This window comes from Equus quagga, chromosome 3 (assembly GCF_021613505.1).
Source record: "Equus quagga isolate Etosha38 chromosome 3, UCLA_HA_Equagga_1.0, whole genome shotgun sequence".
Classification (NCBI taxonomy): Eukaryota; Metazoa; Chordata; class Mammalia; order Perissodactyla; family Equidae; genus Equus; species Equus quagga.
In genome coordinates, this window is record NC_060269.1 from 97,419,031 (window position 1) to 97,491,119 (window position 72,089).

The 72,089-nt window shown below is 38.4% G+C and overlaps 2 protein-coding genes across 2 annotated transcripts; one reads left to right on the plus strand and one right to left on the minus strand.

Annotated features, from left to right (window-relative positions):
- Positions 1–17,303: 17,303 nt before the first annotated feature.
- Positions 17,304–27,447, minus strand: AREG (amphiregulin). Its single transcript, XM_046657595.1, has 6 exons — positions 27,139–27,447; positions 25,547–25,777; positions 22,442–22,643; positions 21,562–21,717; positions 19,436–19,535; positions 17,304–17,576 (listed from the first exon to the last, which is right to left on the minus strand). Exons 1-5 carry the CDS (start codon positions 27,197–27,199, stop codon positions 19,442–19,444), a joined length of 744 nt encoding a protein of 247 aa, XP_046513551.1. The 5' UTR covers positions 27,200–27,447; the 3' UTR covers positions 17,304–17,576; positions 19,436–19,441.
- LOC124236800 (uncharacterized) lies at positions 25,773–31,076 on the plus strand. The gene is made up of 4 exons (XM_046655749.1): positions 25,773–25,811; positions 26,829–26,952; positions 27,056–27,537; positions 28,871–31,076. Exons 1-4 carry the CDS (start codon positions 25,773–25,775, stop codon positions 28,892–28,894), a joined length of 669 nt encoding a protein of 222 aa, XP_046511705.1. The 3' UTR covers positions 28,895–31,076.
- Positions 31,077–72,089: the final 41,013 nt, after the last annotated feature.

A 72,089-nucleotide genomic window follows, 5' to 3' on the forward strand; every position in this document is an offset into this window, starting at 1 on the left:
AAATGGAGACAATTTTCTCTAGTCTTTTGTAGTGTGCAGGGCAAATGACCACACCAGGGACATCTTGCATTGTGCTTCAACCCATAGTTCCACTATGCTTCCAGGGAAGCCAAAAGCCTTGAAGTAAAAGCAAAGAGAAATAGAAGAGCATAGTGTTTCATGTGCTGGTAGAAATGTATAATATTTAGAGCAGAAACTTCTTACTAGCTTTGAGGAGGTCAAACAAATCTTTGAGGTATGTAAATAAAACTCCTTGGAAGAAAGTACCATCCAGAATAGGAGTTTTGGGGAGCCATAGTATTTTTTCAACTAATATTTAAATGATCTGATGTCCATGGTCACACAAACCTGTCCATATGTTGTTGTACCTTACTGTCAGGCACCTGATAATCCAGAAAAATGCTAAAATTATCAAAGGTGTTGTTCATTCAAATGGACTGTTAACTATGACAAGACAACTAAGGAGTTAATTTTAGTTTAATATAAAAGCTTATTCTGAAAGAAAGTTTGATTAAATAAATAATAACCAGAAATTGAGAAAACACAATATTTTTTGTATTTTTTCATTGGAACTTGAGCAAAATAACCCTGTTTTGGATGTCCAGAAAGTTTTTGTTGGATGTTGGTCATTTTGATATTGTTATTCAGTGTCTGGATTTTTGTGGTCTTCCTTTTAAGATTTTTTCTTTTTGGTGTGCAGCTTTGTTACTTCAAATCAGTTTGATGTTTTTGTGACTTGTTCTTAAGCTTCATTCAGGTTTGTTTAGAGTAACCTCTACTCCACTGATAAAACGTGGCTCTACTGAAGCCTCTATTGAATGCCTCGAGTGTTCAGTGAGGTCTGTCCACAATGAGTGGTATGAACTTGAACATCTTCTGGCCCAATTGGAGCTCTGGGAATTGTTCCACTCACAGACATTCATAAGTTGTTCTTTGCCTGGCCTTGTGGAATTTTATCCTAATTGCGCATTAATATTCAATCAAAGTCTTAGGGAGACCCCATGCAGATTTCTGGACCTCTTTCTTTGCATACCTTCCAACTCTATGCTACTCAGACCCATAAACTTCTGCTATCTTAGCCACCCTGCACTCAAATCTCTGTCTCCTCAACTTAGTGAGACCTCCATGCTCTGCTTGGGTTTCTCCTCCCTGTTCTGAGATACAGAAAGCACCTCCAGGCTTTCTGATCCAGAAATCCAGGATGACAGTAAGGTCCAACTCATTTGTTTTCCTTTTCTCAAGGATCATAGTCCTGCACCATCTGTTGTCCATAGTTTGAAAAGAGTTTCATTTTTTTTTTCCTGTTTTCTAGTTGCTAACAGCAGAAGGATAAGTTCAGTACTAGTTACTAAATCATCTCTGGAAGCAAAATTTTGGGAAAAAAATAAGTAAATTCTGCTATGGAAGATTCTGCTATTCCAGAAGACAAAAGTTATTATATCCAGTAACAACATTTTAAGTTTATTTTTCCAAGATCTTATTGCTTATGCAGAATTTATTCAATAAGATCTAATAGTCTCTGTCTTATAAAAAAGAGATTATAAACTATCTGAGAGATCCTGTGAGTTGTGAAAAGACTTAATTACAGCCTATTATATTGGTTTTCCAACTTGTCAATGTTCCTATATCTAGATTTTTTTTTATACCAGTAGCAACAAAAATCACAACATATCGCTCAGCTTGAATGCCCACTATATTCACCAGATTTGCTTTTGATGGTTTGAGTTGCTTTCAAGAATGTAATCCATACAAAAGCACAAAGATTTGCCATCACAGCAGATTTTCAAAGGAATGTGATACCGCGTATAAGGACAATTTCAGTGGGAAGATTGAGTACCACTAGGCTAAGAATAGAGCTTGCCAGCAGGCTGACACAGACTTTAGTGGTTCAGTTCTGATATATTTCCAAGAAAAAATTAGTCTCCAATGTACCTGAGCTGCTATTGTTGTTAGGCTTACATTCTTTTCTTGTGATAGCATAGGGCCATGATCCCTCATCAGAATCCTTTGAAACTTAACATGCTGTGAAATTTGGAACTTTTCTGTTTTAGAAAGGTAATACCTTACATATCCCATACATTTCATATCATCTCCATCTGGGACTGGATGACATGAGAAATCACACTCATTGATATTTCTGCAATGAAATGAGTAAATATTATTACTAATTGGGATAAATAAATAAAAACAAAAAAGTCAATTTTTGGAGATTTTTAGATTTGGCAGTTGCAGATAAGGAATTAAGAATATGTATTTGAAAGGCCCCTAAGAAGCCTCTAGGAAACAAAATACAATCAGATATTGATGTCATCATAACATGCTAATGTACATTATTTATTAGATTAAAATGTCTGTTAGAAAAAGTGACCATTTGTAAGTGTTTAAAAACAATAGATATGGTCCCATTTCTTTGTTTTTTCCTTTGTTTCCCTTGCCCAAGTAGACATGGTATTTGAAAAGATACTGCTAAGACTGATGTCAAAGAATGTACTGCCTATATTTTCTTCTAAGAGTTTTATGGTTTCAGGTCTTATATTCAAGTCTAATTCATTTTGAGTTAATTTTTGTATATGGTGCAAGGTAATGGTCTACTTTCATTCTTTTGCATGTGGCTGTCCAGTTTTCCCAACACTATTTATTGAAGAGACATTCCGTTCTCCATTGTATGTTCTTGGCTACTTTGTCAAAGATTAGTTGTCCATAGATGTGTGGTTTTATTTCTGGGCTCTCAATTCTGTTCATTGATAGGTATTTGTGCCAGTACCATGCTGTTTTGATTACTATTGCTTTGTAGTATATTTTGGATCCAGAGAGTGTGATAATTCCAACTTTGTTCTTTTTTCTGAGGATTATTTTGGCTATTCAAGGTCTTTCGTTGTTTCATATAAATTTCAGGATTCTTTGTTCTATTTCCATGAAGAATGGCATTGGGATTCTGATTGGGATTGCACTGAATCTGTAGATTGCTTTAGGTAATATGGACAATTTAACCATATTTATTCTCCCAATCCATGAGCATGGACTATCGTGTCTTCTTCAATTTCTTTCAATAACATCTTAACATTTTCAGTGTATAGATCTTTCATCTCCTTGGTTGAATTCATTCCTGTGTATTTTATTCTTTTTGTTGTGATTGTAAATGAGATTGTTTTCTTTACTTCTCTTTCTGCTAGTTTGTTATGAACATATAGATCTGCAACTGATTTTGTACATTGATTTTTGTACCCTGCAACTTTACTGTATTTGTTGATTATTTCTAATAGTTTTTTGGTGGATTCTTCAGAGTTTTCTACATATGGGATCATGTCATCGACAAATAGGGACAGTTTTACTTCTTCCTTTCCAATTTGGATGCCTTTTATTTCTTTTTCTTGCCTAATTGCTCTGGCTAAAACTTCCAGTACTATGTTGAATAAGAGTGGTGAGAATGGGCATCCTTGTCTTGTCCCTCCTCTCAGAGGAATAGCTTTCAGTTTTTCACTATTGAATATGATGTCAGCTGTGGGTTTATCATATGGGACTACATCAGACTAAAAAGCTTCTGCACAACAAAGGAAAGCATCAACAAAATGAAAAGACAACCCACCAACTGGGAGAAAATATTTGCAAATCAATATCTGACAAGGGGTTAATTTACAAAATATGTAAAGAACTCATGCAACTCAATAACAAAAACATGAACAACTTGATCAAAAAATGGTCAGAGGATAGGAAGAGACATTTTTCCAAAGAAGATATACAGATGGCCAATAGGCACATGAAAAGATGTTCAACATCACTAATTATCAGGGAAATGCAAATCAAAACTACAGTAAGATATCACCTCAGACCCATCAGAATAGCTGTAATTAACAAGACAAGAAATAACAAGTGTTGGAGAGGATGTGGAGAAAAGGGAATCCTCATACACTGCTGGTGGGAACGCAAACTGGGCAGCTGCTATGGAAGACAGTACAGAGATTTATCAAAAAAATTAAAAACAGAAATACCATATGAGCCAGCTATTCCACTATTGGGTTTTCATCCAAAGAACACAAAGTCAACAATTCAAAAAGATTTATGCACTCCTATGTTTATCACAGCATTATTCACAATAGCCAAGATGTGGAAGCAACTCAAGTGCCCATCAACGGATGAATGGATAAAGAAGCTGTGGTTTATGTAATACAATGGAATACTACTCAGCCATAAAAAAAGACAGAATCGTGCCATTTGTGACAAGATGGATCAACCTTGAGGTATTATGCTAAGCAAAATGTCAGACAGAGAAAGACAAATACTGTATGATTTCACTCATGTGGAAGATAAACAAACACATAGATAAGGAGCACAGATTTGTGGTTACCAGAGAAGGAGTCAGGGGAAGGCAAAAAGGGTAAAGGGGCATATGCGTATGGTGACAGATAAAAACTAGACTATTGGTGGTGAATACCACGCAATCTATGTAGAAACTGAAATATAATAATGTACAACTGAAATTTACACAATGTTAAAAGCCAATATGACCTCAATAAAATAATGAAAAAAATTTTAAATTTAAAACAATTTTAAAAAACAACAAGTAAATTTTTTTCTTAAAATTTTTTTCCTTTTTTTTTCCTTTTTTCTCCCCAAAGCCCCCCGGTACATAGTTGTATATTCTTTGTTGTGGGCCTTCTAGCTGTGGCATGTGGGATGCCACCTCAGCATGGCTCGATGAGCAGTGCCATGTCAGCGCCCAGTATTCGAACCGACGAAACACTGGGCCGCCTGCAGCAGAGCGCACGGACTTAACCACTCAGCCACGGGGCCAGCCCCAACAGGTAAATTTTTGTAGATAACATTTTTTTCTTAATTTATGAGTTAAAATGGCTTACTGATGAAACACTAAATAGATAATATTGAAAGAAATATAAGGGTAAGTAACCCATTACCACAAATAATCATACTGTTAAGGGTATTATGACATCTAGTGCTTTTATAATACTATTGTTTGCAAAGCTTTTTCAGATATTATTTGATTCTTATCAGAATCCTATGGGGCAGATAGGATAGGTATTGGTATTAGTTTCAGCTTGCAAATGAGAAAACTGAGTCTTAGAAAAGCCACACGTGTTGTCAAAGTCCATTCAGACCTCACACCTAGGGCTTCTGATGGCAGATCTTGTGTTCATTTCACTGAATTTCTCTGTCAATCCAACTGCAGCAAACTTTTATTATAACAGATTCTACATTATCAAGTAGTCGTTCATTCCCTCTCCATGGGTTAAGAAGCTCTCACTAATTCATTTACTCATACACTAAAAATAAAATGTATTGGGTGCGTCCCATGAGCTCTAGGCACGCTCCTCAACACTGTAGGGAGGAGTCACAGCACCAGCTCGGCTAAAATAAAGCAACCTAACTTAGGTAGCTTTCGGGAATTGCCTTTTGGAAAAGTGTAGAGGAACTCTGTCCCCAACAAACTGGGAAGACTAGCTACATTATCCAAAATCTTTATCAGGTGGCTCTCTGAGTGGTCATAAGCAAACTTGGCTTGTGCCCGAGTAGCCGCTCAGTATTAGAAAAGAGCTCGTGGTCACCTCTTTTAAGGGCTGCGTTTTCAGATGAGGCCGAGGTTAAGTGTTAAGGGACCTCCCATGGCCCTACAGCTCAAGAGAGGCCAAAGAGCCTGTTCATCAGGCACAAGTCCCTGCTTTGGGGTTCTGTGTGCTTTCCAGCATTTCTTCCTGTGAAATTCACAGTGTTTTAAAGATAGCATTATCTTCTCTCAGTGGAGGGGCCCGAAACTTCATAAACGAGGGAAAACGGCACACAGAAGGGAGAAATATAAAATCACACAGCAAGTCCAGGCCTAATTAGGAACAGACACAAGCTCCTGAAAGCCCCTGCTGGCTACCCTGGCCCTTTCAGTGAGCACACGTGACGGGATAAACAGAGATCCGATAGAACGCCTTAGTGCTCTGCCTGTGGTGGTCCAGCCCAGTCAGCTGCTGGGTCTCTGTGAAGTCCTCTGGGGACTTGAATGACAGCATCAGCTGACTGAGATTGAATTACGTCCTTCATTTTCCTTATCTAGGATTTGGCTATAATCAAATCCTGGCCTATTAAGATTCACCCTTCTCACTTTTAATTGAAGGCTACCGAGTAAGCCACGTCTCCGACCCTTGTCCCCAGCTCTGAGGTTATTGGCTCTAAATGCATCCATGGCATGAGTCATGTGCTTGAAACAATCCCTGGGGGAAACCCAACAGGCAGGCTGCCAAGTCACTCCAGGTGACCTTAAACTAAGAAAAGTACCTGAAAATTAATGTCACTGATTTCAGGCCATACTTAGAATACCAGAATACATTTAATGAATGAATTAATCAATCAATCAACTAATTAATGTTTGATAACCAGACACTGGGGGTATTAAGGGACCTATGTTTTCATAGATGGTGTGGTGGAGTCATTAGGACCCAACAAGTTACCTGGCACATATTCAATAGTACAAGGGACAGCTTCTTCTTCCTACCTCCAGAGTCCAGCACCATTCCCATCCTGCCAATCTTGCTGCATCTATCTCCTCCCACTCTCCATCCCTTTCTTGGTTCTCGAAACTGTTCTGTTTGTTTATTTTCTCCAGTTGTCATCCCTAGTCTTAGAAATTTCCTCCAAACTTCTTCCCATGCATGAAGAAACCTGCTTCTTGTGTGTTCCAGCAAACATTTCTATGCTCTACAGAAGGGTGAGCACTGGGGTTAAAGGAGTTTTTATTTGCTTATAAACCCCTAGAATTGGAGCTGAGTCTTTGAAAATACTAAACAATTTTTGAGTGCATTAGAGTTAAAAAAAAACAAAACCAAAAACAAGGCACACAGGACCTGTGAAGGCAATCTAATCCAGACTTTCTTAATCCTGGCCGACAGACTCTTGGGTGGTTAAAGAATGGACTTCAGGAAGTTTGTGGGCCCCCCGTAACTGGAAACAATGAAAAAGTATAAATGGGTAGGGAAAGCTTTCTTTATTTTCAAACGATTTTGTCATCCCACAGGGTCCCACAGTTAGTCCCCAGTTCAGCAAACTAGAACGCCTGGAAGTTTGGGGATTCAGCCACTCTCTCCTCCTCTATTCAGGCCCTAACTAACCAAGAAGAGACAAATGTAGCCAAACTGGGCCCAACGAATTAATAGCAAAGAGTGGTAAACCTGGATTGAACAATGGTGGTGGCATCTGAGCCTTGAATGGGCATTCTCACTTTGTCCTTTCTGAAGTAAAGAAAGGCAGGACTAAAGATGTGGGCCCGCTTGACCTACCCACCTAGTCACAGGCAGAGAACTGAAGTTCAGCCTGCTTGCTCGCATTCATCCAAGAAGAAGGAGAGTAAAGGCAAGGCAGGTCTGGAGCCTTTGCAAGCCAGTGACCCCACTTTCTGATAACCATGGCCCATTGGATTTTTACCTATTACTAATTCACTGAATAGGTAAGTTATTCATCTTGTTTTAGGGAGAATCAAGTAAGAAGGAAAAAAGAGAAAGCAGAAATAACCCAATACTAAGGGGAGGTCACTTTGCCTCTGTGGAAACATGGTATAGGAGTAAAGGTTCCTGGCTAACAGGAAACGTGATGTACGTCACTCACAATCTACTTTCACTGAGCCTTGCAGAAGTAAATTCACTGCGCTCAGAAATGTAACCTTTGCACTAACCAGAAGTGAAGCCTGCTAATGTTTGTCCTTTAACCCCTTCCAAAAGGGTGCCTAAAATAGCATGGCGTGGTGACGCCTGCATTCCATACCTAGATCATTACTTGTGTGCCCTTGAGAAAGTTACTACAACTCTGTGCCTTAGTATCTTCATGTGTGATACGGGCAGTTAATATTTAACAGGATTGTTGTAAGGAACAAATGAATTGTACGAAGTGCTTAAACCTCGCTTGGTACATGATAAACACTCTAATTGTAACTTGCTAAGGCTTTGTAGTTTGTTCAGTAAGAAAAAAATCTTCCAAACTTCATTCTCCTATCCATACAACTTTATAGCATATGTCATAAATTTCATTTAGCAAGTCTTTCTCATACTGTGTCCCATCATCCCACTTTCAAAATTATCCACAAAATGTCCAAGGATTGGCTAAATGGCAGGATACTCTACAGCATTAAAAGTTATATTATGGAACAATATTTAATGATGGGGAGAGATATTTCTAATATATTCTAAATGAAACAGAATTTTTAAAGCAGTATGAAAAGTAGGATAAAGTTTTTTCTTAGATAACAGATATATGTTGATAAAGTATTTGGAAGAATTTACACCAGAATACTAAAAGTCTTATTTCTGACTGCTGAAACTCTAGGTGATTTTTATTTTCTTCCCTCTTACAATTCAACGATTGTGCACTTCTGTAAAAGCAATTGAAGTTATTTTTAAGAAAATAATTCAAGCTCAGCTCCTTGAAGAAGGTGTCTGAGACCTGATTCCATTCATCCCAAGCACAAGCACTCTACCACGATGACAACGCTTTCCTCATCCAAGGATTTAGCAACACTGAATTTCGCACATTTTAGCTGGTTACATAGATTTCTGCTCTTCTCCTTGAATGAACGCTACTTAACGTTGGAAGAGACCACAGTGGTCATTTACCTCCACCTCTCCATACCACACAGATCTCACTCCTGCTACCTACTCCCTCCCACCACGGGTTCAGACATATTCTTGACTTCAGTGTTTTCATTGCCTGAGAATCCACAAATTAGGGGCAGCAACGTCTATTGTTAGGTACTTCTCAGGTATTTCTTACTTGCATTAAACAAAAGCAACCCTTACAGGATTGGAATTGTAGAAACTTTTTGTTTTCTCTAGAGTAACAGAGTAATTAGATTTTTTAATGGCTAAGGTTTAAACACTTAACAAGAGTTTTATTTCCCCCCAAATTCTCCATCCTCCAGGCTAAGCTTTTCATGTTCTTCCAAGTTTATTTCTCTTCATTGCCAGTGCCATCACCCTAATGAAAGCTACCTTTATCTTCCTCAGCTGACCCACCAAAAGAATCTCCTCACCAATTGATCTCCCGCTTCCTCCCTGTCCTTCTCTAGCCCATTCTCCACCTAGCAACATAATATGTTAGTCAGATCATGAGACTTTCCGATTTTAAGTCAAGCTCCCCATTACACTTACACGAGAATCTCAACTTTAGTGTCCTGTAGAAGATTTGGCCTACTTTCTCCCCTCACTCTGTTCTTGTCACACCTCCTCCAAGGGGCCAAGCACCTTCCTACATCGTCTTACCAGATGCCCCACACTTCTCACACTAGTCCCTTCTCAGCCTTCAAATATCAACTAAAGGACACCTTCTCAGTAAGGCCTTCCACCTGGTCTATATCAGCCCTCCTCCACACTTATAATTTAAGCTTCATGTTTATCGCCTTCATTTACTTGTCATCATTTTATGCATATTTTTTTCTGTTCCTTATTTTTTTTTTTACCTTGGGTTCAGAGTAAACTAAACGTTCTTAGCGGTTAGACCTCTCATTGTTTTATTTAGTTAATTCTCCATTCCTTTCCCACCACCTTCCTGCCCCTATCACCCTTCTCTCACCGTTAGGCAACCATTCTGATGTGTTTTATATGACCTTTTTATGTTTAATCAACATAAGTGTTACTTAATATAAGTAACTTTTGACCTTTATAAAATGTATATTTAATTAATATACAAAAATATGCATTGCTTGGTCTATTTCTTACTTGCTTCGGCACCACCTTTTAAAATTTTAAAAAATCCACCCATGTTACTATGAGTATGCCTCCTTTGTTTCTAATGTCTGCTTAGTATTTCCCAGTGTGCCCTGAATTCTTTTGACTTTTTCATTATCCCGTAGTAGACAACTAGATTGCCTCTAATTCCCCAGCATCATAAACAACACTATAATGAACATCCTCATGCAAGCCCCTGTGTAGACCTACATGTCTCAGGCACATGTTCCCTCTGAGTAATAGGGTTTATTTATTTTTAATTTGATTAAGGACTACCATAATGGCAGTTCCAGCTCATCCAACCAGCATTGTTTAAGAGATATTTCTATGTCCATGAGCTTCTACCAACATTTTCCATCCTTCTATTTTTGCAAATCTGATGGGCATAAAGTGACATCCTACTGTTTTGATCTGTATTTCTGTGATTTTCAATAAGTTTGAGTATCTCTTTATTTGCAGGGCCATGATGTATAGATGTGTGCTGTGTACTTACAAAAGAATGTCTCATCAAGAATATGTGTGGGAGCTGAGACCCAGCCCATGATCTGCATGGGACTATAGCTATCTGAGGAGAGGGCTGACTTTTGCGAATTATCACCAAAGCAACACATGGGCTAGCACTAGCTGAGAACACAGGCTTATCAGTCACTCAGGTTTCAAATTCTGGGAATTCCTTGCTCATATCTTTCCCCCTCTTTAAGTTGGAGATCCTTTATTTTCTTATTGATTTTTAGTCATTCCTTGCATATTATAATCATTTTTCAGTTTTAGACATTGCACATTGCTTCTCCCATTCTGTCCACTGTCTATCAAATTTGTCCATGACATTCTTCTTTTAATAGGACTTCTTAATTTTGACAATCAAAGATAGTGATTTTTTCTCTCCCCTTTTTTTAATTGTGGAGTTTTGTTTAAATCCTTTTCCAACCTTATGTGTAAGTATATTTTCCTGCCTTATTTTGTATTAACTCTGTAGTGTTACATTTCACATTTAGATGTGTAATCCTTGTGGGATTCACCTTTGACCATGAGGTAGTCATCTGATCTTATTTTTCTCCACATTCTAAGACTTTTTCTCTACATTTGCTGAGCAGTCAATTTTTTTCCCATTAATTTATAGTGCTATCTTATCATGTAATAAATTGTCTCTGAGCTCTCTGCGTTGTTCCATTGGTCTATTTGTCCATACTCATGCTAGAGCCACACTGTTTTACTACTTTACTTGGTATATGTCTGTATATATAAGGCTCCTTTTTGCTTTTTTTTTTTAACAAAACGGAAGGTCTTCATGGACTATTATTTTTCCATGCAAACTTTAAAATATGATGGATGAAGTCCCTCAAAATACCCATTACAATTCTGATTAGCAGTTTATTAAATTTAAAGGTTATTCGGGAGAGAATTAACTTCTTTACATCCTAAAGTCTAAAAGAAAGAACTGACTCTCCATGACAGATTTCTTTGTTGTCTTTTAACAGATATCTAAATTTGTCTTAAATGAAACCTAATGTGTTCATTGTTAATGCACGTGTATCTCACGATTTGCTAGCAATTGTGCTTGCTATTTTACTTTTTATTTTAAGATTGAGTTAATTTGTCACTGAAGAAAATACTATTAATTTTGGGATTTTATATTATACCTGGCGATCTCATGAAATTCTTGTATAAAATCTAATAGTAAGCATATTGTTTCCATTGGATATTCTAGGTAGACTGTCATCTTATCTGCAAACAAGAACAGATTTATCTTTTTCCTACAAATTCTTATATCTCCTATATTTGTTTCTTTTCCTACGACTTTGGTCAGAATTTTGGTACTATGCTAAACAGTAGTAGTGATAATGGGCATCCTTGCCTCATTCCTAATCTTAAACGGATAGCATCTATAGATTAAGTATAAATTCTGCTGTACATTCTAGTATATAGCTTTTATTAAGCTCAGAAAGTGTCCTTCTATTCCCAGTTTCAAAATTATTTTAAACTGTAAATAGATTTTGCATTTACATGCTTTTTCTGCCTTTAATAAGATAATATTTTTTAACTCTCTATTACATAACAGAGAAAATTCTATGGTTTTTTACTCTATTTTATATACCAATGATATGCTTTCTGATGTTGAACCGTCCTTGCATTCCCGGCAAAACTCTACTTTCATGATGTAATTTCTTAAATATATTTTTGAATTTTCACATCTATGTATGTAAGTAAAATGTGCCCTTGATATTCTTTCATATATTGCCCTTGTACAGATTGGCACTGGCACCATACTATAAACTGGGCAGATTTCACTCTTTCTTTACATTCTGAACAACTGTAACCACATGGGTTGGGTTTTTTGGGGGGCAGGCAGCATGAACTCTGATCGCATTTTCAATTTTTTATTTCTTATTCATTTAAGCTTTCTATTTTCTCCTATTAAACATTTTGTAAATTCTTTTTTTTTTTCTTTTGTGAGGAAGATCAGCCCTGAGCTAACATCTGTGCCAATCTTTCTCTGTTTCATGTGAGATACTGCCACAGGGTGGCTCGACAAGCAGTGCTAGATCCACGTCCAGGATCCAAACCTGCAAACCCCAGGCCCCTGAAGCAAAGTGGGCAAACTTAACCACTACGCCACTGGGCTGGCCCCTTGTATATTCTTTTGTATTTTTGTAGAAATGTATCCATTACATCTAGAGTTTTTATATATTAGTGCCATCTTGCAACTATGAGGATAGAATATCAGCAAGGAGGAAAGGACCTAGATCTTTGAGATTATTATTGGACCAATGAATTAAACAACCTTAGAGTACCTTCCTTTTATATTTTGTTTATTAAAGATAGTAACTTATCTCTTAAGCCACTAAAATTTATTTATGTATGTGGATCCTGGTACTTTCTCTTTTTTCACTTTTCAAATCTGTTGTTCCTGTAGTTATTTCTCCTTTTTCTTTCTACCTTTCCTTTTTTGTATCTTCTCTTTATTTTGATCAATTTTAACAGAGGCCTATCTTGTTAGTATTTCCAAAGAATAATATTTTGGCTTTTTTTCCAATTATTTTTGTCATCTATTTCTGCCATTTTAAAAATATTTCCTTCTTATCTTTCTTGGGTTTATTCAATTGCTTTTTTCCTAATTTTTGAGTTAAACTCTTAGCTTAAGTTTTTCCTTTTTATGCTTTTATTATTTTCTGATAAATATATTTGAATCTACAAATTGTATACTAAGTACTATTTTAGCTCTGCCTTACAAATTTTGACAAATAAAATATTTCATTCGGGGCCAGCTCCGTGGCAGAGTGGTTAAGTTCACGTGCTCCACTGCGGCGGCCCAGGGTTCAGATCCTGGGCACGGACATGGCAGTGCTCGTCAGGCCACGTTGAGGCGGCATCCTACAGCCCACAACTAGAAGGACCTGCAACTAAGATATACAACTGTGTACGGGCAGGGGTTTGTGGAGATAAAGCAGGAAAAAATAAAATAAAATAAAATAAAATAAAATAAAATATTTCATTCATTTCTAAGTACTTTGTAATTTTCCTTAAGATAACTTTTAACTCAAGAGATTTTATATGGCATTAGGGTCCAGACATATATCAGTTTTTGCTATCCTTTAAAAAATTTGTTTCCTAATTGCATTGCATTATGACTTTATGACCCAACCTGTCAAGCGCCTCACCACCAGCATGCACACACATACACATCCAGAGCAGTTTATGACACACTTGGTCTCTCCAGAGAGACCTGGAAGAAGGTTGGATTGCACTGTCCAAAGCATCACTATGCTTATAGTAAATGCTCAATAAATATTTATTAAATTAATGATTAAATAAACATAGTATATGTATGTAATTTGAGAGATTGGAGGTTAATTTGAATATATTTGCATGAGATATTACAAGTAATTCTGTTGATTTATAAGCCACAGAAGAAAACCAGTATTGGGGCAGGCCCAGTAGCATAGTGGTTAAGTTTGTGTGCTCCATTTCGGTGGCCCAAGGTTTGCCGGTTTGAACCCCAGGCACAGACCTAGACCCACTTGTCAAACCATGCTGTGGGGGCATCCCACATAAAAGAGAGGAAGACTGGAACACAGGTTAGCTCAAGGCCAATCTTCCTCAAGCAAAAAGAGGAAGATTGGCAACAGACGTTAGCTCAGGGCCAATCTTCCTCAGAAAAAAAAGAAAGAAAACCAATATCGTTACTTTAGTCATACCTCATAAAGGTCAGATCCATCTACAAAGTGAATTATTAATTATTGACAGGATGATTATCTAGTCTGACACTAAATTTTTTTCCTCTGCCATTTCCTTTCTGGTATTAACTCTATGGATACTTCTCCTTAGGACTTATGAGACGTTGCTTTTTGGTAACCTATGCTTGCCTGGTGCATAGTTGGAGCTTAATGATTATTTGTAATTATTTATTGAACAAATGAAAAGTAGCCCCAAAGTAAGAGTTGCATTGCTCAGCAGTAAGCCAGCCACTTTAACAGATGTTCATTGCACTCCATCCATATACCCTATGTCATTTCTGTTTGTAAGCATGTTGGCCCTGTCTGTAGCCTGATCTACAGTATCTCATTGCTTGAGGACTTTCTTTGGCCACTGGAGTTCACTTTACCTACACATGAGACATGTCGGAAGTTCCAGGGAACTAATCTCTCCCACCCCAGGAACAGCTCTTAAACAATTATTTGAAAATTTATGGATAAATGTTCCAGCTTTCTTACCCCTTGGGTGGGCTAACTCTGAAGTGTGTATTCTATACAGTGAGGGAGGGTATAGATTGGGAAGTTTTGTGAAGGCAGCACAGGAAGACAAAAAATGTCATCTTATCTAAGTCTTGAAGAAATAAACCAGCTATCTTATGAGTAGCAGTTTTAAACCATGCTAAACTGGTATGTGGATAGCATTCTCCAAACCAAAAACAAACACCTTGACTATAGGAGAAGTAGTAGAGAGAGGAGTTTACGTGGATCAGCTCTGGAACCAGAGAGCCTGACTCTGTCATTTACTAGCTGTGTGACGATGAAGAAGTTACTTAATCTCTCTGAGCCTTACTTTACTTATCTATAAAATATATTTACTTTCTAAGGAAGTTATGACCATTAGATGAATTACTATATGTAAAGCCCTCAGAACAGTCTGTAGGATATCTGACCACTCAATAAGTTTAACATTATTATTGTTATTATAAAGGCAGTATTTTTATTTTCCTTCTACTCCACTCTGTTTAATAAACTTTTATCTTATTTTAAGGGCTAGAAAAGTACATGGGATAGCAGGTAAGTACCTAGAACCTTTGCAGTGGCTAGAGTAGCCTGGGTCCTCCCTCCAAGATTTGTCAATACAAATACATTTTCTTTGGACTCATTATAGCCTCCTTTGGTAATCTTGGGTACTTTTGTGGCTGCAGTTACCATATATGTTTTGACAACTTCCCATCTATAATTCTTCCCCTCACTGAACTTCAGACTTGTATATCTAACTGCTTACTAGACATCTCCTGACATCTCATACTTGACAGATACAAAGCTGAACTCATCATCACACTTGCAGCCCTGGTCTTCGTCCCCTCCTATGCGCAATCTCAGTTGTGAGGTGAAGGCCACGGTTGATTCAGTTGACTAATTGACTGGACTGGTACTTATTTCCTCATAAATCCATAACAAATCAGAAAGGATGACTTTACAAAATAGAGAAAAGCCATTCTTCAGTCAAGGATAAATAAAAAGCCATGCTTCCCATCTAGAATATTCAACAAGGCAGTTTAAGTGATTCCCTACTTAAAATTATGATGTCACCATCCTCCTAGCCACTGAAGCGGGGAAGTTGAGGGTCATCTTAGATTTCTTCTCCTACTCACTCTCTCGTTACCCTCAGCCTTGTTTTTATAACAAATCACCTTGTTTTTGTATTTTTAATGTATAAAAATAGAATCTTTCAATACGTGTTGAGTTTTCTTGCCCTATTTTAACTTCCCGGCTTCAGGCGTTCTTCATTTCTCACTTGGAATATTTCAGCTGCTTCCAAGCCAACCTTCCGACCTTTGGCTTTGGCTTAAGGCCTTCCCTCACATGGTTGCCTGATGACCTCTTGGAATTGCAAATCTGATCAAGTTTCTACCCCTGATCAACTGGCTTAAATGGTTCCTCATGACCCAAATATGAGTTAAAGGTCCTATGTGACCCTGCCCTTACCACTCCATCTTCCTTTACAGCCTCTGTTGACTTCACACGTCCTGTTTCAGTAATATGGAACCATTATATGTATTTTCCCTTTCGGGTCATACTGTTTGATGACTTTGTAATTTTGCTTGTGCCTATAATGATCTTCTCTACATAACTCCTACTCATCCTTCTAGGATAATCTCAGGTAGCATCTCTCCAGGAAGTCCTCCCTGACTCATTAAGTCTGAGCTAGGTGAGCATGCCCTGGGCCCCCATGGATCCCTGGGACACACTTCATCCAGTTATTTACTGTTCTGTATTGACAAGACACACTCTCTCCCACCAACTAGGTAGTAAAGGTCTCAAAGTCAGGGCTTTTCTGTCTTGGACCGCTAGCATTATACTTGAGTCATCCACAATAAATGTTTAACAAATGAGGTTAAGGAAAATGTGTACTGTAGATGTTCAAGCAGAGGTAAATAAGAGGTTCTCAACATGGGCTGTATATAGGAAACGTCTAGGCATCTTTTAAAAGTACAGATGCCAGTGACACATCCCAGTCCATTTAAATCAGGAGCTCTGGGAGAGGGCCTGGGCATTTAGACATTTAAAACTCAAGTGACAATGTGCAGGTGAGACTGGGAACCAATTGGTTAGATGATCACTGGGCAAGGATTTGGTGAATGGTATGCTACAGAAGGATGGAAATGATGCTTCAGGCACCTTTCATTCATGAAATTCTATGAGACACTTGCTGGAATTAGGCTTGTTATTGGTCAATTTTGTCAAGATATTCCCTGCACATTATAAAGGTTGTTTTGTTTTGCATGTAGGTAACATACTTGTCGAGCCAGGAACCAGACTGTGATTCACCCCATTACATTAATGTTCTTCAAAGAGCACCCACCACAAATACACATACATTTATTTAAAATAATGTAAGAAAACAGTAGCAAGGGGAAGAATGAGAGGAATGGATTTTTAGATGCTTTGTACATTCATGTCATGATAATAAGGAACAAAGTCTCAAATCTAAATACTTCCTGGTCCTCTTGCAATGCCACTTTTGTAACATTCAAATCTATTCTTGTCTTCTTGTCTACAGTGATGATGGCACTGGGCATCGGGATTTGCTTTCTTTTATAATATCTGTGTCTACTGTAACAGAGGCAATGCCACGTCTTGATTTTAGAAGCTTTTATAATTAACAGGACATGGTACAAGTTCTACATGGAATAAGAAAGGCTGGTTTGGGATATCAGTATTGTGGGAGGACTAAGTGACTCTAGTTTATAACTTCCCAATTAAACTTGCTTTCAAGAAAAGGAATAGGTTTCGAAAATCAACATAGAAACAGTGAAAAAGAAAAGGAACTCCTTTTTAAATGATCATCTAAGGGTTAGGAGAAAAATACTGTAGAGCTCTGTAGTCTCGAAAGTTATATTCAAACTCTCAATCTTTTTGATTAAAAAATTTTAATGAGCTGTAAAATAAATACACTTCCATTAAATATTAAATAAATTATTTACAACTTGAAAAAATACTTTTTATCTGCATGCCGCTTTATGTACAGAAATAAGACTTAGCATAAAAAGTGACAATTGAAAATTTAAAACCATCAGAACAAAAAGGTTCTGTTTTCTTATGATCCACTGAAAAGAGGCACCAGCTCTTCATGGTTGTCACATGACAGTGACTCCGATCTGCTACCCTGTTAGAAAATACAACAAAGTGTCAGAGAGAAACTCAATTCCAACATCGCTTGAAGAAAATGTCAAAGAATAATCAGGAATCAAACTTTCTGTCAATTTTTTTCTAACATGTCTTATGAAAAATGCTAAGAGCTTTCAGAGACAAACTATCACTTTGACTTGAATCTCTCTTTCCTACTGGCTTTGGTTATATGCCAACTCAGGAGAAGAATGCTGATGCTCCAACCCATTTCATCAAATCTGCTTGATAAAGAAGCAACAACAGTCATGAGAAATAGTTTTCCTAACCAAATCTATGCAATGGACATAATTAAAATAAAGATTAAGTGGCTTGGTGCATTTATGATATATAGTTAATTTAGGGTAGTTAGTACCGAGGGCATAATAATAGTAGCTACTGGTTAATAGGCAGCCACTATGTGCCAGCACAGCATATTCCTTTTCCTAAAATCATCCCAGGACCTACTCTGAAAAATCTCAATTCTACTAAATAATCAAAAATCCACCCTTATTCATGTTGGTGGTCTTAGCTTCAGAACATTAAGTCAATACATGAACAAATTTTGATGCAATAAGTATTGAGCATAGCATTGGCATACATAATTATCATTTCATGAGTTTGGGGCTTACTCTGTCGTAGGCTCAGAACATATGACCTGCACTTAACCAATGCTAAATGTAGTGGTTCTCCAGGCATCTGAAGTGTCAATTTAAAATAGAAATACTGATTTAGTAGAGTTAGAATTTGGCTTAGGAATATGCATATATTTAACAAGCATCTCAAGTAATTCTTGCACCACTGAAGGTAGAAAATCAATGACTTAAGGATGTGACATCTTTCCTGAATGTCCGAGGAAATGGAATTCCTTCTTGTGACCGACTTTGTACGTCCTTGATCTTCCTGCCTTTGGAAGTTTGCTTCCTTAGCTGTTCACTTTAGGTATCAAGGAAACATCACTCTACACACCTTCTTACCTTTTCCTAGAACATGTCAGCTCTCCCTCGTTATAAGATAATTAAAAATAAAAACTACACAATATACTCCATCCAAGCTCTCTCTCAAATTTGTACCCCTTCTCCCTTCCTAGTTCCTTTCTTTAAAAGGATATTCAACCTGCTATCTCCATTTGCTCACATTTGTAGCTCAAGCATCCTGACTCTGGCTCCCCACCACGTGAGCTCAACCTATCATTTCAACCTTATCTCCCCCAACACCCATCTGAACGAGGCCATTTTTCACAAGTTTCTAAAATGATCTAGTCCATCTCACAGTATTAATCTTCCTTTCCCTTCATAATTGCTTGTCTCAATCTCATCAGTCCTTTGAGGCTCACTTCCAATGCCAACCTAGATACACATCCTTTCCTGCTCCCTAAATGCATCCCCAATGGATTCTTTCCATCCTTCTTTGGAAAGAATCTCATATTCCACTGGTTCCTTTTTTTATAACATGTATTTTGCTTCCCCTCATATTCTGGTTCCTTTCACTATTTTCTGTCTACTAAACACTAAGTCCTTTGAGAAGAGAAGCTGTATCTCCTGCCTCCTTATAGCCCTTATAATACTGACCAAGGACACAGTCCTTTCTCAATATTGAACTCCACCTCATGCTCAAAGCATAAGACTTTAGTGGAGCCCATATTCATAGTGTATCCATAATGAAGAACACCGATTTCCTCATTTTTCTTGAGATAACAGATATTATATTTTTCAAAATTATAGGATATGATATAAAGATATCTTTTAAAACTCACATCCCACAACCGGAAGGATGTGCAACTAGGATATACAACTGTGTACAGGGGGGGTTGGGGGAGATAAAGCAGAAAAAAAAAAACCCTCAAACCTGTAATATTACCTTCAGTTATGCTATGGTATGTGCATTTCCATTTTCTTGTCGAAGTTTCTTTCGTTCTTCAGCTTCTCCCTCACAGTGCCTGAAGTATCGTTTTCGAAGCCTTTAGAGAACAAGATATTCCACTGTCATCAAAGTTGTATTCATCCTTATATTGACTGGAGTTTTCACAAGAAAAGGAATTCTTTTCGTGAGTTCTTATAGCCCATTACACACTGTACTCTACGCCAAACCAAAACTTAAACCCAGCCAGAAGATACTACCAATGTTCTTTTGGGGGGATGTTTATAGTGACTTTATATAAACATATCTCCAGAGTTCTGAGTTTTAAATAAATGTGCCTTGAGATGCAAACTTTCAGAAAGCATGGAACACCTCCATACGCATTCTGTTTTGTTTTTCAGAACTTAGCACAGTTGCCATGCACAAGCAGACGAAGAAGTAGATAGTATAGTTTTACCACAGAAGGACTTTATGCTGGTACAAACTAATTTAAAAGATTAGAATTTTTTAAACAGGCTTACAAAACAAGTTGGGTTTTATTCATTTCTAACTATAATAAATACTTCCTTCCAGTTTTATTTATTGCTAATTTTTATTTTAAAAATCTTCAATGGTTTAAAAACGTCTTGGCATTGTAGAAGTCATTTTACTTTTAGCAGCTCTTTCATCCATCTATCAAACTTTAATATTAAAATCAGAAAAACTTTAAGTGTGATGGTTGGGAAAAAAATTCACTTATGAAAAAACAGAAGTTGTGGCTTAGGATAGCGCTTGTGTTTCAAATACAAGGAGAATATGGGAGAAAAGAAGAAAAGTCATTGCTTAGTTTAAAGAGTACCAACATGACAATGTTTTTCCACACTTTCCCAAAGGATTATTAAATATTTCAAGTTGAATAATTACAAGTTTAAATAATTATTTCAAAACAGCTTCCCTAACTGGCAATTTTTTTCTTCTATCCTTCTATGTCAGATAATAATGGTTTGTTTGAGGGTATCGCTCCTGAACACATTTGCATATCTCACTTGAGGTACTAACAGATCAAAACAATTTCTAGGGTGTGCAAAACAAGTTTAAACCACATATCAAACTTTATGTGTATCATAACAGTTTTTTATGTGTCATTTTACCATTATCTGATCTGCATCTAAAATAATAGTAAACAATGGCAGAAGATAACCCCTTGTTTCCTGAATGGCAGGAGCAGTAGATCATGGTCACGGTCCAGTTGTTAAAGTAATTGACCAAGACCTAAAATTAGAATAATGAGTCTCTTGCTTTTCCCAAGCTCTAGTAGCACATGAGTCATTACAGAGCCATTCATGTCCTCCCCCAACTTCCTTAATTCACTGACTTCTGTTTGACAGACAATGCCATTTTGACATACCTACCAGTGCCTACAATCTGGAACAGTCTAGCCCTAACATTCATTGGTCATGAAGTGAAGTATGTGATCTGTTATTGTGAGCTCAGGGAAGATACTGAAGGAGTGAAACAGTAATAGAATTGTCCCTGCTTCCTACGCCATGCCATATGGAGGAAATGGTTTCTTTCTTTATTAATTGGGTTCCCATATTGCATTTGACAGTAACAAAACAGGCATAAGCTCTAAGGAAATTGGTACCAAGCTATGAAATTCCTAACTCAGAACTTTACATTCTAATAGGAACAAAAGACGTCTTTTCTTGGCTCCTGGTTTGAAGCTGTTTGTGATTTTTAGCAGCAAAGCAGTATCTCTGACAACCTACGATGAACCAGGTCTTAATTAGCTTCTGGAAGGCTTGCTTCAGCTGAAGATATTCATAATAGATACCAACAGTCTGAGATTTGGAAGTGCCATGACATGAAATATGACATGAAACAAAACAATCAAGTTTTAAGTTCCAAAAATTTCTAGATTTTTCTATAAAAGGGCTTAAAATATTAAGTTTCAATGGCGGTCAAAGTCATATAAATTTTGACCATATTCTGTGATCTTTGTCAATGAAGGATAAAGATATGACCAAAGATCAGTTACCACCAATAGAATAATTCATCTAAAAGATGATAGCACAATGTGATAGAAATACTGAGAAAAACTGACCTGGTATTATTTTACTAGGAATTTTTAGGTTACGCATACTTACTGGATTGTAATAACAACAGCAACAGCTGTGAAGCTCACGGCAGAGACAAAGGCAGCGATGGCCGCTAAAGCAATTTTTGATAAATTACTGTCAACCATGCTGTGAGTCTTCATGGACTTTTCCCCACACCGCTCACCAAAGTAATCCTGATGACACCTGTAAACGACCCACATTCAAAAATATAATAACTGAAAGCATTCCTTATATTTTAGGTCTACTTTTTAGGTCATAAACAGCCATTCAATTCTAACATCAAAAAAAAGGTCATGCCATCCATATATTTGTATTTCAAAATCATGAGACATGGAATGTATTCGAGCCAAAGATCTGTTAGTATAAGAACAAGTTGAGATTAGTTTGGGCGTGATATTCCAAGAAGACACGCCTTTTCATTCTTTGTGCTCCTATTATGACCAACTGATGAGTCCAGTGACTCGTTAGGCAGCCAACACATTCCACTATCATTTAATGTGCTATCAGCTTTTTTAGGGGAAAGGAGGATGAAACAACATTATGTGAAAAGTATCCTTAAGTCCTTCTTAAAAAAGAGATTTTGTAAAATATATTTTGTACAATGATGGTTTATACCAGGGGTCAGGAAACTATAGCCACACGTCAAATTTGGCCATTTGTCAGGTTTCTTTACCATATGCAAGCCAAGAATGATTTTTACATTTTTACATGGTTACATTTTAATTGGTCTTATAAGTACATAAATAATGTTGACCCAGGAAGCCTAAAATATTTACTATCTGGTCCTTTAAGAAAAAGTTTACAGACCCTTGGTTTATATGTTGGAAAAATAAATGGTTTTCTGCAGCCAGGAGTTTTAGACATGGTGTTAGAAACATAGAATTCTATTTAATTTAGGAAAACTTACTGGCACGTTACTGCTTCCAGGTGCTCTATATATTTGCATTCTCCATGAATGCAGAAATTTTGGAATTCTGCATCACATGGATTTTTCTTCTTTTTGTTTCTTCTATTTTTTCCATTTTTGCCTCCCTTTTTCTTTCTTTTGGGTTTATCTGAAGTCTTTTCACTCTCTGTTTTGTTTTTCTTGGGCTTAACTACCTGTTCAACTAAAAAAAACAAAGAAAAACAAGACTCATTGACAACAGTCTCTCTTCATCTTGAATATCATTTCAGAGACATAAGAGAAAGAAGTCCCAGCAGTGGGAGTTCTTTGGGACAATGGCCATATTTGTCTCATTATTTAACACAATTCATGCACAATAATTGGGCAAACAGAATATCTGTATTGTGTAACACTTTAAAATCTGAACTCCTTTGTTATTTTATTAGCTTAGAAATATATTTTGAATTTACTTGTATCAGTATCCTTATTGATCAAAGGAGTTACCTGCCTAAGAAAATCCACAAAATATTTTAAACATTTCTTGAATTTCTAATACAAACCAAGTTCTTAATAATGAGCCTTAATTTAATTAAACCCAAATCACAGCAGAATGTGTTGTTATTGAGATGATGGTGATGAGGAAACTGAAGCTGAGTGAAGACAAGTAACTTGCCCTAGGACACACAGCTAGAAAGTGGCAGTGCTAGGGGGCACCGTCGCCTCTTATTCCCTCCCTATACTATGTTTTCTCTTGGGAAAGGTCAATGCCATTAAATAAAGTGGGACTTGGGTATTTTTGTTGATTTCATTTACTCATATTGTTTGCGCTGTCTATCATAATTGGGAATTAGCATGTACTACTTGAGGGTGGACAAAACTGAGAATTATACATTAGAGTTGATCAATGTTCTCCAGCTCCCAGATTACAACAGATTATAATTAATCAATACCTTCCAGGGGGCTCGCTTCTGTGGTCAATCTACTTGAAAAAACAGGAGTCCAGAGATATTTGTACTTGATGCTTCAGAGATTCATCTGAACTCTTCAGATCCACAGAAACATTTGTTCAGTGTTACAGTTACAGGGGGTATAGTTTACCCAAATGCTAAATATAGGAAGGAGTTGTTTCCATGTTAGAGCCGCACATTTTTGTTATACTAATCCCCGAAGAGGTTTAACTGAATAAGCATTTAGCAAACAGAGCCCAGTGAAAAGAGGAAAATGCCATAATGTCTTAATACCAGTAGTCATAATGGTACTGCAGCACCCACTAAATCGAAAACATTAGAAACATAGGGAGGGATATCAAAGATAGAACTCTGTGATTAAGGAAATGACAAATAAATATCGGGAATATTTTAGCAGGTTATTAAAATAACATTAATGATAGTCAAAATAGGAACAATGTCTAATAAGTGGTTATGCAACTTTTATATTGAAACTGTCCTCTAATGATAAAAAGGTACCACAAATTAGAGTAAGTCCTCTAACAGAAGCATTGTAAATGACTATTACTGCTCTTGATCAGATATATTACAAACTTTTGACACAGATGAATAGTCACTGTGCTGAAGTGCCACAATAGACATTAACCCCACAGGTTTTACAGCCTCTTAGAGGAATTCAGCCAACCCTATTTCACAAAGCAGTGCAATTTTAAGCACTAGCCATTTTCACCACTAACAATTTATTTGGCCTTTTCAAATGTTAACAACTTGAAACATCTTTAAGAGAAAAGTTTCTAGAATCTTGACAGTCTAATCTTACCCCTCTAAGAATAAGAATTATAAATGGACCCCTTCCCCCACCTTCTTTAAAAGCACAAGCTCTGAAGCAAGGGAGTCAAGTGGAGTAAAGCTATTCCCACCTGCCAGCTAACCCAGTCACTGTCCCTGTGGTACCACCTGCACTCCCTTCACCAGTTCTGGGAGCCAGACAGAGGGAGAGGAGTCAGAGAAATGAAGGTCAGGAGAGAAAGGGCTTTATGGCCTGCCTCCATAGTGGATACTCCTAGACTATTTAGCTCTGATTTACTGATGACCTCATCTGTCCTCAGACTCTAAAGTCATATGAGGGTAATGAACAATACTTACCTCTTACTTTGGTACCTTACTTTTATGCAAATGCTCCTTTTCAAAGATCAGGTAACAGCAAAAGAGAAGAAAAACTATGGGTCACTATTATTCACTGATTTTGTGTGTATGTGAGGAAGACTGGCCCTGAGCCAACATCAGTTGCCAACCTTCCTCTTTTTGCTCAAGGAAGATTATTGCTGAGCTAACATCTGTACCAATGTTCCTCTATTTTATGTGGGACGCCACCACAGCATGGCTTGACGACCAGTGTTGGTCCGCGCCTGGGATCTGAACTGGTGAACCTCAGGCCGCAGAAATGGAGTGTGGGAACTTAACCAGGCTGGCCCCTATGGGTCACTATTATTTAAATGACAAATGGAATTTGAGGTTAAATCATAATTTTTACAACATAAAGTCCACGCATATTTGGCCTTTAATATTCCCAGAAGATTGCATTAGTAGTAGTAGTAGCAGCACCAGTTTCTCAACACCCATTACTTAAGGGCTGAAGTCCAATTGCTCCCTTCCCATTACTTTTGTCTGTTCCCTTATTTGTGTTAAAATGCAAATATTTAGGAAGAATGGTCGTGGGGAGCAGATACAAAAGCTAAGACACAAAGTAGATAGGAAGACTGATGTCTACACCTGTCTTCCATGGGGGTCATGCGGCACAGTGGGAAGAAGCAGAGTATCTGGAATGAAACAGACTGGAGTTCTCATTCTGGCTCAGCTGCTTCCCGGCTGTGGAACTTTGGGCAAAACACTTAACCTTTTTGAACTTCAGTTATCACATCCGTAAAATGAAAATTCTTACTTTGTAAAGTTGTTGTGAAGTTTAGACTTAACAGACCTAAAACATTTGTTACAGCTCCAGACATATAGGACGTGCCCACATAGAGCTCTGTCCGTCTCAGTTCACAGCCTACCCAGGGGGTATGCAACACACAAGAAAGCCACCAGAAGATGCAGGGAATGGCTTTTCTTTTAAAGCAGCTTTGCTCAAACACACACACATCTTCTAGGCTACATTTTCACGTTTTCCTCTACTCACCTCTGATGGAATCGTCTACAATATAGCCGGATATTTGTGGTTCGTTGTCATACTCTTCTTCATAGTCATAGTCGAGACCCAAGGGCAGTTCGCTACTAGAAGGCATTTCACTCACAGGGGAGATCTCACTTCCTGAGGTCACCTCAAACCCATCAGCACTGTGGTCCCCAGAAAACGGTTCCTCTTTTCCAGAGTAGGTGTCATTGACATCCAATCCAGCAGCATAATGGGCTGTGGGAGAAAGAACAAGGGAAGAAAAGAAAAGGTAAAGCAGAGTGCCTTTCTCATCAGTCAGCTGAGTTCAGGAGAAATATTTACCTTCCTATATCAAAGCAGCTATTGCACATGTGCTATTGTTTCTGATTGAGTCACATATGAAAGCAACTCCACATTTTGCCAACAAGCAAACTCAGCTGTTCCAATTACAGAGCTTCTTTCATCAAGGTTTCCTTTTCCACACATAGTCTACATTAATTTCCACATCAAAAAAAAAAAAAAAAAAAAAATACTGCCGGGGCTGGCCCCGTGGCCGAGTGGTTAAGTTCGCGCACTCCGCTGCAGGCGGCCCAGTGTTTCGTTGGTTCGAATCCTGGGCGCGGACATGGCACTGCTCATCAAACCACGCTGAGGCAGCGTCCCACATGCCACAACTAGAAGGACCCACAACGAAGAATATACAACTATGTACCGGGAGGCTTTGGGGAGAAAAAAGGAAAAAAATAAAATCTTAAAAAAAAAAAATACTGCCAAATAGGCAAATTAATCTAATTATTTAAGAGGAAATGTCTAAATATTCCCATCACTTCACAGACAAATGCATTCTTGTTTGCTAGAATGCTACCCGTCCCATTTCCATAGACAGGTTCTAGATATAAATATCAGATTTCCTTAACACATGCTCACATTTTTAAAAGATTAGAAATATAAAATGTAATATAAATGGTAGTTGATAATAACGATTCTTACTGCCATTGTGTCATTATTATTTTTCTGACATAGAGCAGAAACTGGGGACCAGGTAAGATTTGGGGCCCAGAGATTCAAGGCCCTGTTTTCTCTCTTAGGTTTCACTAAAACAGCCTCAGAGCGGGGCTTCTGACTTCTCCGTGGGACGCTGTGAGGACCCCTAGGAAGGTAAAGGCAAAATCACTAGGCAGAAGAGATGGAGAATTTGGGCAGGAGGCTCAGCAGCCCCGGGTCCAGGACTTAACTCCTCTACTCTAGGATCTGCGGAAATCACGTCGCCTCTCTGGCTCTCCGTTTCTTTATCTGTAAAACGAAGGGTTTGGATCACCGCATCTCTAAGGTCTCCTTCAGGGGGACTAAAGTAAAAGTACAGGGATTCTCGGGCACCCTCTTCCTGACATGGAACGTCTGTGACACCTGCCGCTTTTCTCCTTCTTCCGGTGAGTAACCTTAGGTAGGAAGATACCCCGATCACCTCCCGCGGGACAGAGTTGGGGGTGCCAAAAGGTGGCTTTCGGTTTTTGGGTTTTGGGTTTTTTGGAGAAGCAGCAGTAAAATTCAAGAGGCGCCAGCTTCTGCCTGCCGTGGGAGAAGCGCCGGGCAGCTCAGAGCCGGGACGTCCTCACCTGAGCCGAGGATCAAGAGCGACAGCACCACCGGCGCCGGCGGCAGCAGCGGGGCTCTCATTGGTCCCTCGGCGGCGGCGTCGTGGTCTCTGGGGCAACTCGGCGGGAGCTGCGCGCTGGAGGGGGATGGGAGAGACGGAGACCCGGCTGGGCTGCGGTGCTCGCAGGCCCGGCCGGGCTCGGCTGGATGGGAGAGACAGAGACGGGGCTGGGCGGCGGTGCTCGCAGGCCCGGCCGGGCTCGGCGCGGGACGCAGCGCCCGGAGCTCGCCCCGGGACCTCTGGGCTCCGACTCGAGCGCAGGCACAAGGTGTGTGAACATCCCGGAGGCGCGGCGCGCACCTGCCGCTTTATAGCTGGGCGGGGGACCGCCACTGCCCGTGACGTCAAGGCCTGCGCGGTGGGTGGGGGCGGGCGGCCTCCCCAGAAGAGGTGCCTACCCCAAAACCACACACGGATGGCGGGCGCTCCACCTCCCTAGGGGACAGAACCGCTGGGAGGAAATGGAAATTAAACCCCTCGCTGCCAGCTGAAAAATCCCTGATCCAGAAGCGAGGGCGGGGGTGCAGTTGGGAAGCTCGTATCTGACCGTGAAAAGTCTCAATTTCTCCAACCATCTGAAAAACCTTCGTATACACTTTGGTAGATCTTAATATTATAACAGACAGGGATTCATTAGAAAAGTTCCATAGTAAGATGTAAAAGTACTCTAAGACCGAGAGTGACTTAAGAATGACAGCCAGATGTCTTTAACAAAGATAAATGAAGTTTATTATATGACTAGAGAGAGCGCCTCCTAATGAGGAGCTGGTTTATTCATGATGGGCAGTATCTCAACCAAGGGCTCTTTCCCACCCACCGCTGTGAAGTGGCCAGAATTTCAACCCACCTCACTTCCTATTTCTATATGTGGCCCAGGGTCCTCATCAAAATTAATGTTTATTGACCACTTATTATTGCCGAACCAGACGTTGAAAATATTACATACACCATGTCACTCAAAAACCTTGCTGGGGAAGCATCATTTTCTCTATTTTACAAGGAGGACAACTGGCAGCTTTACAAGGCAAGGACTTTACACAGCTGGTCATGGCAGAAGCCAGATGGATTTAAATTAATCTGACTCTAAAGTCTCTGTCCTCTCTGATAAAAGAATTTAAACTGATCTTTAAAAAGGCAGTTTCTGGGGAGAACAAATACTTGCCTCCTAAAGGCATAATCCTTACCAGTAGCGTATCGGCATTTGGATGAAAGGTGGTGCCCAAGCCTCTCAAATACCAAGATAAAAGGACCAGCTTCCAGGGCCTGTTTAGAACCTTGTAGAGCATTGAATCATGACAAGGAGTAGATAAAATGAAGGAAGGAAGGAAGGAAGGAAGGAGCTGCTTAATTTGACTTAACTTTGATATAAAGACAACTCTAGAACTGGATTTTTCTTAAGAGAAAAAAGCATTGTTCTAAGTGTTTTCTTGTCCTGAGGATACATATCTCTTCCCTGATTGTTCCAGTAAAACAGCCTTTTTAGGAATGTGAGTTAATGCATTTGCTGTAATGCTGGGAATTTTTTTTTAAAGCCGCTAACTTTTTAATGGCATGTGGTAGTGAGTTGGCTAAATAATGCCATACATTTAGGAGGATGAAATAAACACTTGTGAATCATGCCTTCTCTCCTGTTTGACATTTGTTGAGAGTAAACTTTGTGTAACCCACTTGTTTTATTTATTTTGCTGCAGGGGGACAGTAAAGAGGAAGATTAAACGATGACCAGCTCCTCTCTGCTCTCCAGAGCTCATTGTGGTGTGGTCCATTACACAGGAAAGTAATTCTGTTAGATCAGATAATAAGAAGGACTCTGAGTGCCGTGGAAGACAGGATGCTCTGTCATTTTGATTTTGCCTGTGGGTGTCATGGAAAGCTTTGTGGAAAGATGGAGAGGCGACTCAGTGGCGGTCCCAGCAGAAAGTTTAAATGAAAATAATACCTGATGACGAAGTGTTACCGAAAATGGAAAGTAAGACTAGAAAAATGGCACTGCCCTTGCAAGGTGAAGCCGGGTCCTGCATTGTCATCTTTTCTAGTGGATGAGGCAATTGTGATTCAGAAAGATTCAGAGCCTTGCCCACAGATTTCAAAAGATGATGGAGATTTCGTTTAGATTTCAGGCTGTCAGCCTAAACGTTTGTACCTTTCTGCTCTCGTAGGTTTCAATTTTGTTCTAGTCCTGTTCTTCCCTTTCTCTTACTCTTTCTTCTTATTGAGGTGAGTGCAAGTTGTTTATATCTGTTGTCAGAAATGTTTTGCTTTGTTTGAACTGAAAGTGGGCTCTTTACATTGGAAATTGCTCAGTCTTTTTCCCATTAGAAATGTAGAGGGTGGTCATTTATGTTGGTGTGGAATATAACATAGTGTCATAGGGGCGGAATAGCTAGTGTTTAGTATGAGCTTTAGATTCAACCAATTGGGTTTTCATATACAAATTCTACCAGATACTAAGTTACATAATATTTAAAAGACTCAGATTCCTTATCTGAAAATAAGAATAAAGATACCTACTTGCTGTTAAGCAGATCAAATGAGAAAAGATAGATAAACAAGTAGCACAGATCCTAACATATGGTGAGTACTCAATAAATGGTAACTATTATTATTAACCTTGACATTACAATATTTACATTACAGTAATCACATTGAAGAACTAAGTGACTCTTAAAAATGGAGCTACTCACAGAGCAAGTGAAATAATCTCCTTCAATATTTTCAAGCCATGAACTTTGTACCTACTTCACATTAAGACTAACCATTTTGAACATTTTATGGTGCATCATAGGGCGACATGGGGCGTCATCACCATTGCATCACAATGGCAGCACCCCTTGATGACTCATGGCATTCTGGAATATACGCATGAGAAGGAAACCAACTCTGCGTAACTGTAGGATTCTTTACATGCTAAGCTGAGACAAGGAGGAACAATTTTAAGAAATCTAAGTAAGGAAGCAACTCTTGTTTATCCTGATAACTTGATGGTTTCCTCATCTAGTATGAGGTTAACGGCAACTCTAACGGCAAATGGCCCTAGCCAACCATTCATTTTGGTGTCTAGTATCTGGAGCATGATAAAATTTTATATGTATAGTGGAAGCAAACTCACTTTGAGTCAGCTAAAAGGTGTGCTATAGAACAAAAAGTATAATTCTGTGTTTGTTCGTATAATTGATCTTGAGTTTTTACAGATAGTGCCAGGGTCTGAGTAAGTATTACACTATGGTCATTTTTATGAGTCAACACACAAACCCCCAAACTAAAATTAAGAAATTCTCTATAAGTAACATTTTCTATATTATTAACAAATGATTAGCTCCATTTAGATGTCTATAATTTTCTACTTTTCGCCTTTGAATGTATTCATGCTAAAGAATATACGATTTCCAGTTCCTTCAAAAAGAGGCCTTAAATGAACTTGCTTATTGGGTGCCTTGGCATACTAGTAAAATAAAATTATTTGCCCTTTATAGCCTTAACGTGATGGCTTTTGCAGAACAAGAACTTAGCAGATGGGACTGAAGGCAGTGGATGATTTGATACAATGGAAACTGAATGTCATATACAGTTAATTACATTTACACAAAAAACTGAATCCTCTAGGTCGTTCATTTACTCAGCCAATATATTTTGAGAACAAGATACTCTTCTAGGCACTGGGAATAGAACTTTGAATAGGTTGTAATGTCCTTGTTTTTAATGACCTTACTTTCTGTTAAGGGGGAACACATAATAAGGAAACAATACACAAAATAATTTTAGGTAGTGAGAAGTGCTAAAAGGGAAATAAAATGTGTGATATAGAAAATTTTGGATGGTGAAGGAAGATGATTAAAAAGAAATACAAGATAGACCCTATGCTTAAGTAGTTCATGGTTTCTTTCTAGAGGAAATGGATGGAAGGATAAAACAGAGAGGGTTATTCTATTGAACAATAACAGCAGTGTGGAAGAGTGGAGATAAGCATGGACAGGAATGAGAGTAGGATAGAGATAAGCATAGACAAAAAGAATGAGAGATGCTGAACAGACAGAGGCATTGAATTGTGCCTCAAAAATGTGGAGGATTTTAGGACATTGTAGAATTCATTCATTCTACTAATCATTTCTCAAACACTTGTCTTAGCACTGCTAGAAAAGAGCTCTCAGCTCTTAACTAAAGGTCAACTGATCAGAACCACCAGAGAACGTTTCCAAAATGTACACTCCAATCTGCCCTCTTGATTCAGGTTTGATGTGGGGTCCAGGCCTGTGTATTTTTTTTAAAGAACTTTCAAGAGTATTCTGATATGTGCCTCTCTCTGATTAAGAACTATTCCACTAGGGGATACGTGAGTGAAAACAATCAAGGTGCATTCAGAGAGATTGTAAACTGGTGGGGCTGTGCTTCATGTAGATGGACGTTTTGTTGGGAATGTGAAGGATGGAGAAATGAATTTCCACAGGAAGCATTTAAATAAGTGTAATGAAGACATTTATTTTACCTCTAAGAAACTCATGTTACAAACTGATTCAAAGACTATCCCTTTAAATAGAGAACTACTTTAGTGTGAGAAAAATATGTCTGAATATATGAAAAAGAAAAAAATCCACTTTGCATGTACTTCTTCCGGAACCAATTTGTCACATAAATGGAATCATATCAACACCAAACTGTTGCAGCTGCTCAGTAACTCCATTCGGAATCTAAGATCAGAAAACAGGATGTCTGCAACCATCATACCATCAACCATCATAGGAAATGTGTCAAATTTTAGTGTGCTATTAATTCTTTATAAGTTTAGGATTTCAGGATAAGATTTGGCATTTTATTATTTCAGAAAAATAATGTATTGAAGTAAGGTGATTGAAGTAGTCAGAATCCTATGAAAGATTTTTGCAGACTATCAATTATAGTCATTAAATAATTATATCCTTGATATTTTTATTATTTCCAAAAATCACTTTGTATGTACTTAACCTTTCTTTAATGTATTTCTACTTTCCTTATTTTCTTGCATTTTATTTTACAATTTATCACTCCAGTGATAATTTCAATATTGTGCGATGACCACTTTTTCATAGTTGCCAAAACCTTGCATTTGCCCTCTTGTTACCTAAAAGTTGATGGCATATGCATATCTCTAAGGATTAAATGATCCTATTATTAATGATCATATCTGATTTGTTTCTATAATGAGTTTAGGCAGTCTCTTAAACATTCATGCACTTTTAGCAAAGCGAGGCTACATTGCACATAGATTTTGTTGTATTTTCCCATGAACATGACGGGCTTTTGTTTCTGAGTTCAATGAGAATAGCAGTTTTTTTTTTTTTTTTTTTGGAGGAAGATTAGCCCTCAGCTAACTACTGCCAGTCCTCCTCTTTTTGCTGAGGAAGCCTGGCTCTGAGCTAACATCCGTGCCCATCTTCCTCTAGTTTATACGTGGGACGCCTACCACAGCATGGCTGCCAAGCAGTGCCATGTCCGCACCCGGGATCCGAACCAGCGAACCCCGGGCCGCCGAGAAGCGGAACGTGCGAACTTAACCGCTGCACCACCGGGCCGGCCCCAGAGAATAGCAGTTTTTAAATATAGGTGAATAAATTACTAATTTGTTGAGTAGACCACTCCTGTATAGTCTATCCTAGGCAGAGATAGGTTAAATCACAAAGAAACTGGCCTTTGTATGTCATACTTCCCAAAACTTTCTGAATGTGTGTGCTAAAATTACGTGGCCAGAATAAGAAAAAGTATTTATAACTTAATATGGAAAATACAGGCACGTCTAGAACTCATAGAAAAAGAAGAGTTGAAAATATAGTTATAAATTTTATAAACATCGTGTGTCCCTCAGTATTTTTCCTGAAATCAATATTTTTGTCTTAAATCTGGATTTATGTACTCCCAAATGATCTTGCTATTTGCAGATGTAATTTCACTCCTAGATTTCTTTCCTTCCATAGGAATTCCAAAAATCATTAGTTTTGGTCTCTTCTCAAGTTAGCAAACATTCCAACAGGATTCTTTAATGTCGAATTGCCAGATAACTTTGTGATTCTCAAGCACTATCTTGTGTGACTATAAAGAAATATTTGGCTTTGCAGTAGTATAACTGGCCGGAACTAATTCTAGTATAATGGTGGGAGAGGGCTACTTACATGATAGGAAAAAAATTTAAAGAATGTTTTAAGGAAATACAAATTTGGTCAAATGTTCCCATCTGAAAAACAGTATCTACTAAAAGTCTTACATTTATTGAAATAGAAAAAAATAGAAACTTTGGAAATATGTTTTACCTAAAATTACATCTTTGGGAAAATTCATGCAGTTTGCACTTTTAAAAGTTATTTTAACTGCCAGATAGCTAAGGATATAATGACTTCTAAAAATTCCATGTTAAATTTTGTTTCTAAATTTGCCTAATTTGGAGATTTGAAGATATGCCTATACTAATTTATAAAATATGCTTCATTTTTTATTTTCCTGGCAACAATATTTCAATCTGGACAAAATGATTAGTTACAATTGGATTTTCCTGGGAAAAACTAAAAGTGTATCTTCATTTCTGCATTTATAGATTTTGGGGGCTAATACACGCACACACGAGGAAAGAAAAAAGAATAATAGTATAAGAGCAAGTCTACATTTTTAAAGAATCTGTTATTTTAAAGAGTAAGACAAGAAAGTTATATGGTCATATATTTATTAATATTTTTTGAATGTCTGAAACCTGTTATGTAAAAAATTAACAAAACTATGTACAGTATGAAACTTTTAATACTGTATTTACAAACACTTATGTACATATTATATATAAATATGTATTTATAGATATGCATGCATAGAAGCATCCTGAAAAGATATGTTAAAAATGCTTATCTTTGGTTGAGGAATTGCTTATCTGTATGTCCTAATATATGTACAAAAATCATGTATTACTTCTCTTTTTTTTAACTTAAAAGCCTCAATCCAGACAAGAGGATGATTTCCCAACAAACTGATTTAACATGATTTCTGTAATCAGTCACATCCGTTTTTCCAAAAGAGGATGTCAGTTGTGAAAGAAAATGATCACGTGAGCCGTCTGCTTTTCCCCACCCTTATTTACCCTTGTACACTTGCTCCCACATCTGTGCTGTCCTTTGCTGTGTGGTATATCCAGGGAGGAGAGTGAGGTGGTTAAGGCTGTAGCATCTGAGTTTGAGACTCCTGGATTTTAGTACAGCTCTTCCCCTTACCAACCGGGGCCAGTTATGTAAATACTTTGTGGCTCTAGTTTTCTTTTTTGTTTTTAATATTTTTTTTTCTGCTTTATCTCCCCCAAACTCCCCCATACACAGCTGTACATCTTAGTTGCAGGTCCCTCTAGTTGTGGGATGTGGGACGCCGCCTCAACGTGGCCTGATGAGCGGTGCCATGTCCATGCCCAGGATCCGAACCCTGGGCTGCCGCAGCGGAGCGAGCGAACTTAACCACTCAGCCACGGAGCTGGCCCCCTCTAGTTTTCTTATGTTTAGAAAGGAGATGATAATAATAACAATACCTAAATCATAGGGCTCTTGTGAGGTTTAATTGCAATAATACATGTGAAACACTTGGAGCAGTATCTGACCTTTCATAATCACTAAAATCTCTAATGTATTTTTATTATTATTAATATTGAGACCAGTAAAGAAACTACTAGGAATTCCAATGAAACAACTTTCTGATGCATTTTGTAGACACAAATAAATATCTCAACACTGTTATAACTGGTTTCATAACTTGAGAACCTCTGCTTACCGTGACAGATAAGCCTGTAAGAATTTAAAATTGTTTTAGAATGATGAGGGCAACAAGAGTGAGCCCTGTTACTAAGGTCCTGTTTCAAATAGCTTGCACTGCTGACTCCAGAGACAGGACATTTCCAGAGGGTTACTTGTTTTTAAATATCTAAAGGCTATATACAAGGATCCTCCTCTCAATTTTTCTTTTCTTTTTTTTTTAAGCTGTGCAATGCAGTAGTTTTCCCCTGGAGGGATGTGCTCCAAGACCCCCAGTGGATGCCTGAAACTGTGGACAGTATTGAACCCTATATATACTATGTCTTTTCCTATACGTACATACATATGATAAAGTTTAATTTATAAATTAGGCACAGTAAGAAGATTAACAACAATAACTAATAATAAAATAAAACAATTATAACAATATACTGTAATAAAGGTTATGTGATAACAGAGAAGGCTACTAAGTGACTAACGGGCAAGTAGCATTCATAGCGTGGATGCGCTGGTCAAAAGGATGATTCACCGTCCGGGTGGGATGGAGCAGGACAGCGCAAGATTTCATCACACTACTCAGAACAGCGTGCATTTTAAAACTTGTGAATTCCTTCTTTCTGAAATTTTCCATTTAATATTTTCGGACCCAGGTTGATCTTGGGTAAATAAAACTGAGGAAAGGGAAACCAAGGGTAAGAGGGGCTGCTGTATTTCCCTACCATGTGATGTCTTCGTACCAGCATTTCCTACAGAATCAAGCCCTTTCTGTTGTGAATTCGTTTGTTAGTGGAATTTATTGTTCACTGTAAACTAACTCAGTCAACACCAAAGTAAAAGGGAGAGCTATTTTTTCAATACGAATTACCACACCAATAATTTTGTTATAGACTCCACTATGTCCAGTCTCATCTCTTTCCTTAGTAACGGAACCCTGATATTGTGTAGACTGATAATATGCCCAGCTAAAATATAACATTTCCCAGGTTTTCTTGAAGATATGGTGGCCACATGCCTAAGTTCTGCCAGTGAGGTTTAGTGAACTGTAAGCGGAAGTGATGTGTAGAATTTCCAGGAAGGCTTCTTGAAGGGAGCTGGTGAAGGTGGGAGCCACACTCCTGTTCTTCTCTCTTTACTCCTTCCCAGTTGCCTGGAATATGGACACTTGGCTGCATCTCCAGGAATCATACTGGACCATGAGTCAACTTGAATCTGGAAGGCTTGTGCTAGAATAGTGGAAGAGAAAGACAAAAAGAGCCTGAATTCCTGATTTGGAGCTGCTACACCAGCCCTGTACTCTTTACCTTCAGGCTTCTTTTATATCAGGGGGAAAACCTTTTATCTTGTTTAAGCCACTATTGTTTTAGGTTTTCTGGTATATGCAGCTGAAGCCAATACTAAATAATTTGGCATCAGACACTCCGTTGTATTCATTATGATATTCCCTTCTATGTCCATGCCCTCCAAAGACCACCAGGAACACAGCTGAACAACTTGCAGCTAGGGAGAATGTCCACCATCGGAAACCGTGGGTGTCTTGTTAAAAGATAGTGTAGAGTAAGCATTAGAAAGGACCTAGAGGATTTGGGCTTGTGTTAGGTGGTTTGGTTTGAGGAGGGTTGGAGGAGCGACATTTTGCTGTGGATTGAATGCTGTCAGGAAGTGGGCATAATTCAGCAACTGGGTATCTTAATAAGTCTTCTATAGAAGGAGAGAGGCTAAAGCTGTCACTGTTAAAGAATCCGCAGTCACCCATAGAAGTCAGGATAGGAGGATATTTGGTCACTGTTGTGGCTTGGCCGATGTTCATGTCTTGTCTGTGTTCAGACATGATCATGGAATGGTCTTGCTTTTGCTGTAATCCATCGTGGCCACAGAGTGGCCTTGTTTGATGTTGACGTTCTGTAAAATTGCTTATGTTCAATAGGAGAACATCAAGGCCAAGATGACAGTACCACACCAGCCCCAGGACGTCAGGGACTACTTTTTTCTTTCTCACCTGTCACAATGCTTGGTGCAGGATAAGGGCTCAATTAATTTTGGTGGAATGAATTGAATGAATTAACAAGCGTTTAGTAAACAAATCAAGAACATCCATTTACTATCTCTATTTCACAGTCACCAAGATAATATTTAAATGAACTTACGTCATTTTTTAAAATAAATTTTTTTCACATCGGAAAACGTTGTAGTGATTAGGTTAATATGATTACCAAAGCAACGTGAAAGAGATATTTGAAAAGCTACTGAAAATGAGAATTAACTCTACCCAACCTGGATAATTTGTAGCACTAGGGGCAGAGATGTATTCTCTTCATCTGTTCTTCACCCTTAATTCCTAGCACATCTTTATATATTGGATTTTCTCAGTAAATAATATTATTTATCATTGTATACAGGTCCTGAGATAAAGAATAGAAATCCATTAAGTGTTTCCTACACTAAAAAAATACTCACAATTTATTGTTAATTCAGAAACTGTTAGTTTGGGTTTCTTCTTCCTTTACAGTGAAAGGCGCCTCTGACTAGAGAGAATCTTTAAGTTGTAAATATTTTCGTGTCATTTAGATAACATTTATCTAGCATTTATGCTCGAAGCATTTGATAGATTTCACCTCATTTGGTCTTTATAAAATCCTATAAAGTAAGTGTTAGCATCCCCATGTAACAGATGAGGAAATCAAGGGTTCAGATAACTTGCTGGAGGCCATGCATTTATTTGCTAGAAGTAGGACCCAGACCTAGTCTCTTTAACCCAAAGCCCAGCATTTAATCACTATTACATGAAATGACTAGCATAGCCCCATAGCACTAGGCATACAGTAGGTGCCAAACCAATGTTTTTAAAAGGAAATTAATTGCTTGATAAATGAAACAGTAGTGATACCATAGTGTAAAAGATCTTAGAAATAAATTGACCTCTGAGTTTTTAATTAATAGAGCAGAGCAGACATGTGAAATAACTCTAAATGATCAAAATTGCTCATAGGCCTACAAGACATCGACTGTTTTAATAAAACCGAAGGACAAAAGTGCCATCAGAAGGGAGATTTAAGAAGGCTGAAGTTGGCTCCGTCCATCTGAAGATGTTTCCAGGAAGGGTCTTCTCTGGCTGAAGGAGTCCATCTCTTTTATTCTGTAGCTGACACATCATTATTGAAAAATTAGATATGTCCATCTCACTCAGTCCAAGGCCATTGCAACTTTCTGCTTAGAATTTCTCTTCTCTAGTTTCCCAAGGTCCGTGCAGGCCAGAAGGATTCCTGTAACCAGGCACATCAGCAGTCACAATTCTCACTGTAAATTACTAAATTGACATGTGGATTTCTTCCTCACTCTATGCAAGTTTGGTTAGATCACCTCTGAAAGTCAGCTTCGTCTTTCAAGAACGGCCATGATGGTGTTCTGAACCGGCAAGTCATTTGTTCATTCATTCATTAATTCAACACCTACTACCTGTTATGTATTATTATGTATTACATATTATCATGTATCACCTATTATATTCCAGGCACTGTGATAGGCCTTAGGGATACAAAAATGAAAAAGATAATTTTTTAAAGCAATTTATAGTGCAGAAGTAGATACAGATGAGAAGCAAACAATTACAATGGACTGTGATAGTGGCATGATAGTAACTAAAAGACATGGTACTCTGAGATCTACATAGTATGGGAATGTAGCCTAGACTTAAAAGAATCAGCTAGACTTCTTGGGAGAAATGACATCTGGGAAGGAGAAGTTGGAGTAATTGTATGAAGAGTAGATGATTATGCATGTAAGTTTATGGTGGGAGTGAGGGTGAGGATGAGAAGAATGCTAGTGTTTTAAGTAAAGGCAGCAGCATTTGCAAAAGCTGTATCTAATCAGGAGCCAGGGACCAGCTGCTCACAGAGCTCTGTCTATTAGTTGACTGGGCCACTGTCATCAGCCTTACAAAGTTGTGATGAAATAGATACGACTCTTAAGACATATTTGATGTCTCATTCTTGTAATAACAAATACCCTTCTTCTGTGACCTCTTTTCTTTGTTACAAACCACATGAACAGACAGGAAGCCAAAGACCAGGCAGTCAGTGGCGCTCTTCTGTACTTCTTCCTCTGTGACATCATCTTGTTTTGTTTCCTCATGTTTTGAGAAAGACTGTTACCTACCAAGAACTGTTGCTGTGGCAGTTCAATTAAACATGAGTCATTCCGGAGGCCTTAACATATGTAGCACCCTTCATGCATTCAAGAGTTCTCAAAATGTGTACTGTTTGCAAATGACACGTAATTCAGGGATCTGGAGCCTGAAGTCGGACACCTCTAATATTATTTTGTAAAATTTGTAGGAGGAATCAAAGAATGACTTTCACAGCGCAAGCTGAAGAAAACATTCTCAAGAACTTCAACATGGGAAAGGGAAATTTTAAAATAGAATAATATTGAGAACAGTTCAGAATAATAGGGAATATCGACATGTCCTGCTTATGAAAGCTGAGGCGTGTGTCGTCTGTTGTTGATCTGCTGTCTCCTCAACACAAGGAATGTCAGTGGTGGAGAAGGACAGTGAGAAGGTGATTCTCTGTCATCTCCCAAATCATTAACATGTTCCCTTATAGCAACCACGTATTTGTTTTAAGGATATTTTCCCTCCAACTTCTTATATACTCAATGTCCAAAGCATATCTTTGAAAGAAACAAATTCAAAATGCTTTGTTTATGAGAGTAAAAACTTTTAGCAAATATAAAACCAGAGAACTCATAGAACTGAGCTTCCTTAAATTCTTTTTGGAATATCCGTGAATAAAAATGACTAGATTACAGAATTTAAAACAAGTTGTTTCATTCATTTCATTGTTAAATTTTCAAAGTAATTGTTGGACATGTTTAAATCAGATCAAGAATAAAAGTGTCCATAAAATAATTCACAAAGACCTTCTGACCCTACCACCTCCCCCAGTGCCATTTCTCAGAGGTAACCACTGGCGTCTATTTGGTTTTGGTTCTTCTGGTGGTTATTATATAACTTTATATAATACGGCTGTAGCTCCATTCTTGACTTATCAGTTTTAGAGATTATTTAGTTCCCCCACAGAAGGAAAAGAAATATATTAGTTAATACTGTCTCCCAATCCCATCTGGTTTCCAATTTTTGTAAGCTATAATTATAGTTTTCTTTATTCAGTTGCCTTTATGACCATAAACAATGCCCTTAAAACACTGTTTTGAATTTATTGACTTTATATGGAAAATATTGACTCCCTCCAAATAAAAAATAGAAGTAGGTTGACTTTACTCTTTCACTTTTCACTTGTTTTTTTTTTTTTTTGCTTGAGGAAGATTCACCCTGCACTAACGTGTGTGTCTATCTTCCTCTATTTTGTATGTGGGACGCCGCCACAGCATGGCTTGATGAGTGGCGTGCAGGTCCATGCCTGGGGTCCAAACCTGTGAACCCTGGGCTGCTGAATCAGAGTGCATAAACGAAATCACTGTGCCACCAGTCCAGCCTCCACTTCTTCTCTTATTAATCTCTTTCCAGTGGTTATTTTATTACACTAGCCTTATTCTGTTTTATAACTTTGAAATTCAGTTATGTCAAATAGAAGAATACATTCAAATATGTTCACATTATGACTATCATGTAATTTTGCTTTTTTGTATAGATAATTTAAAAATTGGAAATTAATAGTGTCTGCCATCTTCCAAGCATCTCTGCCCATCAGTCTATCCCAAAGTGTCTTGCTATTTAATTTCCTTCACCTCTTGCGGGTAATATTCAGCTGCTACTCTTTCTTTTACCACGTCATTCTCTTTCATGTTCTCCCATTTCAATTTTTCTTTCCCTGGAGTATCTCCTCAAATAAACTGTTTAACATAAGAGTGTATGAGCTGTTAGTTGCCCAAGTTCTTATATATCTTAAAATGTATCTTTTTTTTTACATTTGATTGATAGTTGGCTGTGAATCAACTTCTAGTTTCAAAGTTATTCTACTCAGAACATTGTAGTGACTGTGTCGTTGCCGTCTGTGCTCAGTGTGGCTGCCGAGAAGTTCACCATCACCAGCCTGCTTCTCCTCTCAGGACACCTTTCATTATCCCTGTGAAAGCTTTCAGGCTTCTTCTCAGAAGGCATATGGTTATGAATTTTAGATATTGTTTTTAAATCAAATAGGAGATTGGCATTCTATTCTAATATGACTTGTTAACACTTGTAAGTGTAAGTAAATTTAAGTTTTCCAGCTATAAATAATTTTAATGAAATGTTAGTACAATAAATAAAAAAGCTTAATAATGCAGACAATGAAATGTAGAAGGGCAGAGTTAAAATTTCTTGATGGATCTTTAAGTGGGAAATGTGTTATGATGCATTTTTTCCATTTTTATCATCAAATTCCATACGAACAAAAGCATATTTATAATGTATCAGTAATTATGCAAAAGAAGTGTTAACAAAGAAACAGCACTTGGTGATCCATTCTCTAGCTTCAGTATCACGGTCACCTCTACGATGTTAGGAAATCGTTTAAGATAGATTCCTAATCACATGTAATGATTTTTTTTTCTCAAATGACTGCTGTCTAAACCACTGACCATCACATTTATTGGCTTTTTTCTACATGTTTCTTCATTCGTTTCCATCACAGAGCTTTAACTGACTTCAAAAGGAGCTCCGTGTAAGAAGGAACTATGTGGGATACAAAGAAAGAGCCAGACTTGGCCTTCTGTAAACATGCCGTGTACTATTTCTGACTCATAACCATTTTGTTGACTGTTTACTTTCCCTGTTGTCAGCACTGTGGAGCTAACACCAACGACTTGGAAGTGAGTTACACGCTATTCTTAGTTTATTACGGCCAGCACTTGATAACTTGGGGACTCATTATGTACTCTGTGAACTGGTTTCTTTTCTCTCCTGTGGCCTGGAATATGGCCTTGTGCCGGAGCATTAGATGCTTTAAAACCAGAACTTTCATCACAGTGTCAAAGTGTGAATAAGGGGAATGAGGAAAGTACAAAATTCAGCCTGCACGTGTGATACTTAACTCAGGGTAGAAGATTTGACCAATCTCCAGTGGGCATAGAATTCTATTATCTCTGTAGTATTTTCTGACTTTTAAAATTCTTTCATATTAGAGCAGAAGCTTACACTTTTGGCTAAAGTGTTAGTAGAGATGATAATTAGTCAAGAAAAAAGATACCTTGATTCTTCATGGAGAGGGTCTAACAATTAAAAGGGCTTACAGGGGGCCGGCCCGGTGGCGCAGCGGTTAAGTTCGCACGTTCAGCTTCTCGGCGGCCCGGGGTTCGCTGGTTCGGATCCCGGGTGCGGACATGGCACTGCTTGGCAGCCATGCTGTGGTAGGCGTCCCACGTATAAACTAGAGGAAGATGGGCACGGATGTTAGCTCAGAGCCAGGCTTCCTCAGCAAAAAGAGGAGGACTGGCAGTAGTTAGCTGAGGGCTAATCTTCCTCCAAAAAAAAAAAAAAAAAAAACAAGAACAAAATAAATAAAAGGGCTTACACTCTTTATTTTTCTTTAAACACCTTACACGTGTTAGAATGACCATTATCAAAAAGACAGAGATAAGTGTGACGAGAATATGGAGAAAAGGGAACCCTTGTACATTGTTGATTGGAAGGTAAATTTGTGCAGCCGCTATAGAAAACAGTATGGCGGTTCCTCAAAAAGGTAAAAATAGAACTACTATATGATCCAGCTGTCCCGCTTCTGGATATGTGTCAAAAGGAAATAAAATCACTATCTCAAAGAGAAGTTTGTACCCCTATGGTCATTACAGCATTATTTACAATAGCCAAGACATGGAAACAACCTAAGTCTCCATTGATGAATGAATGGATAAACAAAATGTGATGCACACACACACACACAAACACACACACTGGAATATTACCCAGCTATAAAAAAGAAGGAAATCCTTCCATTTGTGACAACATGGATGGACCTTGAGGGCATTATGCTAAGTGGAATAAGTCAGACAGAGAAAGACAAATACTGTATGGTCTCATTACATATAGAGTCTTAAAAAGTCAAATTCATAAAAACAGAAAGCAGAATGTTGGTTGCCAGGGAATAGGAGTGGGGGAATGGGGAGATGTTGGTCAAAGGGTACAAACTTCCAGTGATAAGATGAATAAGTTCTGGGGATCTAATATACAGCAAGGGGACTATAAAAAAATTAAAATTAGATAAAATAATACAGAAAAATGAAATAACTGTCAAATAATATAAGCATTATTGAATAGTGGATAAGAGCCTGGTTTTGGGGTGAGAGACTGTTTTCAAATCCTGCTTGGTATTGCCTTGGTATTGCTACTTACTATGCATGTGACTTGGAAAGTTACTTAATGTTTTTTTTTAAAGATTGGCACCTGAGCTAACATCTGTTGCCAATCTTCTTTTTTTTCTTCTCCTTCTTCTCCCCAAAGCTCCCCAGTATATAGTTGTATATTCTAGTTGTGGGTCCTTCTGGTTGTGCTATGTGGGATGCCGCCTCAGCATGGCCTAATGAGTGGTGCCAGTGAAACCCTGCGCTGCAGAAGCAGAGCGCGTGAACTTAACCACTCAGCCACAGGGTGGGCCTCTACTTAGTCTTTGATTGCCTCAGTTTACCTATCTGCAAAATGGTGGTGTTATTTTGTCTCAATAGATAAATGTGAAGGTTAACTTAAAAAAACCATTAGAGCACTGTGTTTGGCTAATTGTAAGCACTCAAACAGTATATTTTTCTTTTTGTTAGCTGCTTTTCTTTCTGTTCTTTTGCCTGAAACACATTTTCTCACCTTTGACTACCTTGTATTCAGTCTTCGATTTAGACACTAATTCTCTCAGGAAGACATCCACGACTTTTGCCCCAAATCCAAGTTGCCTGTCCATTCTACATATGTCCAAGGCACCCTGTATTTCCCCAGCCATACTGTACCATTCTACAATTCCCTCTGACTGCCATGTGTTCCTAATTGCACAGAGATCTTAATGAGAGCAGAAGCAACCCTTAAATGGAAGACTTTATTTCCCCAAGACGTCCCCATATTCCATATGAGTATCCATATGGAAATCAATGAACTATGACTTATTCTTACATCACACATGAAAATTAATTTTACATTCATCCTAGATCTAAACATAAAACCCAGAACCTTAAAACTTCTTGAATTGCTCTGTCTAGTATAGTAGTCATTAGTCACATGTGTCTATTTAAATAAAATTTAGAAATCAGTTCCTCAGGCACATTGAAAGTGTTTAATAGCTGGATATGTCTAGAGGCTGCTGTGTTGGATAGTGCAGTTATGGAAAAGAGTTCGATCATCAAAGAAAGTTCTACTAGTCTGTGCTGTTCTAGAAGCAAATATATGAAAATATCTTTATGACCTTAGTATAGGCAAAGCTTTTCTGGACAGGACACAGAAAGCACTAAATAATAGAACAAAAAGTTGCTATTTTGGACTTCTTCAAAATTTATGAGTCTCGAGTCACCATTAAGAAAATGAACAATCCACAGACTAGAAAAATATATTTATGGCACATATATCTGACAGAGTTTGTATCTAGAATATATAAAGAATTCAATCAAAATGACAATACAAAAATGAATAACCCAACAAAATAATGAGTAAAGACTTGAAAAGGTAGTGCACAAAGAAAATATGAATGGGCAACATGTGAAGGAAATGATACTGGATATCATTCATCTTCAAGGAAATGAAAAGTAAAACCATAGTGAAGTACCATTTCACACCCATACAAATGGCGAGAATTGAAAAGACTGACAATACCAAAGGCTGGTGATGATGGAGAGCAACCAGATCTCTTCTACATTGCTCATAGGAGAGTAAAATGGTGCAACTACTTTGGAGAACTGCTTGCAGTTTTTAATAAAGCTAAATAATATATTTCGCTTTTGAGCCAGCAATTCCACTTGTATGTATTTACTGAAGAGAATGTGCAAGGCTATTCACAGCAGCCATATTCGTAATTACCCCAAACTGGAAACCACCCAATATCCATCAACAAAAGAAGAAAGAAGCAAATTGTGGTATGTTTGTATAAGGGAATGCTACTCAGCCATAAACAAGAATCATATAGACAATAACATGGCTGAACCTCAAAATCATTAAATTTAGTGAAAGCAGCCAGATACAAAAGTTTCAATAGAGTTTATTGTTTCAATTATATGAAGTCCAAGAATAGGCCAAAAGAATCTATAGTGGAGTAATTGAGAAAGCAGACCCTCTAAGAACAGATGAAAGAAAGAATTGATTAGAAAGGGAAGTGAGGAAATTTCTGGAGTGATAAAAACATTTTATATCTGGTTTTGGATGGTGGTTACATGGATGTAGTACCCATGTCAAAACTCATCAAAATGAGGTCACGGGTCCAAAGCAACACTCCAAACATGGGTCCAAGGCAGGAAGAGCAGAAATTCAGGATCTCAGTTGGATGAGCAAGATAAAGTTCTAATTATGGGAACCATATAAGCATCTAGTTACCATAATCAGGGAGAGCTGAGGGAGGCACCAGGCAGAGAAGGACCAGCAGCAAACATAGCTTGATGTTGAATCACAATACAGGGGACTGAGGACACTTTAAATCTCTTCAACCTCACTAAAACCACAACTGGTCCTAGTATATGGGACAGGGATGTGGCTGGTAAAGAGAGTGGCCGTGAGAGCAAAGAGCCAGCCAGCTGCATTGGGACTTTAAGCTCAGATCGCACACTATAACGGCTGCAGTCACACTTGAGGTACCAGTCACTCCCGCTCCACCTCTTCTTTTCTTGAGAGCTGAGTGGTGGGAATGAGGTTACTCTACTCCTTTCCAAAGTTTTCCCTTTAAAACTAAGTTTCACCTCCTTCTTTTCTCCTCCTACCTCATCCTCTCCACATCCCGTACCCCAACTTCTCCCTAATCTTACTTGAAGATATGAGTATTTCCTTAAAAAGTTAGAATGAGAGCAAAAAATTCTCCTTGTTGTTCAGCAAAGACCATAAAGAGAAAACTGGAGGCCGGAAATTGCGTGAAAGGAGAGTGATATCTGTGGTAAGAGAGAAACGTAAAATCTAGATTAACACTGAGCCAGATATTTTGGTGCCAGATGTAAATGGAGGAAAAGTGGTTCTCTGTTTAGCCTCATTTTGTGCAATAGGTGATATAGATGTCCATATCAAACAAACTAAAAAAGATTTTAGAAAAGTGACCGTCAGAATCCTGGTGCCCAGAGCCTTAATATATTTGTTTTCTTCTCGCCATCATCCCTTCCTTTCTTCCTCTCTCTCCTCCTCCTCCTCCTTTTCCTTCTTCTTCTTCTTCGTAGTGGTGATGATGAATTAAGTCAAAGTCACAGTGGAAATGAGACCTCAGGGAGAGGAACATGTTTGTGAGGAGGCAGAAGAAGTGAATGATCCATGTTGTCCTCCATATTTCAAGGAAGTCTATCATTGCCACAAGCTATCATGTTTCAATACTGGATATGGTGTGGAGTAAGGAGTGAGGACAGTAGTAACAGGGTGGCTTCCTTTTTCATACGTCATTGCCCTTCTGGAGCATCACGGTATTGCAGAAGGCATTAGCTTTGGAGTCAGGACTAGCTTTAGTGCTAAGTTATGTAATCTTGAACAGGCTATTCAAAACTCTTTTAATCTCTGTTTCCTCATCTGGAAAATAGGGCTGACAAGAAGTATTTTATAAGGTTGTTTGAGGGCTGCGATTGTACCTCGTCTGTGGTAGACAGGTTTGGATTTGGTGATAGTTGCCTCCCTTCTGTGTCCGGCACCTTTGGACAGTTCATTCTCTCCCACGTCACCATTGTTTTCTTCATCTTCAACAGAGAAGTAGGGTGAATGTAAGATGACTCTTGGTAATAGAAATAAAAACATTTTCTGTTTATAAAGTACTTCACAGTGTACAAGTCTTTTCCTATGAGTAAATTAAGAGCATCTGGGGAAAAGAAATGAGTAAGCAGATGAAAGAAGCCTCAGAACCTATTCATCTTCTGGGTTTCGGCTCATAGAAGGGCCAGTCTGTGTGTTAGCCTCACCAAGAAATGTCTGCTTTAGCTTGTTTCAGTTTTCAAGTGACTCTTTAGAAAGTTGCAATATGTAAGCTTTACTCATTGCTTTCAATGAAGTTATTTTATCAGTATAATTTTATCAGTATAATTTGCATCAAGTGTTTGTTTCATTCACTCATTATTTAATAAATATTTAACATTAATGAATATATTTTAAAGCACAATGTGCTTTAATAGACATTGGAGAGGAGCAGTGAACTAGACACGTGAGCTCTCTTGTCTTGTTATAATGGAGGGATACAGACAATAAACAAGTAGATAAATAAAGACAATAATTTCAAATGTTAATAAGATTATGTAGAAAATAAAATGAGTTAGAGAGGGCTGGAGTGATCGTGACTACTGTGTATTGAGAGGGTTCAGGAAGTTCTCTTAGAGTATGCGTTTGAGCTTGGATGAATGATGGTGAGACAACCACGCAAAGATCTAGGAGGACAATGTTCAAGGCAGAGGGAATAGCAAATGCAAAGCTCCTGAGGCTGGAATTATTTTAGGGCATAATATCCTGTCCTAGGAGCCCTTAAGAGCAAGCATACAGTGGGACCTACAGTCATGTGGAATTATGTGATCTGTGAAGAAGGTAGAGTCACAAACACATCCAGCCACCTAGTCCCAATTGAACAGAATGGACTAAGATCCTTTCTACATCCAACTTAACAGTTTGTTATCATCTCTTATCCACAGGGAGAACCAGGTTCACGTGTCCCCAGAAGAGATTTCGCGAATAACTTAATATACTGAGTTCTGTTAAATTTTATTCTTTGACTTTTCCTACCATTTGAGGAAGTATCCAGAAGAATGTAGGGATGGAAGAGTTTTGTTGACATGCCCTCCTCTGCTCTCACCCCCACTTCCTTTCTTACTCTCTACAGAGACAGCCGTGACATCCTGCAAGGATAAAGAGATGATGTATATCTTCTACCACCCACTTAGAAATAGTTTGGTGCCGTTGGCCACAGTTGTTTTCTCTCGTCCCCACCCCCATCTCTAGCCCTAACCACCCTTGTGAGAACATGGAAACTCATTTTGGAAAATGTGACCTAATGGTCCTCAATGTTAACATTGCTTATCCTTGGGTGGTTATATTAAGGGTGATTTTTTTCTTCATTGTATTCTGCTATGTTCAATTGCTTTTTGCAAAAAACATAAAAAGTTATAGCTTTCTTACTTTTAAAAGACATGTTGTCTTATAGAACTAGATATAATCAGAAAATGACCTTTACTTTTTCGAGTGGCTGTATCAGCCCCTAGTTGTGACATGCTAAAAAAGGGGCATTTAAAACTGGAGATGGCTGAAGAGCCATATTTTTTACAGGTTTACCTCATTTTGACAAACAGCATAGGTGGAAATCTTTACTCAAAAAACAGATAAAGTGGTGGTGAGCAGGTAGGAATGACTACTTCCTCTTCTTTATTTTAAAGCATTCTTCAGAGAACTATTTTCAGTAGCAAAGATATTGTAGTGCATTTGAAATAAATTTGATTCAGTCACAAATGTTAAGGACATCTCTAGCACAAAGGGCATTAAGCGTGCTGGGTGTAGCAGGGGCTGGGGATAAGATAAACAGTTTGAAAAAGGATGTGATATCACTCCTCTCTTTAGGAAAGCATTTCTCTGTCTTAGAGTTAGAGCTCCAGGCAGAGGAAGTGGGAAGGCGGGGAGAACATGGACCGGTTCCAGAGGAGAGGATGGGTCATGGAGAATGAATGAGTCAACTGGCATCAGAGGGTGTGTAGAGAGGGGTTGAAGAAGAGGGAAGAAAGGAAGCAGTGGGGCCTTTGAATGCCCTCACTCCCACACCCGTGTACACGCATCAGGCTCTTGGGGTACATGAACAATCCTAGCGTCCTAAAAGAGTGACTGTGTTCCCCAAGCCTCCAAATCACTGCCAGAAACCGGCTTGGCTCTGGGGGAGAGTCTGACACACCAAAGTTAGGGAGGTGATGAGAGTCGAAGAATCACTGCCATAGACAAGCATTGTAAACTGTCAGCATTTTGGTCTTCTGTTTAGAAAGGTTGGGAAGGAAACGAGAAATCATTTCTTCAAGAGAAGAAATGTAAAGAAAGCTGGCGGCATTTAGTTGTAGCAAAAGAAGTTGTTACCTCTGTTGAGATAGAATTATCTCAAACAACCTTTTTCAGTTGTTTTAAGGTATCCCAAAGGTCTCTCTATATCATCTGTGTGAGGTGTTTTAAGTTCCTAGTGGACACAGATGGGCGATGGACCATTGTTTATGTCTGCACCTCAGGCCTCTGGCATGTACACCTCACATTTGCCCCAGTCTTTCATCATATCTCGTTTATCATTTTAGGTTCCCAGTATTAAAAATTCTTTGAATTTATGTACCACTTGATATTCTAAAGATCTTAAAATTCTTTACAGAAATTTTTTACTTAATGCTTATGCACTTTTAATTAAACAAATGGAAACACTTTCTAAATTCATATGCTAATATATGGCTATTAAATCTTATGTACCCACATGAAACAAATAAATGGACAAAATAAAAATATTACCTTAGTCCTTCTCACATTAACGTTCTTTTTTTTTTTTTTCTTTTTAGCTAACATCCATTGCAAATCTTCCTCTTTTTGCTTGAGGAAGAGTCACCCTAAGCCAACATCTGTACCGATTTTCCTCTATTTTGTACGTGAGTCACTGCCATAGCATGGCCACCAACAAGTGATGTAGGGCTGTGCCCGGGAACCAGACCCGGGCTGCTGAAGCAGAGTGTGCCAAACTTAACCACCAGGCCATGGGGCCAGGCCTATGTTCTATCTTTTTGAGACTGCTTCTTCTGAAGTAAATAAAAAATTTTTGGAAATAAAATAAAAAGACTTTGATTTTGCCATCCTTATAGCTTCTAGAGTAAGTGAGCTATTAAGCCATAAATGAGATTATGTTACTCCTATAACTAGAAGGTCTTCCCATTGGAGGGAAAAAAAAAAAACCCAACAAATTCATTATGGCCAAAAGAACTTCTGTGACCTGGCCTCTGTGAGCTCCCTCACCCACACTTGGGAGGCGTAATACACCGTGATTTATACCTAATTGTCTTAAAGTAGTTAAGAACGCATTCTGTTACAATCAAAAATATTACTAGATAATAAATTAGGTGGTCACTCCACTCCAACCTCATTTTTTTGCCCCTTAGGGTCCCTGCCCAAGACATCTTTCCTGCTTGGAACACATTTCTCCTCCCCTACGTATGGTTAATATTTAGGCATCATCCAAGTCAACTGAAACTCACTTCTGCACACCCCAATATGAATTGTTTACTCTCTTTCATTACATTCTTCATCGCTCATGTCACAATTTGTGATGATGGATTTACATATATGTTTATTTCTTTAATATTTGTCTTCTCCATGGGACTCTGAGGCAGGGACTGGACTGGTATTCAGTTGATTCTCACTACTACGGCCTGTAAGGGCTGCTGTGTATCTGGTTATTCCACCATGGATACCCACTGCCTGAAACATAAGAGGCCTCAATATATTTGTTCAATAAATAAAAGAATGACAGTCATAGCATGCCCTCATGAAATCATTCTCCCGAATTCAATTAATTCAGCCTCTATTGAACTCTTACTCTTTGTAAGGCATGACCAGAGTGGTTTAAGAACCATCAGCATCAGCATCAGCTGGTGCTTGATAGAAAGACTGAATCTCAGATCCAAACCTGCTGAATCATAATCTGCTATTTAACAAGAAACCCATGTGATTCCAACGGCACATGAAAGTCTAAGTGCACTAAGTTAGTGCACATTTATGTAATAAGCATGGAAAAATAAGAAGCTAAATTACTACTCACATTTTCTTCACTTTTAAGCAAGCTTCATGGTCTACCAAATGGGCCAATTCCTATTTTAAAGGTGGGTGAAAATTTTGTCAATTATTCTGAAATTCGCAATGCTATCCCTGCTCTTTCTTGTAAATCATATAGCAAAAGAGATAATCCTGTTAGAAAGTTTCTGATTTCCTGTCTTGGTGTGTTGTCCTAATCTAAACAAGAACAGTCAGATTTGAGGTCTAACATAAAATAAACATAAAGGTACACAGAGTATTGAAATTCTACGATGATTTTAAAACAAGTAAAATTATCTCATGAAAAGAATACTAGAGATTTAAAGCAAAATCATAGTGATACAAAATAAACTCATTCAAGTTAGTGACTCACATATCATTTACGCATGTCTTCAAAGGTCCAGTGGACTCTCACATAAAAAGAATTTTTGCCTTTTACTTAATTCAACAGAGTCAATTGATTTCCTGTTAATCAAGATTTTGAAACCTCAACTGAGGTTTACTTTAGAATAAACAAGGACATTTTGGGAGGACCCAGGCCAACATCCGGAATGCCAGAGGTGATCAAGTGAACTTTGATTCAAAGCAAATAACGTTATAAATTCCATAGCTGATGGGGCATTCTCATTGACTGGGAAGCTTTCTCTGTCAGCCTGAATGCCATAAAGAGGGCAGAGAGAGCAAACTCATTTGCTTATGCCAAGGCATGTTTAAGCTTAGCATTTAGCATGCTAGGTGGCTGCTAAATACAAATCTTGAATGTTAGGCAAATCTTAACATATATGGTTATCATTGTACTCATTAAAATTTTTTGACTCAGAGTGTTGAAAAAAATAAGGTAAGCCACTAATTTGTCTTATAAGATCCCAAACTCAGAACCTAAAAACACGAGGCCCTATGGATTACTAAACTGAGTATTTGATTGCAGTGTCTGCTGATGACGTAGGATGCTTTAGCTTACTTCCCTTAGATTCTGTAAATACCCAAAAGAACAGAGAAGAACCATGTTTCAATGAATGTAAATTCAGGACAATCCCCAAGTGTAGACATATCCAAAGCTTCTGGAAGGAACAAGAGACCTGTGGGAGGCTCCAATATCGCCAAAGCAATACAGTGTAGAGGTAAAGGCATAGGCTTTGGGGTGAACAGGACTGGACTCAAATCGTCGTACCCATCACTTGTACGAAGCCTCGTTTATGAATAAACAATAATAATTACCTCAGAAAGATTTTAAAGGATTAAATCAAATCATCAGATAATACATGAGAATTACTATTAACAATGAAAATAGGACAATAGAATTAAAACAAAACTACCAGAAAAAACATTAAGCTTTCTGTGAATTTCAAAAGTACTCACAATGGCGTAAAACAGCTGTATATTTTTTCTTGTTACAGAAATTGATTCATTTATTATAAGCTAGCAATGTTTCAAGTGGTGGAGCTTCTACTGGTCTTTTGATTCCTTCAGTCTTCTGATTTCGGACTTTACTGTGATGGCAGAAGTGGTGTTTAGCTCCAGGCATCACTGGCCGCCATTTTTATGCAGGAACCACAGTGCCAGATTCCCACAGCTCGTCTCTTCATCCTGGTTTTGCCACAGAAGGAGCAAGTGTACTTGGCATGCTGGCTGATTTCAATTTTCTTCACCATTTTCCTGTGGGAGGCACCACGACATGTTCCATATTTACAGAGAATTCTGATCTTCTTGGCACATTTAGCCATGTTACCTCAAACCGGGTCCGAACCCAGAGAGCTAAATTAGCTATATCTTAACACAACGCTTACCAGAGGTTAGCTTCAGACAGTTCATTCATTCATTCAATTGTATTGATTGAGAGGCCACACTGCATTGTGCCAACTACTAGGGACATAAAAAGAAAATGAAGATTATGTGAAGTGGAACTTGAAATTTAATAGAGAGAAGATTTTTTAAAAAATAATAATCATATCATAAAAAACTATGTGAATTGTGATAAATATTATGGAAGAAAATCATACAATGCTATCAGAAAATGCATCAAGGAGAATTCACTTAAATCATAAGGTCAGGATAGGCTTCTGAGAAAATGTGGCATTTTGCCCAAGATGTGAATAATGATTAGGAGCTTGCCAAGGCAAGGGCCAGGGGAGCAGTCCAGGTACAGAGGTCAACATAGATGTGGCTTTGAGTTTGGCAAAGTTTGCACTACTGGAAGAGCTGATCAGGCAGAGTGATGGGAATCCAGATAAAGCTGGACCGTGCAAAGCCCTGGGAGTCTTTTATCCTCGACCCAATGGGCTGCCTTTGAAGAATTTTAAGCAGAAGAATGATGTAGTCTGATCACCCTGTCTTCAGTGTGGAGGATGAATTAGAATGGGACAATAGTGGAAGCAGGGAGACTATTAGGAGGGAGTGTCTTAAAACATTGGAACATAAATTTACCTTTAGCACATTCTTTGTGTAGGCAACTTTGCTGAAGCATGAGAAGCATGGAGTAAGTTAAGGTTTTACAAGCTCACATTCCAGTTCCCTTTTTGGACATTTTAAAACATGTGTTTGCTGAAGGATTAACTAACAACTGTGTATTTTGGCTCATTCACTTCCAACAAATATGTATTAAGATTTCTCATGTGCCACTTACTGTCTTAGACGCTGGGAACAGAGCAGTGAACAAAACACAAGAAGACATTGTTCTCATCAGTCTTACATTCTAATGGAGGGAGAACTTAAACAAGTAAACAAATATATAATGTATAGTATGATAATACCTGTGTAGAAAAATAAATCCATGTGAGAGCATAGAGAGTAAGGGAGGGTGGTACAGTTTTGGGGTGGAAGATCTCTCAGATAAGGTGATTTTTTAGCACCAATGGAGAATAGGACTTTTAAAGTCTAGAGAATGATCATTTCAGGCAGAAGGAACGTAAATAAGAGCAAAGACCCTGAGATAAGTGGTGTGCTTAACATTTTCAAGAAACGGCATGGAATTTTGATCGAAATTAATGTGATTCCATCATCACCACCACCACCATCAACATCATCATCATCACCATCACTGCCACCATCACCCCTACCATGACCACCAACATCATCATGTAACTGTGGAAAAGCTTCCTAGAGGCTCCATAGGACATAGTGATATAGTTCCATCAGAGACAGTTTTACATTAGGCAGAGCTTAGAGCTCAGTATAAGTCTAAATCTTTAAGTACTGCCAACTTTTATAATAGTTCGGTTTTAAAAGTTGGGAAAAGAAATCGTTTTAAGATAGATATGTTCAGTCTTCAGCATGAGTAAGAATCAACTGGGGCACTTAATAAAAATGCCCATTCCTGTGTCAAGATTTTGATTTATTGGATCTAGAATGGAGCCCAGGAATCCACAAGTTTAACAAACATCGCAGATGATTTCTTGATGCAAGTGGTCCAAAGACTGTGCTTTGAAAAATGCATTTTAATGACCTTTTAGTGATTGACATGTCACAACTCCTACAGTTTGCACCATTGCACAACTATGCTTGAACTCAATAATGGGAGCCTAACACATCATTCTCCAAATGGTAAAAGTGACAGACATGTCAAGAAGAACCAAGCTTAATGAGAAACCATCTACTATCTGGAAATTGATGGAGAAGTGAAACAATGAGCTCAAATTCATTGGCACTTGAAGTACAAGACTCATGATACGTTAATAATTTTTCTGCAGTGTTACTTTTCGAATTGGCCTCAAACACAAATCTTTTCTAGTAATATACCTTAAGGGGGAATTCTTCAAATAGATGTTATTTACAAAAAGTCTGGCATTTTGTATTCCTAGGGAATAATGCTATAGTTAATTAAGATATGCCAAACATGGCTTACATAGCACTGTTAATTTTCAACTATTAGAGTATACAAACACAGTTGTGTGTCTCTTAGCAACCAGGATACATTCTGAGAAATGTCTCATTAGGAGATTTCATTGTTGTGTGAACATGATGGAGTATACTGAAGGGGACAAAATTTGCCACCCCAATATGTGTCACTTTAACATGAAGCTATTTTAGGCTGACTATTTTTAAGAAACAAAAGACTCAGAAAGTTTTTCTTGTTACTCCCCCTTAACTGCCTAAAAGAATTTGGATAAAAAAACCTGTCTCGGGAAGCAGACTATCACCTTAGCATAACATGCACTGGGTGGTAGACAGGGAGGATCCTAGGAAAGCCTGTTTGTTGGGCTCTCCTCTGTGTTCTTCTGTTTTTGTGCAGCCAAACACTTGTTTTCCAAATGTTTGAACCCACCTGGGAATTGCCTCCCTCCCCGTTGAAGTCCCAAACCACTACCCCCAACATCCTCTTTTGTCTTTAGCTGAGGATGTATTTAGGCTGAGGGCTTTGGCCATTTGGCGAGTTACTCGATTTTCCTGGGTTTCTCCCAGGTATACACGTCATTAAACTCTTGTTTGTTTTTCTCCTGTTAATCTGTTTCACGTCACTTTAATTCTTAGATCAGCCAGAAGAACCTAGAAGGGTAGAGGAAAATTTTTTCCTCCACTACAGTACTTACACAAACACAGAATGTTTAGCCTCCCACACATCTAGGCTATATGGTACTAATCTTATGGCACTAGCATCGTAAACGTGGTCCATTGTTAACTGAATTATCATTATCTAGCACATGACTGTATGTTTGGCCTTTAAATAATTTTTCACAATATTTCAATATCCAGTCTTGTAATACTGAATAAAAACTATCCACGTACTAGAAATTTTCAGAAGTGCCAATTAATAGAGAACTCTGATTAATAAAATGCTAGGTAACAGAAAACTGATATAACTATACTTCTTCCTTCAAATATTAATATTTGCAACATAGAAAGATTGTGCTTTCAGTAAAATTTCCCTTGCCTTTATATCAAATATCAGTTGATATGTTCGCTTTACTTAATTACTTGGTAGCAACGAAAGTGTCCTCTATGCAACCTTCCAAGATGATTCTCTCCTGTTAGCCAGTTTCCGATCTTTGAAAGTAGTCACTGGATCATCATCCTGTTCTGCCTTAGAAAAGGAAAGTGATACCTAATATGGGTCAGCTGTTTGGATACACAGTGTGGTTTTTTTCTTCCCTAGTAATTAGCTCTTTTTCTTATCTCATTTCAAAAGGATAATAAGGGACTGGGAGACATCTACTGTTTTTGAAAACATAAACCTGAGATTAGCATTTGTAGAAACACAGCAAGGGATATTAAGAAAGAAAATACTAACTTTAGATCAGACTCTGAGATTCTGAACTTCAGATGATTTGCCACTTTCTATGTGAATTTTTTTCAAGGTGCTTTTAAAAGTGGTTATTACGATAAATAATTTTATTTGGAAGTTGAATTTGACAATAGACTAATGTTTTTCCATCTGTGTATATCACATTTATGTTTGAACTCAAAACTCAAAATAGCTCTTCTTCCATCCCCACCTCCACACCTCAGATCCCAGTATAATGGTAATTCTTTAATCAGGTGTTTGCACTGAATATTATCTTGGCTCAGTATTAAGCACAAATGGTTTTTGAACAGAATCACCGCCATTGGTCCATGCGGCCTGCCAGGACTTCTAAAAGACATTTTGATCACAAAATCCAATGAGCCTGAATTCTAAAACCCAAAGCAGAATTGTAATAGTTGCAGGGAAATTTATTTTTGGCCACACCTCACCCAGTCCACTCTAGGTGCCAGTGCATCAGAATGCAACTCTGAGTAAAGTAGGGGCATTTCTGATTTTTCTTCCTCCTTCCCAAGGGCACTTTTGAAATCTGAAGGGCCAGTGAGCCTGATTCTCAAATCTCCTATCTTCAGATCATGTTATAGCCCCATCTGTCTTTCTGATGATGCCCCATTTCCATTGAAAGGAGAGTACAGACCTTAGTCTTTGCTTAAAAGGATGATAAACAAGCATCTGACACTAGAGCTGTTTGGGAGAGGGAGAGTTTTTACTAACAGCAGGCCTTTTGAAGTTCTTCTTAATCACTTCTTCAATTTCATGTAACCTAAAGAAAAGCCACCCTTATTCTCCTCAGAGTTGTCAGTGGGAGGTATTACACATGCACACATATAATTTTATTTTAATTGAATATTAAATGTGTTCTCACGCCAAGACATCTCCTTGGCAAATATATCTGTTTTTAACATCGCGTGAGTAAATCCCCAGTTCAAATAGAAACCTCAGGGACAGTCCTTCCAATGAGGAAATTAAACAGAGATTACATGGCCACCTGAGGCACTGGCATCATCTGTTAAGATTTCAGGTTTCTGTTCTAAGCATTGCTAATACATTGCTTTTTAAGTCCCCTGTGTGAGGAAGCTCAAAGTAACAGGAAGTTGTTCATTTAAGATGATAGAAGGATTGCAACAGTTCGAGACAGGCTGGTTCTTGACTGCTTGTTAGCAAGGGAAAAGGCACGTGTCGCCTGGGTTTTTTGGCTGGTGCCAGTCCCAAGCTCTGTTGAGGCATGTCAGTACTGATGCAAGACATATGCGGTAGTCCTGGAGGTTGAAATCTTAGTATTTCATTCATTCCCTGGAATCTAAGCTCCATGCAAACAGGAGCCGTGTACATACAGTTCACTGTATCTAGAAGGGCTAGAGAGAGATGGGCACAGAAGTGCTCAATAGTATTCATCAAAGCAAATGGAATTATCCAATCATTTATTCCAGAGAAATTTATCAAGCACTTACCAAGTAAAAACATTTATCGAACACTTGCCTGGGTTACAAAGATAAATAAGACACAGAAGGTAACCTTAAGGAATTTTCAGTTTATTAGAGGAGCTAAGCGTGAGTTAAAATAACTGATAATACAAAGTGGAAAATGATAAGCAATAATAGAGAGGTATTGGTCTTATATTTTCTAATTATTTTCAAAATATTTCCATACCTATTTAATATGATCTAATGCCTTGGAGAATACTCTGAAATGTACTGTATGCTAAATAAATGTGAAGGATTATTGTGGTTATAAATGGCTCTGTTGTGTCTGAGGAGATACAACATTGGAGCCACTGCTTTAGGAGGATTCCTCTTCTTAGATTTCTGCAGATCTCTAAACAGAAGATACGGGCAATGTATAAGATCATCATTTTGGCCTGGCTGTATTTTAGAATCACCTTCAGAATTCTCAAAACTCCCAGTGTTCAGACCGCACCCCAGATCAATTAAGTCTGAATCTCTGTGGGTGGGACCTGAGCATCCCTACTTCATGAAGCTTGCCGAGTAATCCCATTGATTGAGACCATTGTTCCCAACCCTGTCAGCACATAAGCATCAGGAGGAGCTTCCAGAAACTAAGTCTCACTCTAAGAGATGCTGATTAATTTGTCTGGAGTAAAACCTGGGCATAGGTATATTTTCTAAATCTCTTGTGTTCAATAGTGATGTGCAGCCAGGGTTGCTATGCACGGAGTTAGAGAATAACAAAACTTATATCTTATCATAGAAGAAGTATGTTTTTGTCACTGGCTATCATCACTGTGAAACCAGCAAACAGCCACTGATGATTAACTATCTAGGTACTAAAGTTTTTTCCTTTTTGCAATTACTGATTATGGCTTTCAGCTGTTTAACCCACCCATTGTTAACTGTGCTGTTGAGGCAATATGCTATCTGACTCCCACTAGGCTCCTACAGATAACATCTCCCTGGAGCCTAGGTCACCATGGTAATGGGTGTGTGAGCTGTTTTTCAGGAATTAGAACTCCTTGTCAACTTCAGGCCAGTTGAGACCACCAACTCATCAACTGGGCCCATGGAGATGTCCCATAGGCGATATTTTAATGTGAAGAGGCTAAAAACTCTACCCTCAGATCATGCTAATGCCACCATTTTGTGAACATGGGTCCTACGAAGAAGCATGAAGTCTGACTACGCTTGTGCAGATTATCAATTACCTCACCTCTCCTCACCTCCAATCACCTCTCTCCATATTTGAGACCACCTTGCCCCCATCTCATAAATATCCCTGAGTCCCTATTTTCAGGCAAAAGAATTTGAGGCTCATGTTCTCACTTCCTCATGTGGCTGCCTTGTGAGTAAACCCTCTCTGCTGCAATCTCGTCATCTTGGTGTTTGGCTTTCTGGGCGGCGGGCAAAAATGAACCTGGTTCGGTAACAATCTGGCAAGCCAGCCAGGAGCTAAGTCCAGATGGACCTTTTTGCCCAAGGTTCGTCAGCCCCTTGTCAGTGTAGAGAGCCTGTGGGTGAGTCCAGCAGCTGCCAGGAGTGTTTCTCCTGGGACTATTTGGGATTCTTTACTGGCTTGGTGCTGCCAACTTCTTGGCGCATATTTTCACTTTGCAGTAGACAGATGGTTCCTTGGTTTGGAAGACGTCCTTTTGGTGAGTAACTTTGGTACAAGTGACTGCATTCTTATTTCTTCTTCCTTTAAGTCTGACTTCCAACAAAGGAAGCCTTGGTCTAGCCTTCATTGTGAGGGCCTTGGTTTTGAGGATGCCCAATAAGAAGGAAGAATTAGGGAATCCGCTCACAGAAGTGCTCTTGGCTTGGCTTGGCTTGGCTTGGGTTGGTTTGGAGATCTGGTTCTAGCTGCAGCATAAGTATACTTTGACCAGCCATGTCTAAATTACACTCATTTGATTGCCACCTGCAGCCTCCAGGCTGCCTTCTTCAAAACTGGACAACATTCTGTTACGAGTCCATGAAAAAGAAAAAGATGGTATTTTTCTGTAACACCACGTGGCCACAATCAGAGAGCTCTTACAATGACTAGTCTTAAGAACTTAATCAAATTTGGAATCTCAGCTTCCACTCGTGGTCTTACAGATGCTAATGAAAGCTCCACAGCCCACCCCCACCCCGCCTCTGCCTGGTGTTGAAGAGCCCGTGTTCCACCCGGGAGCTCTCCTCTGGTTTTCGGGCACCAGTAGTGATTCCAGGTTGGCCCATTAGTCAATCCCTTGACTGACAGTCTGGAACCCTGTTTTGTCTCCTGTCAAGAGCTTGTTGAGAATTTTAGGCACCTACTAAGTCAATTGTGGGGACAGGAGACGGGTACTTTATTCTGTAAACTATCTTGCCCAGGAACTGTTGTTTGTGTGAACTTTATCTTGATAACTCTTGAGAAGAGGCTGGGAGGGCAAGGCCCGATCACCTCTTTCCCTTCTTTGTCTCTCTTTACCTCCCCTGTTGTCATCAAGTCGGGGTTCAGTTCAGGCTGGACCTGAGCAGAACCTAGACCTTCTGTAAAATCAAAACTTGGAAAACTTTCTGCTAGGGACTTAACTCTCAACTCTGACATTGGGAGCCCATCCTCGCCAGCTCCAGGCGTTTGCTTTTTGCCTCCCTGGCTTGGCTTGTGCTGGCTCAGGGACGAAGTGCCTGGGCTGAATGGGACTTGAGTAAATCTTATAACTAGGTTGACACCTGCAGTCGGGCTCCGCACCCTTCTCCAGCCCACTGTGAGCCAGACACTGACGGTGCTTTATCACCATGGGGAATGCCCCAAGCATCCCCAGAGACTCACCCATTGGGTGCATTTTAATTAATTGGAAACACTTTCAACTTTAGATATGTTATGCCCCAGAAACTCCATCTTGGAGAAAACTTGAGTGGTTCCTCTGTGCCTTTATGATGTAGTTGGACAGGTAGATCAAACCATAATGTTGTTTGAGTTACAACACTATTTCTGAGAAATCAAGAGCAACTGTCCTAGGAAAATCCTTGTAAGACTGGAAATGCAGCTTTAGAGGCAGTTCCACCCATTTCCCTTATCTCAGAGAGCTTGCAAACCCTCTGGGGACTATCTAGCCCATCACTAATTCCTAAGACTGAAGGAAAAGAAGAAAAAAGCCAAAAAAAACAGCCAGAAGAGTGCCCTCGCCAAAAATCTAGCATCTTGAGTGTCTTCTCCACAAATATTAATAAAAAAGGCTCAAAACAAAATTTGGATTCATAACTAGAGAGCCTCGTACCTGATTCATGCCAGTAATTTTAAAACAATAGCTGTGCAGTCTCTGTGTATGTGTGTCTATGTGTATGTTATATGTGTGTGATATTTTTACCTCGGGATGGTATGGCCAAAAATTAAGAGCTCTGTTTAATTGGCTTAAAGTAAGCACTTACCTAAATTATTTCTAAATGGAAAATAAATTAATCCAAATGTCTTTTAAGTTAACATGATATAAAATTAATCTTTGGTAAATGAAAGCTTATTTAAATTTGTGGGTTTGATTAAAATGGACGTATCCTCCAGAGTCAGCACTGGGTATGATGCAGACATACAGCCTTTATTCTACATTTATTGGTCAAATAAGCTGGTGTTATATCTCCATTACAAAACTGGTTAGCAAAAATAATAATTTAAAATGATGGCTAATTTTGTCTAATGCCTCATGAAGTTTTATAGGCAATCTAAATAATTATTTAGAATTAGCAAACTAAATAGATGTGAAAAAGATAAAAGTGTTGGATGAACTTTTTAAAATAATTATGACTTATAACAAGTATATTTAAAATAACTTCCAAAATCTTTCTGATAACTTGAAACTTTGAAGTGTTGCTGGATAAAATTGAATGATAAAAAACTCACTGGATATCTGGGTCGTTTTTCAAATAAGATGAAATATGAAACATTATCTCTAGAAATGTCTAGATTTACCTACTTTCGGCTTCTTATTACAAAGAAATTAAAAGACGTTTGGGTCTATTAATAAACATGTCTTGTACTTTATTAAGATTGTACCATGAAGTAGCATGTTTCTAGAAATATAAAGCATATTTATAAATTTGCCAAGCCACAGGATGCTAATGTAAAGGACGGTTCATAATTGCTTAGCTTTTGGTTTTTACAATGGTCTGTAAGGGTTAAAAATTCTAATTAATATATATGTAACTAAAGCTACTAAAAATTGATAAGGCAAACAGCTCTGTATACAAAGAAATTAAAATGTATGTTTTCAGTAAAGAAGGTATAAAGAATGGAAGTATTTTTGTTTGTTGGGTTAAGAAAGATGAATTTGGGGGCCGGCCCAGTGGCCGAGTGGTTAAGTTCGCTGCTCCGCTGCAGCACCCCAGGGATTCACTGGTTCGGATCTTGGGCGCGGACAGACATGGCACCACTCGTCAGGCCATGCTGAGGCGGCATCCCACATAGCACAACCAGAAGGACCTATAACCTTTAAAAAATTTTTTTAAAAAATTAAAAAAAAAAAAAGAAAGATGAATTTGTCCTCAAGTACTAGAAGGGAAGAATGAAAGCATGGGACAAATTCTGAATGCAAAAAGGAAGTTATAGAAGATTTGTGAAAAAAAAATTCTGGAAGGAGTTTTATGCCTGGTCAAGTTGGCTAAGATTAAAGTAAATCCAATTAAGTAAATGAGTTTTAACGTAAAGAAAAATATATGAGCTGGTGCAAAAATTAAAATTTGGTTTTCTCTCCCAAAAGGATAATTTTCTTGAACTTTTGATCCACTCTTGATAAAGAGGTTATAAAAGGTTTTTTCTTTATTTTTGAAAAAGTCTACCTAAAAGACAGAAAAATCTATGTTTTGTTAAAATAATTTCCTGTGATCAGAAAGACTAAGGTCTCTCTATTAAGATTTTTTTTTTAAAGATTGGTGCCTGAGCTAACAACTGTTGCCAATCTTCTTTTTTGTTGGTTTTCTTTCTTCTTCCCAAAGCCCCCTAGTATATAGTTGTATATTCTAGCTGTGAGAACCTCTGGTTGTGCTGTGTGGGATGCCGCCTCAGCACAGCCTGACAAGCAGTGCTAGGTCCATGCCCAGGATCCGAATCGGTGAAACCCCAGGCTGCCGAAGTGGAGCATGCAAACTTAAGCACTTGGCTGGCCAGCCCCTCTATTAAGATTTTTTGACTGTTTTAACTGTTTGCCCTTGACTGTTTCTGTCATCACTTTGAATAGATAACTGAGGATTGTTTCCTATCTGAACAAGTGTTTTAAAACCTTTTGATATTTTTGACAAGCTCCCCCCTCAACTAAAATATTCAAATCCTGAATAAAGGCTTTCTTTTTGCCTGGAAGAAGGAAGAGAATTTCTCTGAGGATTTTCAGAGGCCCCCTGTGACTTCTCAAAGAGATTAGCTCTCTCTTCCTCTAAGGAGGAAGACACTAAGCTAATTAGGCTTATTTGGTATGTTAAATTACATGGGAAGCATTATCAAATAAGTGATGATAAACTTTCTTAGCTGGTATTATGTGGATAAATGTTATTAATATAAATGTTTTAAAAATTATATAACATTCCTAAAATTCTCATCAGTCCTGCTTGTCAGCCATAATTCTGGTTATTACTTTAAAGTATCATATGTCACAAAATTAACCAAATTTCTTTGTCAGTTGCCATTTTGGAATCTTGTGGTTTACAGACAGTTAATGTTTTACTCTGATACTTTTGCAAAATACGTTTTGTCTTCAGAGAAATTCATGGAAAGGACTCTGACACTCTAGAATACAGGTTTCTTATAAACTTTCAGATTGTAAAACTGAACTGGGTAAGAAATTACAGAACTCTAACAGAGAAATGATCACCTTATAAAACTGCCGACAAAACATTAAGATCAAAAATTGATTATGCAGGACTGGATGAACTGATGAGGTTGATTATAATTTATATGACTTTTCATTTGAGATATTGCTGATTTTTTGATGTTCTGTTTTGTTTCCAGATTTAAGGAAGTCTTTTTCTCTCATGGTAACTATAACTCATATCAACTTGATAAATTATACCTTTGTAAGCAGATTTGAAATATTTATTTCTCTCCCTACCTTATCCCTCCAGGATTTGAAAACTGTTAATGAGTGAGTATTGTTTTCATTGCAATATAGTTATTTGCATAAGTTCAATAAGAATCTGTTTTCCTTATAATAGGACACAATTGGAAACATTGGTTATCTTACCAAAGCTTTGACTGGAATGTCATATTTGAGAAAAACATACAGACTCAGATATGACAAGACAGCTTTTAAGGAATAAAGTTGTCTTCCTGGAGTAACGCCACTTGGAAATATTGGCCTGGTACCTTGTTTATGAGGATTCCAGCAACCCAGGTAAGTAAGGATGGTCACTTATCTGGCAGGTACCTGGAGCCTTGAAATACTTTGTGGAACCTCAAGAGAAGACAGGAATCCACCCAAATCTGTAGGTATTGCAGGCAAAATCTGATGACAGGTCTTTGGCTTGGCTTTCCTGGCCTCGAGAGGCCTTTAAAGTTCAACCCAAGATTCCTCAGAGAGTTCCAGCAAAGCAGATTCTTGCTGTACTTATGTAAATAATTGGGCCAAGTTTATTGAAACTAAATTTATTTTCAAACCAATTAGTCTTAATTTGGCTATCTTTGGTAAAAATGAGGGTGATTTTAGAGAGAAAAATTACATTTCAATGAAAACTATAGTACACATTCATGGATATTAGGTTCTAGTCTTGATAATTGTCTTTGAGGTTTTTATTTTATATTTGTTAACTGGACTGCATCCTAAATTCTTCTAGTCTCTTGAAATATCTGTCTACAAATCTCCGAATTAACGTTTTTAATTTTTTTCCCATCATTTTCATTTGGAATCATTGAGAACTGAACCTACCCTTTTTCCTGAAGCCTTGCAAACTGAAGCTGGACAACTTGATATAAACTTAAGAGAGATTCATGTCTGTTGCTGTGTAAGACATTCAGTAAGATACCTGAACACCTGATGACATCATCAGACACATTTCAAACTGCAAAAGATGCTTCGACTCTGACACCTAGAAATCTTTTGACTGGCTGCTGCCTGGGCTCAGGAAGGTTTATAATTCACTGGTTTATAATTTGCTCCAAACATTAACCTTCTTTTACTTTTTGTCTCTTAGAAATACTTCTTATTAAATCCCTGTTTACTTGCTAACACAATACAGGCTGAACTTTGGGAGCCCACCTCAACCACCATCTTACTAAGAGGCTGGTTCAATGAGATGGAACAACCTATGCCCCTCATCAACAGGATAATCCCTCAATATTGAAGATAACAAAAGGGGGGATTGATACCAGTCAAAACAAGGTTAACATAAGAGACGCCATATTGTAAAAAAGAAATCATATTGTAACTTTGAATGACCACTGATTAACTAACCCAGACATCCTCTGTAGATTTTATGGACCTTCGCAGCTGCTATAAGTTGATAACTTTGTTCTTTTGAGTTCCTTAGGAATGTGATGACCCCCAGGCAGAGAGTCTGTGCTGATGGCCATCATCAATGACAACTGAAAGATCAGGGCATAGGCTGTTGCTCCGATCTCTGAAACATAGCCAGCAAAACAAAAGACTATCAGGAACTGAGACCAGATGTCTGCCTCCACCTAGAGATCAGATGGAGGCCCCACTGGGATTAGGTCTATTTTTCAGGGACTATTAAAATTTGGGTTGTCTATACTTCTTACCCTTCTGGTAAGCCAGGAACAGGAGAATATTTCCAAATAAGTGCTAAACAGTTTCGTTCCTTTAACCCAGATCTACACTCCAATTCAGCAGGAAGTAGCTAGATCAGTCATGGCCCTAAAAAAATCTCTCAAGAATGAGGAATGACCAAAGAATAGGGGGGATTGAAACTGGCAAACAGCCATTGATGATTAAATATCTAGGTACTAAAGTTTTTTTTCCTTTTTTAAATTACTGATTATAGCTTTTAGCTGTTTAACCCGCTTATTGTTAGCTGTGTTGCTTAGGCAATATGCTATCCAACTCCCACTAGGCTCCTACAGATAACATCTCCCTGGAGCCTAGGTCACCATGGTAATGGGTGTGTGAGCTGTTTTTCAGGAATTAGAACTCCTTGTCCACTTCAGGCCGGCTGAGATCACCAACTCAACAACTGGGCCCAAGAAGATGTCCAATAGGTGACCTTTGGACACCGAGATGCTAAAAACTCTACCCTCAGATCATGCTAATGCTGCCACTTTGGTGAACATGGGTCCTATGAAGAGGCATGAAGTGTGACTACGCTTGTGCAGATCATCAATTACCTCACCTCTAGTCACCTCTCTCCACATTTCAGACCATCTTGCTCCCTATCCCATAAATATCCCTGAGTCCCTATTTTCAGGGAAACAGATTTGAGGCTCATGCTCTTGCTTCCTCACGTGGCTGCCTTGTGAGTAAACTCTCTCTCTACTGCAATCTTGTCATCTTCGTGTTTGGCTTTCTGGGCAGTGGGCAAAAATGAACCTGATTCAGTAACAACTGGTCACCTGTAATAACTAAGTAATATCTAGTTTAAGAGACTATTTAACTAATTTTTCCCAGTTGTAAGTGGTTATGAGGATGATCAGAAAGGATTTCTACCCATGAACCCATAAGAGTTTGGGCCTGGGCAAGCAAGAAGACTGTCCTGGAATTCTTGGCCCCATGAGCAAGTTTGGTCACTCTTAGTCATTTCTCTTTGATGGAAAAAGCCCGGACATGAATAGCGTGCAAGCGTACATGATCATTTCACCATAGATGTCACCACCTATACAAACCACCGTCTGGGAAGGAAATTGACTTACCCTTTGCACATCTTATGAGGATAAAACAAAACATCGTGTTATTTCAACTATCATTTGTTTGTAAATACTTTTATTGTGTAATCTGTGGTACAGTTTGGAAATTTCTTGGATACCAGTTTCTCAGAACTATTGATATAAATGCATCATTCTGATGCATTATATTCTCTGTTCCTGAAAAGAAAGTATTACAAAATTGAAAGTTTATTGAAAAATTCAGATACCTTCCACCCACGGCAAAATTATCTGCTTTAATTTCAAAATTTGAATAATGGTATGCTGGTTTAACAATCCTGAGAGAGTCTGTGATTTAGATGTAGAACAGAGGGGCAAATTCAAGGTGAAGGACGAGTGGAATAACTACGAGAAGACTAAAGATTCTAAATGATGTCAGGAATTCTAGAGCTTTTGGAGAAAAGAGCTGACTCATCTCTCAACATTTAGCTTATTTTCCGGATACCTTCAAATAACTTTACATTTCCGTTCCAATGAGTCACATGAATGGTAGCCTAGGGCAGTTTATTTGGCTAGAATTTTTTGTTTTCAGCTCCACCTGGACAAAGTCTGACAAGTTATTGTGGATTCATGACTGCAAAGATCATTTTTGGGGAATACAATTTTGATGAGAAATGGGATCCAAGACCGCATCGCATTGTCTGGTGCTTTTGTTCAACTTGCTTGCATATCTTCTAGCCAATCATAGCCTCAAATACCAACTACATTTTTACCCTGGCAGTGACACATTCTAATCAGACTGAGAAAAAGGAAGGACAGGTTTAATGGGTCAGCTCCTCCTGGTTAGCCTTGGCTTCCCCTAAGAACAGTCTTTCTCTCAGTAGAAGAGAAGGGAACGCTCAGGTACTGAATATCCATTGGATATGTTATTCCATGCAATTCTCATCGCAATCCTAGAAGTCAGGGGAGATAACTATAACTAATGTTAGAAAGTAGAAATTATTAGAAATAACTAATATTTATGTTTTAAAACATTTTATAATGTTAATTTTTATAGATATAAATATCGAATTTGAAAAAAACCAACATCTGTATTTTAAACTATTCATTTGTACTCAGGTGATTCCGTACCAATTAAATTACTTGGAAGCCAAGTGAACTGTAGACATCTAAAAAAAATGACAGGCATAGGAAGAAAGAAAATCTATGAAATGCTATACTCTCAAATACAAACCTGAAATGTAACATCAAACATACTTGGATAAAGGGATTGAAAATCATGTGTCTTATATTCTCCTATCTGAAACTTTGAAAAGCCACCTTTCCAATAGATATCCCTCTCTTTCTTCCCTCTTCTTTTTAAATGAATCTTTTTCTTTTCTGGCACTCGCGCAAAGTAGGGTCCTGCTAGTTGTCTGAGCTGACAATCCAGACCCCTCCACCTGGAGCACGTCTGGGAGCTAGAGAAGAATAAAGAAATTAAAACCAAGTTCCTTATTGTAGCTGTTGAGCAGCAGCTCCTGTAAAAGGTGTTGGGTGACTGGGGACACCATTGTAAGCGATGTGTTGTTGCTCATAGGACATAGTCCAAAATCTCTATATGGCCTTAAGGGCCCCCCCCCCCCACAAATCCGTCCACCTCATCACTGCCTCCTCCCCATCTAGACCCTGACCACAGGCATTCTCCCTGGGCTTCAAATGTGACCTGTCCTCTTCCAGCTCAGTCTTTGCTCAAATTCCTTCTTCTGACTGGGTAGGAAACCCCTCTCCTCACTCCTTCCATTTTACCAAAATGTGCTTAGGGCTCAGTTTAAACATGTCCTCCTCAGGGACCCTTCCCTGATTCCCCCAGAGTTGTTTGGGTCCCTCCGGTGTATACCCCATAGCACTCTGGGGCTCCTCTTCTTTAGCACTTAATGGCTTTACGATTTCTTAATCTGTCTTCCCTAGCCATGATGATGATGATAACTAACTCAGATTTAATACCAGGAACAACTTCCTGAGGGAGCTATTATTATTCCTATTTACAGATGAGGCAACTGAGAGTTAGTGATGCGGAACGACTTACCCAAGGAGACAGTAAGTGAGAAAGCCAAGCTCTAAACCTGGGTGCTTGACTATAAAGCCATTTTTTGACCTCTTTATTGTTCCCTGTGCTCTATCTGGTTGCCTTGTCTTCCGATCCATGCCTTGCACCTCACGCAAGGCCAGGCGCATCCTGAAACCCATAGACATTTGTTGCATGTAGGAATAAATGAGCTGAGGAAAAACTAAGATTGAAATAAAATTACAAGGCCCTGGTAGCCTACAACCCACAGCTAGGCCGTGGTGTCCCCCAGTAAATATAAACCATACACACAAAACATCAAGAAGAGGCAGACAGGACTACGCCACGACCGTGGTAGAACATGACAAAAATAAGGCCGCTTTCCGGTCATGTGTGAACACACAGACAGGGTGCGATGCAATTACAAAAGTAACCAAATGTCCCCCTTTCCTAGTTAGCATGAGTCAATATTATTTCTTTACCAATGACAAATCCAACCTCGCATCCTTCCTTCTGCCTCTTACATAAAAATTTTTCAGAGACCCAATTGAATTACCCATGCTTTCTGACAACAGCCAGGACAGAACAAAGCTGGACTTCCTTATCCTCTCCCCGACATCATCCAGCAGAGTCCCAAACCCTATCAAAGCCCCTCCTGACTACCCTCCACCAAAAGCACCCTGTGGCATGTGCACTCCCTTGCTGCAGCAGCAACACGCTAAGAAATAGAGCTTTTTTTTTTTTTTTTGAGGAAGATTAGCCCTGAGCTAACATCTGCTGCCAATCCTCCTCTTTTTGCTGAGAAAGACTGACCCTGAGCTAACATCTGTGCCCATCTTCCTCTGCTTTATATGTGGGATGCCTACCACAGCATAGCTTGCCAAATGGTGCTATGTCCACACCTGGGATCCAAACCGCTGAACCCCAGGCTGCCAAAGTGGAACGTGGGAACCTAACTGCTGCACCACCGGGCCGGCCCCTAGAAATAGAGCTTTGTTTGACCATATGTATGTTCTTAGAGGACTTTCACTGCTGGGCACCGACAGAGCAAATGAGTGGTTATTTAATAAAGTTGTGGTTAAATAAATTTAACCTCAAAAAGTTAGGATTTGTACACATCAAACTGCTAGTATTCTTATTAGTTACTTATGCTAATAATAATTTTATGATGGATTTTACAGTGACTACTGAATTATCTTAGTCCTGATCCATTTAATGAAATATTTATGGATTGAATTTACTAAGTGAACATTCTCCTGTTTTAACCAATATACTTGAGAACTAACTTAAAAAGCAAGTAAACAAACAGTCAATCCCAGCTCATGTTGTCGCTCTTTGGGAAAGCATCTTTAGTTAGCAGAAGGAGACATGTGAATTACAGCCATGGCTGTAGAAGAGAGATGGCATGACTAGCTCGCTTTATAAACTCCACTGCATTCATTGCAGAATTTTCTTATCCTTAAGACAGCTGGTAAAAAGGCAAAAGTTCTATATTGATGTCCTCCATATCTCTGTGTAACCTCCCTTTATGTGTTGTCACCACTCTGGCCTTCGAAGCCTTCCTCCTGTCATCTCAATTCTCACAGTATCCCTCTAGCTCTCAGCCAGGATTATCACCTTCAATAACTCTCATGGTCTGCATTTTCCTTCACTCTCCTCTTGTTAAAATTTCTCTCCTTTAAGGCACACGTTTCTGCTAATATGCGTATGACTGTGTGCTAATGTCGTTAAGAGTGCTAATGGGTGAATGAGTTATCCCTCCTCTTTGATAATGGCCTGTTAAAGAGGGTCATTTGTCTTACTCCAAAGAGTTGATTAATGTTGGGAAGACTACTATGGTTTAGCTGGGGAGATTTTGAATAAGAAAGACATTTTAGCACCCACCAGCTATATCATGTAAACTATAATTAGAGATCCCTATATAATTATTTTCTATTTTAGAAGCATCGCCACTGTGGAACTTCAGCTTGTAAACTCATATACACTTTCCTGGATACAAAGGGGTACAGGGCAAAAGCATGTCAACTCTGCCTGCCACCAACAGGTGGCATTAGGAGTTATGAGTGACCACTTCTGCCTTCAAGCAATATTTTGTTGGCTGTTTTGCTTAGTTTTGAGGTATTTTAAGAATATGGATTATTACACAGTAAGAGAAATTCATTTTATATGTGGAAAGTGTTGTTTATATGCAATCCACGGTAATTAAAGACAGGAAAAGTGATAGACAAAAATGGAAGAACTTCAGACTATGGCTAGAGAATACACATCAATATTGGGCCCTGTTAATAGTCATTCAAGGAAAGAATAGATGGGCTGACCCAGTGGCACAGTGGTTAAGTTTACACGTTCGGCTTTGGCGGCCAAGGGTACACTGGCCTGGATCCCAGGACTTACACACTGCTTGTCAAGCCAGGCTGTGGTAGGCGTCCCACATATAAAGTAGAAGAAGATGGGCATGGATGTTAGCTCAGAGCAACAAAAAGAGGAGGATTGACGGCACATATTAGCTCAGGGCTAATCTTGCTAAAAAAGGAAAAAAAAAAAGAATAGGAGTTTGTCTAGAAACTTAAAGATTAAACATGGTTCAAAGTATAGCTGATGAAAACTTTTTTTAGCCAGCCACAGATGGCTCACAGGTGTGAGGACTGTTGGATTCTAAGCAACATCAAAGAAAGTGGCACATGGGGCCTAGGAGCTCCACATTATGCTGGCAAAGATGATAAGGGAGGATGTGATGGCTCCCAGCCAGCTGTCAGTGGAGATGATACTGGTTTATTTTAGAAAAAGATGCTCTGTAGAATATATAACAGCAAGAAAGAGACAAGTACGCCAGACTTTAGCAATTTGGAGGACCAACTTACTTTTCAATTTGATAAATACCTGTAAACTGACTGAAGAGAAAGCACTTTGGAACATTCTTTCAGAACCTAACTTGTTCATAAGAAAAGCATCTCTGGATCATTCTGCCTTAGTTATAAATGTGATTATTGTTATGACTTTTTAAAGCTGGAAAAATCTGTGCTGCACTTGTAGGTTGTAAACACAGGGTTGCAAACGTGGAAGAGTTTCTATCTTCCAGTGTCATAATCATAGTTGTAGCCTCCAACTGTTCATAAATATTAAAGAAATGTAATACTCTTTCAAAATGTGTCTTATTTTTAAATTATTTTCTGTTTGACTACTGTAACAGTCATATTTGCCTAAGAATATGACACACATATTTATTATGGTAGCCAAAATTAGAAATAATTTGAATGTCCAATAATAGAGGAATGTGAAAATAAGCCATGATCTTTATAACGAAATATTATGTAGCTATTGAAATTATGTGGAGCAGTTTGATGCTAAGTGCAAAAAAAGTATGAAATTACATTTGCAGAGATCTGCATTAGAAAATAATATCAGAAACACTAATAATCATTATCTTTAGGCAGTGAAACCACAAGGAAATTTTTTCATTCTATTTATATTTTCCAAATTTTACATTTCCTTTTAAAATAAAAATAAGTAAACCTTTTCAAAGTGACTTTGCAGGCAAGTGTGAGGAGATTACAAAGGTTGTAGGGTGTTGTTCCTTCGCTCGCTGGGAAAGATGGAGAGGAACCTTAGGACTTGCTATTTAACTATAATAAACGTCGATTTAACAATTTTTAAATAGTGCTGAAAAATTTGTTTGCATTCACAGGGAAATATTTAATGAGAACTGGGCTTTCTCTGCTAATCATTGAAGAACTACACATCATTCTTATAGCAGCAAGGGCCTCTGGGAGTCTCTGTGGCATGG

What these genes read in the sequence shown, in the direction of transcription:
- LOC124236800 (XM_046655749.1), top strand. Translation starts at nt 25,773, where the DNA reads ATGGGCTGTGGGAGAAAGAACAAGGGAAGAAAAGAAAAG. An exon ending in ACAAGGGAAGAAAAGAAAAG is followed by an intron (nt 25,812 to 26,828) that starts GTAAAGCAGAGT and finishes TGTAAAACGAAG; the next exon opens with GGTTTGGATCACCGCATCTC. An exon ending in CCGCTTTTCTCCTTCTTCCG is followed by an intron (nt 26,953 to 27,055) that starts GTGAGTAACCTT and finishes GGTTTTTTGGAG; the next exon opens with AAGCAGCAGTAAAATTCAAG.
- AREG (XM_046657595.1), bottom strand. Translation starts at nt 27,199, where the DNA reads ATGAGAGCCCCGCTGCTGCCGCCGGCGCCGGTGGTGCTGTCGCTCTTG. An exon ending in GCTCTTGATCCTCGGCTCAG is followed by an intron (nt 25,778 to 27,138) that starts GTGAGGACGTCC and finishes TTTCTCCCACAG; the next exon opens with CCCATTATGCTGCTGGATTG. An exon ending in CTGGAAGCAGTAACGTGCCA is followed by an intron (nt 21,718 to 22,441) that starts GTAAGTTTTCCT and finishes GGTCGTTTACAG; the next exon opens with GTGTCATCAGGATTACTTTG.